Genomic DNA, 72,089 nt, shown 5'->3' with positions numbered 1-72,089 from the left:
TCTCAACACAGCATGGTAACTTCAAACCCCGTATGTTATCCTCAAACCCAGTATGGTAACCTCAAACACAGCATGGTAACCTTAAACCGAGTATGGTAACCTCAACACAACATGGTAACCTCAAATCCAGTACGGTATCCTCAAACACAGCATGATAACCTCAAACACAGCATGGTAACCTCAAACCCAGTATGGTAACCTCAACACAGCATGGTAACCTTAAACACAGCATGGTAACCTCAAACACAGTATGGTAACCTCAAACCCAGTGTGGTAACCTCAAACACAGCATGGTAACTTCAAACACAGCATGATAACCTCAAGACAGTATGGTAACCTCAAACACAGTATGGTAATCTCACACCCAGTATGATAACCTCAACACAGTATGGTAACCTCAAACCCAGTATGGTAACCTCAAACAAGCATGATAACCTCAAACCCAGTATGGTAACCTCAAACAGAGCATGGTAACCTCAAACCCAGTATGGTAACCTCAACACAGCATGGTAACCTTAAACACAGTATGGTAACCTCAAACCCAGCATGGTAACCTCAAACCCAATATGGTAACCTCAAACACAGCGTGATAACCTCAAACACAGCATGGTAACCTCAACACAGTATGGTAACCTCAAACCCAGTATGGTAACCTCAAACAAAATATGGTAACCTCAATCACAGCATGGTAACCTCAAACACATCGTGGTAACCTCAAACACAGCATGGTAACCTCAACACAGTATGGTAACCTCAAACACAGTATGGTAACCTCAAACAGGGCATAGTAACCTCAAACCCAGAATGGTAACCTCAAACAAAATATGGTAACCTCAATCACAGCATGATAATCTCAAACATGGTATGGTAACCTCAAACATAGCATGGTAATCTCAAACACAGTATGGTAACCCCAACACAACATGGTAATCTCAAACACAGTATGGCAACCTCAAAGATAGTATGGTAACTTCAAACACAGCATGGTAATCTCAAACACAATATGGTAACCCCAACACAACATGGTAACCTCAAACCCAGTATGGTAACCTCAAAGACAGTATGGTAATCTCAAACCCAGCATGGTAACCTCAAACACAACATGGTAACCTCAGACCGCGTGTGGTAACCTCAACACAGCATGGTAACCTCAAACATAGTATGGTAAACTCAAACCCAGTACGGTAACCTCAAACCCAGTACGGTAACCTCAGACCGAGTGTGGTAACCTCAACACAGCATGGTAACCTCAAACACAGTATGGTAATCTCAAACCCAGTACGGTAACCAAAAACCCAGCACGGTAACCTCAACACAGCATGGTAACCTCAAACACAGTACGGTAAACTCAAACCCAGTACGGTAACCTCAAACACAGTATGGTAACCTCAAACACAGTATGGTAACCTCAGACCGTGTGTGGTCGCCTCAAACACAGCATGGAATCCTCAAACCCAGCAAGGGGTAACCTCAACTCAGCATGGTAACCTCAAACACAGCATGGTAACCGCAACACAGTATGGTAACCTCAACAGAGTATGGTAACCGCAAACACAGCATGGTAACCTCAGACCGAGTGTGGTAACCTCAACACAGCATGGTAACCTCAAACACAGTATGGTAACCTCAGACCGAGTATGGTAACCTCAGACACAGCATGGAATCCTCAAACCCAGCATGGTAACCTCAATACAGCATGGCAACCTCAAACCCAGTATGGTAACCCCAATACAGCATGGTAACCTCAACACAGTATGGTAACCTCAAACACAGCATGGTAACCTCAAACACAGCATGGTAATCTCAAACCCAGTATGGTAACCTCAAACCCAGTACGGTAACCTCAAACCCAGCATGGTAACCTCAATACAGTATGGCAACCTCAAACCCAGTATGGTAACCCCAATACAGCATGGTAACCTCAACACAGTATGGGAACCTCAAACACAGCATGGTAACCTCAAACACAGCATGGTAATCTCAAACCCAGTATGGTAACCTCAAACCCAGTACGGTAACCTCAAACCCAGCATGGTAACCTCAACACAGCATGGTAACCTCAAACACAGTATGGTAATCTCAAACCCAGTACGGTAACCAAAAACCCAGCATGGTAACGGCAACACAGCATGGTAACCTCAAACACAGTATGGTAATCTCAAACCCAGTATGGTAACCTCAAACCCAGCATGGTAACCTCAAACACAGTATGGTAACCTCAAACCCAGTATGGTAACCTCAAACACAGCATGGTAACCTCAATCACAGCATGATAATCTCAAACACAGCATGGTAACCTCAAACAAGCATGATAACCTCAAACCCAGGATGGTAACCTCAAACAGAGCATGGTAACCTCAAACCCAGTATGGTAACCTCAACACAGCATGGTAACCTTAAACACAGTATGGTAACCTCAAACCCAGCATGGTAACCTCAAACCCAATATGGTAACCTCAAACACAGCGTGGTAACCTCAAACACAGCATGGTAACCTCAACACAGTATGGTAACCTCAAACCCAGTATGGTAACATCAAACAAAATATGGTAACCTCAATCACAGCATGGTAACCTCAAACACATCGTGGTAACCTCAAACACAGCATGGTAACCTCAAACCCAGCATGGTAACCTCAATACAGCATGGCAACCTCAAACCCAGTATGGTAACCCCAATACAGAATGGTAACCTCAACACAGTATGGTAACCTCAAACACAGCATGGTAACCTCAACACAGTATGGTAACCTCAAACCCAGTATGGTAACATCAAACAAAATATGGTAACCTCAATCACAGCATGGTAACCTCAAACACATCGTGGTAACCTCAAACACAGCATGGTAACCTCAAACACAGCATGGTAATCTCAAACCCAGTATGGTAACCTCAAACCCAGCATGGTAACCTCAATACAGCATGGCAACCTCAAACCCAGTATGGTAACCCCAATACAGAATGGTAACCTCAACACAGTATGGTAACCTCAAACTCAGCATGGTAACCTCAAACATAGTATGGTAATCTCAAACCCAGTACGGTAACCTCAAACACAGTATGGTAACCTCAGACCGAGTATGGTAACCTCAGACACAGCATGGAATCCTCAAACCCAGCATGGTAACCTCAATACAGCATGGCAACATCAAACCCAGTATGGTAACCCCAATACAGCATGGTAACCTCAACACAGTATGGTAACCTCAAACACAGCATGGTAACCTCAAACACAGCATGGTAATCTCAAACCCAGTATGGTAACCTCAAACCCAGTACGGTAACCTCAAACCCAGCATGGTAACCTCAATACAGCATGGCAACCTCAAACCCAGTATGGTAACCCCAATACAGCATGGTAACCTCAACACAGTATGGTAACCTCAAACACAGCATGGTAACCTCAAAGACAGCATGGTAACCTCAAACCCAGTACGGTAACCTCAAACCCAGCATGGTAACCTCAACACAGCATGGTAACCTCAAACACAGTATGGTAATCTCAAACACAGTATGGTAACCTCAAACCCAGTACGGTAACCTCAAACCCAGCATGGTAACCTCAATACAGCATGGCAACCTCAAACCCAGTATGGTAACCCCAATACAGCATGGTAACCTCAACACAGTATGGTAACCTCAAACACAGCATGGTAACGTCAAAGACAGCATGGTAACCTCAAACCCAGTACGGTAACCTCAAACCCAGCATGGTAACCTCAACACAGCATGGTAACCTCAAACACAGTATGGTAATCTCAAACCCAGTACGCTAACCAAAAACCCAGCATGGTAACCTCAACACAGCATGGTAACCTCAAACACAGTATGGTAATCTCAAACCCAGTATGGTAACCTCAAATCCAGCATGGTAACCTCAAACACAGTATGGTAACCTCAAACCCAGTATGGTAACCTCAAACACAGCATGGTAACCTCAATCACAGCATGATAATCTCAAACACAGCATGGTAACCTCAAACAAGCATGATAACCTCAAACCCAGTATGGTAACCTCAAACAGAGCATGGTAACCTCAAACACAGTATGGTAACCTCAAACCCAGTATGGTAACCTCAAACAGAGCATGGTAACCTCAAACACAGTATGGTAACCTTAAACACAGTACGGTAACCTCAAACCCAGTATGGTAACCTCAACACAGCATGGTAATCTTAAACACAGTATGGTAACCTCAAACCCAGCATGGTAATCTCAAACCCAGTATGGTAACCCCAACACAACATGGTCATCTCAAACCCAGTATGGCAACCTCAAAGATAGTATGGTAACTTCAAACACAGCTTGGTAATCTCAAACACAATATGGTAACCCCAACACAACATGGTAACCTCAAACCCAGTATGGTAACCTCAAAGAGAGTATGGTAATCTCAAACCCAGCATGGTAACCTCAAACACAACATGGTAACCTCAGACCGCGTGTGGTAACCTCAACACAGCATGGTAACCTCAAACATAGTATGGTAAACTCAAACCCAGTACGGTAACCTCAAACCCAGTACGGTAACCTCAGACCGAGTGTGGTAACCTCAACACAGCATGGTAACCTCAAACACAGTACGGTAATCTCAAACCCAGTACGGTAACCTCAAACACAGTATGGTAACCTCAAACACAGTATGGTAACCTCAGACCGTGTGTGGTCGCCTCAAACACAGCATGGAATCCTCAAACCCAGCAAGGGGTAACCTCAACTCAGCATGGTAACCTCAAACACAGCATGGTAACCGCAACACAGTATGGTAACCTCAACAGAGTATGGTAACCGCAAACACAGCATGGTAACCTCAGACCGAGTGTGGTAACCTCAACACAGCATGGTAACCTCAAACATAGTATGGTAATCTCAAACCCAGTACGGTAACCTCAAACACAGTATGGTAACCTCAGACCGAGTAGGGTAACCTCAGACACAGCATGGAATCCTCAAACCCAGCATGGTAACCTCAATACAGCATGGCAACCTCAAACCCAGTATGGTAACCCCAATACAGCATGGTAACCTCAACACAGTATGGTAACCTCAAACACAGCATGGTAACCTCAAACACAGCATGGTAATCTCAAACCCAGTATGGTAACCTCAAACCCAGTACGGTAACCTCAAACCCAGCATGGTAACCTCAATACAGTATGGCAACCTCAAACCCAATATGGTAACCCCAATACAGCATGGTAACCTCAACACAGTATGGGAACCTCAAACACAGCATGGTAACCTCAAACACAGCATGGTAATCTCAAACCCAGTATGGTAACCTCAAACCCAGTACGGTAACCTCAAACCCAGCATGGTAACCTCAACGCAGCATGGTAACCTCAAACACAGTATGGTAATCTCAAACCCAGTACGGTAACCAAAAACCCAGCATGGTAACGGCAACACAGCATGGTAACCTCAAACACAGTATGGTAATCTCAAACCCAGTATGGTAACCTCAAACCCAGCATGGTAACCTCAAACACAGTATGGTAACCTCAAACCCAGTATGGTAACCTCAAACACAGCATGGTAACCTCAATCACAGCATGATAATCTCAAACACAGCATGGTAACCTCAAACAAGCATGATAACCTCAAACCCAGGATGGTAACCTCAAACAGAGCATGGTAACCTCAAACCCAGTATGGTAACCTCAACACAGCATGGTAACCTTAAACACAGTATGGTAACCTCAAACCCAGCATGGTAACCTCAAACCCAATATGGTAACCTCAAACACAGCGTGGTAACCTCAAACACAGCATGGTAACCTCAACACAGTATGGTAACCTCAAACCCAGTATGGTAACATCAAACAAAATATGGTAACCTCAATCACAGCATGGTAACCTCAAACACATCGTGGTAACCTCAAACACAGCATGGTAACCTCGAACACAGCATGGTAATCTCAAACCCAGTATGGTAACCTCAAACCCAGCATGGTAACCTCAATACAGCATGGCAACCTCAAACCCAGTATGGTAACCCCAATACAGAATGGTAACCTCAACACAGTATGGTAACCTCAAACACAGCATGGTAACCTCAACACAGTATGGTAACCTCAAACCCAGTATGGTAACATCAAACAAAATATGGTAACCTCAATCACAGCATGGTAACCTCAAACACATCGTGGTAACCTCAAACACAGCATGGTAACCTCAAACACAGCATGGTAATCTCAAACCCAGTATGGTAACCTCAAACCCAGCATGGTAACCTCAATACAGCATGGCAACCTCAAACCCAGTATGGTAACCCCAATACAGAATGGTAACCTCAACACAGTATGGTAACCTCAAACACAGCATGGTAACCTCAAACATAGTATGGTAATCTCAAACCCAGTACGGTAACCTCAAACACAGTATGGTAACCTCAGACCGAGTATGGTAACCTCAGACACAGCATGGAATCCTCAAACCCAGCATGGTAACCTCAATACAGCATGGCAACATCAAACCCAGTATGGTAACCCCAATACAGCATGGTAACCTCAACACAGTATGGTAACCTCAAACACAGCATGGTAACCTCAAACACAGCATGGTAATCTCAAACCCAGTATGGTAACCTCAAACCCAGTACGGTAACCTCAAACCCAGCATGGTAACCTCAATACAGCATGGCAACCTCAAACCCAGTATGGTAACCCCAATACAGCATGGTAACCTCAACACAGTATGGTAACCTCAAACACAGCATGGTAACCTCAAAGACAGCATGGTAACCTCAAACCCAGTACGGTAACCTCAAACCCAGCATGGTAACCTCAACACAGCATGGTAACCTCAAACACAGTATGGTAATCTCAAACCCAGTACGCTAACCAAAAACCCAGCATGGTAACCTCAACACAGCATGGTAACCTCAAACACAGTATGGTAATCTCAAACCCAGTATGGTAACCTCAAATCCAGCATGGTAACCTCAAACACAGTATGGTAACCTCAAACCCAGTATGGTAACCTCAAACACAGCATGGTAACCGCAACACAGTATGGTAACCTCAACAGAGTATGGTAACCGCAAACACAGCATGGTAACCTCAGACCGAGTGTGGTAACCTCAACACAGCATGGTAACCTCAAACATAGTATGGTAATCTCAAACCCAGTACGGTAACCTCAAACACAGTATGGTAACCTCAGACCGAGTATGGTAACCTCAGACACAGCATGGAATCCTCAAACCCAGCATGGTAACCTCAATACAGCATGGCAACCTCAAACCCAGTATGGTAACCCCAATACAGCATGGTAACCTCAACACAGTATGGTAACCTCAAACACAGCATGGTAACCTCAAACACAGCATGGTAACCTCAATACAGCATGGCAACCTCAAACCCAGTATGGTAACCCCAATACAGCATGGTAACCTCAACACAGTATGGTAACCTCAAACACAGCATGGTAACCTCAAACACAGCATGGTAATCTCAAACCCAGTATGGTAACCTCAAACCCAGTACGGTAACCTCAAACCCAGCATGGTAACCTCAATACAGTATGGCAACCTCAAACCCAGTATGGTAACCCCAATACAGCATGGTAACCTCAACACAGTATGGGAACCTCAAACACAGCATGGTAACCTCAAACACAGCATGGTAATCCCAAACCCAGTATGGTAACCTCAAACCCAGTACGGTAACCTCAAACCCAGTACGGTAACCTCAACACAGCATGGTAACCTCAAACACAGTATGGTAATCTCAAACCCAGTACGGTAACCAAAAACCCAGCATGGTAACGGCAACACAGCATGGTAACCTCAAACACAGTATGGTAACCTCAAACCCAGTATGGTAACCTCAAACACAGCATGGTAACCTCAATCACAGCATGATAATCTCAAACACAGCATGGTAACCTCAAACAAGCATGATAACCTCAAACCCAGGATGGTAACCTCAAACAGAGCATGGTAACCTCAAACCCAGTATGGTAACCTCAACACAGCATGGTAACCTTAAACACAGTATGGTAACCTCAAACCCAGCATGGTAACCTCAAACCCAATATGGTAACCTCAAACACAGCGTGGTAACCTCAAACACAATATGGTAACCTCAACACAGTATGGTAACCTCAAACCCAGTATGGTAACATCAAACAAAATATGGTAACCTCAATCACAGCATGGTAACCTCAAACACATCGTGGTAACCTCAAACACAGCATGGTAACCTCAAACACAGCATGGTAATCTCAAACCCAGTATGGTAACCTCAAACCCAGCATGGTAACCTCAATACAGCATGGCAACCTCAAACCCAGTATGGTAACCCCAATACAGAATGGTAACCTCAACACAGTATGGTAACCTCAAACACAGCATGGTAACCTCAACACAGTATGGTAACCTCAAACCCAGTATGGTAACATCAAACAAAATATGGTAACCTCAATCACAGCATGGTAACCTCAAACACATCGTGGTAACCTCAAACACAGCATGGTAACCTCAAACACAGCATGGTAACCTCAAACACAGCATGGTAATCTCAAACCCAGTATGGTAACCTCAAACCCAGCATGGTAACCTCAATACAGCATGGCAACCTCAAACCCAGTATGGTAACCCCAATACAGAATGGTAACCTCAACACAGTATGGTAACCTCAAACACAGCATGGTAACCTCAAACATAGTATGGTAATCTCAAACCCAGTACGGTAACCTCAAACACAGTATGGTAACCTCAGACCGAGTATGGTAACCTCAGACACAGCATGGAATCCTCAAACCCAGCATGGTAACCTCAATACAGCATGGCAACATCAAACCCAGTATGGTAACCCCAATACAGCATGGTAACCTCAACACAGTATGGTAACCTCAAACACAGCATGGTAACCTCAAACACAGCATGGTAATCTCAAACCCAGTATGGTAACCTCAAACCCAGTACGGTAACCTCAAACCCAGCATGGTAACCTCAATACAGCATGGCAACCTCAAACCCAGTATGGTAACCCCAATACAGCATGGTAACCTCAACACAGTATGGTAACCTCAAACACAGCATGGTAACCTCAAAGACAGCATGGTAACCTCAAACCCAGTACGGTAACCTCAAACCCAGCATGGTAACCTCAACACAGCATGGTAACCTCAAACACAGTATGGTAATCTCAAACCCAGTACGCTAACCAAAAACCCAGCATGGTAACCTCAACACAGCATGGTAACCTCAAACACAGTATGGTAATCTCAAACCCAGTATGGTAACCTCAAATCCAGCATGGTAACCTCAAACACAGTATGGTAACCTCAAACCCAGTATGGTAACCTCAAACACAGCATGGTAACCTCAATCACAGCATGATAATCTCAAACACAGCATGGTAACCTCAAACAAGCATGATAACCTCAAACCCAGTATGGTAACCTCAAACAGAGCATGGTAACCTCAAACACAGTATGGTAACCTCAAACCCAGTATGGTAACCTCAAACAGAGCATGGTAACCTCAAACACAGTATGGTAACCTTAAACACAGTACGGTAACCTCAAACCCAGTATGGTAACCTCAACACAGCATGGTAATCTTAAACACAGTATGGTAACCTCAAACCCAGCATGGTAACCTCAAACCCAGTATGGTAACCTCAAACACAGCGTGGTAACCTCAAACACAGCATGGTAACCTCAACACAGTATGGTAACCTCAAACCCAGCATAGTAACCTCAATACAGCATGGCAACCTCAAACCCAGTATGGTAACCCCAATACAGAATGGTAACCTCAACACAGTATGGTAACCTCAAACACAGCATGGTAACCTCAAAGACAGCATGGTAATCTCAAACCCAGTACGGTAACCTCAAACCCAGCATGGTAACCTCAACACAGCATGGTAACCTCAAATACAGTATGGTAATCTCAAACCCAGTACGGTAACCAAAAACCCAGCATGGTAACTTCAACACAGCATGGTAACCTCAAACACAGTATGGTAATCTCAAACCCAGTATGGTAACCTCAAACCCAGCATGGTAATCTCAAACACAGTATGGTAACCTCAAACCCAGTATGGTAACCTCAAACACAGCATGGTAACCTCAATCACAGCATGATAATCTCAAACACAGCATGGTAACCTCAAACAAGCATGATAACCTCCAACCCAGTATGGTAACTTCAAACACAGCATGGTAATCTCAAACACAGTATGGCAACCTGAAAGACAGTATGGTAATCTCAAACCCAGTATGGTAACCCCAACACAACATGGTAACCTCAACACAGTATGGTAACCTCAAACACAGCATGGTAATCTCAAACACAATATGGTAACCTCAAACCCAGTATGGTAACCTCAACACAGTATGGTAACATGAACAGAGTATGGTAACCGCAAACACAGCATGGTAACCTCAGACCGAGTGTGGTAACCTCAACACAGCATGGTAACTTCACACATAGTATGGTAATCTCAAACCCAGTACGGTAACCTCAAACACAGAATGTAATCTCAAACACAGCATGGTAATCTCAAACCCAGTATGGTAACCTCAAACCCAGTACGGTAACCTCAAACCCAGCATGGTAACCTCAACACAGCATGGTAACCTCAAACACAGTATGGTAATCTCAAACCCAGTACGGTAACCAAAAACCCAGCATGATAACCTCAACACAGCATGGTAACCTCAAAGACAGTATGGTAACCTCAAACCCATATGGCAACCTCAACACAGTATGGTAACCTCAAACACAGCATGGTAACCTCAAACCCAGTATGGTAACCTCAACACAGCATGATAACCTCAAACACAGGATGGTAACCTCAACACAGTATGGTAACCTCAAACACAGCATAGTAACCTCAAATCCAGTATGGTAACCTCAAAAAAAATATGGTAACCTCAATCACAGCATGATAATCTCAAACATAGTATGGTAACCTAAAAGCCAGTATGGTAACCTCAAACCCAGTATGGTAACTTCAAACACAGCATGGTAATCTCAAACACAGTATGGCAACCTCAAAGACAGTATGGTAATCTCAAACCCAGTATGGTAACCCCAACACAACATGGTAACCTCAACACAGTATGGTAACCTCAAACACAGCATGGTATTCTCAAACACAATATGGTAACCTCAAACCCAGTATGGTAACCGTAACACAGCATGGTAACCTCAACACAGCATGGTAACCTCAAACACAGTATGGTAATCTCAAACCCAGTACGGTAACCAAAAACCCAGCATGATAACCTCAACACAGCATGGTAACCTCAAACCCAGTATGGTAACCTCAACACAGTATGGTAACCTCAAACACAGCATGGTAACCTCAAACCCAGTATGGTAACCTCAACACAGCATGATAACCTCTAACACAGCATGGTAACCTCAAACCCAGTATGGTAACCTCAAACACAGCATAGTAACCTCAAATCCAGTATGGTAACCTCAAACAAAATATGGTAACCTCAATCACAGCATGATAATCTCAAACATAGTATGGTAACCTAAAAGCCAGTATGGTAACCTCAAACCCAGTATGGTAACTTCAAACACAGCATGGTAATCTCAAACACAGTATGGCAACCTCAAAGACAGTATGGTAATCTCAAACCCAGTATGGTAACCCCAACACAACATGGTAACCTCAACACAGTATGGTAACCTCAAACACAGCATGGTATTCTCAAACACAATATGGTAACCTCAAACCCAGTATGGTAACCCTAACACAGCATGGTAACCTCAAACCCAGTATGGTAATCTCAAACCCAGTACGGTAACCAAAAACCCAGCATGATAACCTCAACACAGCATGGTAACCTCAAAGACAGTATGGTAATCTCAAACCCATATGGCAACCTCAACATAGTATGGTAACCTCAAACACAGCATGGTAACCTCAAACCCAGTATGGTAACCTCAAACACAGCATGATAACCTCTAACACAGCATTGTAACCTCAAACCCAGTATGGTAACCTCAAACACAGCATAGTAACCTCAAACCCAGTATGGTAACCTCAAACCCAGTATGGTAACCGCAAACACAGCATGATAACCTCAACACAGTATGGTAACCTCAAACCCAGCATGGTAACTTCTAACACAGCATGGTATCCTCAAACCCAGTATGGTAACCTCAAACCCAGTATGGTAACCTCAAACAGAGCTTTGTAACCTCAAACACAGCATGGTATCCTCAAACCCAGTATGGCAACCTCAAACACAGCATGATAACGTCAAACACAATATGGTAACCTCAACACAGTATGATAACCTCAAACCCAGTATTGTTATCTCAAACACAGCATGGTAACCTTAAACCCAGTATGGTAACCTCAAACAGAGCATGATAACCTCAAACACTGTATGGTAACCTCAAACACAGGATGGTAACCTCAACATAGTGTGGTAAACTGCAACACAGCATGGTGACGTCAAACCCAGTATGGTAACCTTATACACTGCATGGTAACCTCAAACCCAGTATGGTAACCTCAAACACAGCATGGTAACATCAAACCAAGCATGGTAATCTCAAACCCAGTATGGTAACCTCAAACCCAGTATGGTAACCCCAACACAGGATGGTACCCTCAGCTCAGTATGGTAGCTCAAACACAGCTGAAAATGTGTTGCTGGAATAGCGCAGCAGGTCAGGCAGCATCCAAGGAGCAGGAGAATCGACGTTTTGGGCATGAGCCCTTCCTGCTCCTTGGATGCTGCCTGACCTGTTCCTTTTCCAGCAACACATTTTCAGCTCTGATCTGCAGCATCTGCAGTCCTCACTTTCTCCTAACTTCAATCACAGCAAGGTAACCTCAACACAGCATGGGAATCTCAAACACAGTATGGTAACCTCAAACACAGTATGGTAACCTCAAACAGGGCATAGTAACCTCAAACCCAGTATGGTAACCTCAAACACAGCATGGTAACCTCAAACCCCGTATGTTATCCTCAAACCCAGTATGGTAACCTCAAACACAGCATGGTAACCTTAAACCGAGTATGGTAACCTCAACACAACATGGTAACCTCAAATCCAGTACGGTATCCTCAAACACAGCATGATAACCTCAAACACAGCATGGTAACCTCAAACCCAGTATGGTAACCTCAACACAGCATGGTAACCTCAAACACAGCATGGTATCCTCAAACCAAGTATGGTAACGTAACCTCAAACAGAGCCTTGTAACCTCAAACACAGCATGGTATCCTCAAACACAATATGGCAACCTCAACACAGTATGATAACCTCAAACCCAGTATTGTTATCTCAAACACAGCATGGTAACCTTAAACCCAGTATGGTAACCTCAAACAGAGCATGATAACCTCAAACACAGTATGGTAACCTCAAACACAGGATGGTAACCTCAACATAGCGTGGTAAACTGCAACACAGCATGGTGACGTCAAACCCAGTATGGTAACCTCAAACAGAGCCTTGTAACCTCAAACACAGCAAGATAACCTCAAACACAATATGGCAACCTCAACACAGTATGATAACCTCAAACCCAGTATTGTTATCTCAAACACAGCATGGTAACCTTAAACCCAGTATGGTAACCTCAAACAGAGCATGGTAACATCAAACCAAGCATGGTAATCTCAAACCCAGTATGGTAACCTCAAACCCAGTATGGTAACCCCAACACAGGATGGTAACCTCAACCCAGTATGGTAGCTCAAACACAGCTGAAAATGTGTTGCTGGAATAGCGCAGCAGGTCAGGCAGCATCCAAGGAGCAGGAGAGTCGACGTTTTGGGCATGTGCCCTTCCTGCTCCTTGGATGCTGCCTGACCTGTTCCTTTTCCAGCAACACATTTTCAGCTCTGATCTCCAGCATCTGCAGTCCTCACTTTCTCCTAACCTCAATCACAGCAAGGTAACCTCAACACAGCATGGTAATCTCAAACACAGTATGGTAACCTCAAACAAGCATGATAACCTCAAACCCAGTATGGTAACCTCAAACAGAGCGTGGTAACCTCAAACCCAGTATGTTAACCTCAACACAGCATGGTAACCTTAAACACAGTATGGTAACCTCAAACCCAGCATGGTAACCTCAAACCCAATATGGTAACCCCAAACACAGCGTGGTAACCTCAAACACAGCATGGTAACCTAAAAGCCAGTATGGTAACCTCAAACCCAGTATGGTAACTTCAAACACAGCATGGTAATCTCAAACACTGTATGGCAACCTCAAAGACAGTATGGTAATCTCAAACCCAGTATGGTAACCCCAACACAACATGGTAACCTCAACACAGTATGGTAACCTCAAACACAGCATGGTAATCTCAAACCCAGTACGGTAATCTCAAACACAGCATGGTAATCTCAAACCCAGTATGGTAACCTCAAACCCAGTACGGTAACCTCAAACCAACAGCATGGTAACCTCAACACAGCATGGTAACCTCAAACACAGCATGGTAACCTCAACCCAGTACGGTAACCTCAAATCCAGTATGGTAACCTCTAACACAGCATGGTAACCTCAAACCCAGTATGGTAACCACAAACCCAGTATGGTAACCGCAAACACAGCATGATAACCTCAACACAGTATGGTAACCTCAAGCAGGGCTTAGTAACCTTAAACCCAGTATGGTAACCTCAAACAAAATATGGTAACCTCAATCACAGCATGATAATCTCAAACATAGTATGGTAACCTAAAAGCCAGTATGGTAACCTCCAACCCAGTATGGTAACTTCAAACACAGCATGGTAATCTCAAACACAGTATGGCAACCTGAAAGACAGTATGGTAATCTCAAACCCAGTATGGTAACCCCAACACAACATGGTAACCTCAACACAGTATGGTAACCTCAAACACAGCATGGTAATCTCAAACACAATATGGTAATCTCAAACCCAGTATGGTAACCTCAACACAGTATGGTAACCTGAACAGAGTATGGTAACCGCAAACACAGCATGGTAACCTCAGACCAAGTGTGGTAATCTCAACACAGCATGGTAACCTCACACATTTTATGGTAATCTCAAACCCAGTACGCTAACCTCAAACACAGAATGTAATCTCAAACACAGCATGGTAACCTCAAACCCAGTACGGTAACCTCAAACCCAGCATGGTAACCTCAACACAGCATGGTAACCTCAAACACAGTATGGTAATCTCAAACCCAGTACGGTAACCAAAAACCCAGCATGGTAACCTCAACACAGCATGGTAACCTCAAAGACAGTATGGTAACCTCAAACCCATATGGCAACCTCAACACAGTATGGTAACCTCAAACACAGCATGGTAACCTCAAACCCAGTATGGTAACCTCAACACAGCATGATAACCTCTAACACAGCATGGTAACTTCAAACCCAGTATGGTAACCTCAAACACAGCATAGTAACCACAAACCCAGTATGGTAACCTCAAACCCAGTATGGTAACCCCAACACAACATGGTAACCTCAACACAGTATGGTAACCTCAAACCCAGTACGGTAACCTCAAACCCAGCATGGTAACCTCAACACAGCATGGTAACCTCAAACACAGCATGGTAACCTCAACCCAGTACGGTAACCTCAAATCCAGTATGGTAACCTCAACACAGCATGATAACCTCTAACACAGCATGTTAACCTCAAACCCAGTATGGTAACCTCAAACCCAGTATGGTAACCGCAAACACAGCATGATAACCTCAACACAGTATGGTAACCTCAAACACAATATGGTAACCTCAAGCAGGCCTTAGTAACCTCAAACCCAGTATGGTAACCTCAAACAAAATATGATAACCTCAATCACAGCATGATAATCTCAAACATAGTATGGTAACCTAAAAGCCAGTATGGTAACCTCAAACCCAGTATGGTAACTTCAAACACAGCATGTTAATCTCAAACACAGTGTGGCAACCTCAAAGACAGTATGGTAATCTCAAACCCAGTATGGTAACCCCAACACAACATGGTAACATCAACACAGTATGGTAACCTCAAACACAGCATGGTAATCTCAAACACAATATGGTAACCTCAAACCCAGTATGGTAACCCTAACACAGCATGGTAACCTCAAACCCAGTATGGTAACCTCAACACAGTATGGTAACCTGAACAGAGTATGGTAACCGCAAACACAGCATGGTAACCTCAGACCGAGTGTGGTAACCGCAACACAGCATGGTAACCTCACACATAGTATGGTAATCTCAAACCCAGTACGGTAACCTCAAACACAGAATGTAATCTCAAACACAGCATGGTAATCTCAAACCCAGAATGGTAACCTCAAACCCAGTACGGTAACCTCAAACCCAACATGGTAACCTCAACACAGCATGGTAACCTCAAACACAGTATGGTAATCTCAAACCCAGTACAGTAACCAAAAACCAAGCATGATAACCTCAACACAGCATGGTAACCTCAAAGACAGTATGGTAACCTCAAACACATATGGCAACCTCAACACAGTACTGTAACCTCAAACACAGCATGGTAACCTCAAACCCAGTATGGTAACCTCAATACAGCATGATAACCTCTAACACAGCATGGTAACCTCAAACCCAGTATGGTAACCTCAAACACAGCATAGTAACCTCAAACCCAGTATGGTAACCGCAAACACAGCATGATAACCTCAACACAGTATGATAACCTCAAACCCAGCATGGTAACTTCTAACACAGCATGGTATCCTCAAACCCAGTATGGTAACCTCAAACCCAGTATGGTAACCTCAAACAGAGCTTTGTAACCTCAAACACAGCATGGTATCCTCAAACCCAGTATGGCAACCTCAAACAGAGCATGATAACGTCAAACACAATATGGTAACCTCAACACAGTATGATAACCTCAAACCCAGTATTGTTATCTCAAACACAGCATGGTAACCTTAAACCCAGTATGGTAACCTCAAACAGAGCATGATAACCTCAAACACTGTATGGTAACCTCAAACACAGGATGGTAACCTCAACATAGTGTGGTAAACTGCAACACAGCATGGTGACGTCAAACCCAGTATGGTAACCTCATACACTGCATCGTAACCTCAAACCCAGTATGGTAACCTCAAACACAGCATGGTAATCTCAAACACAATATGGTAACCTCAAACCCAGTATGGTAACCCTAACACAGCATGGTAACCTCAAACCCAGTATGGTAACCTCAACACAGTATGGTAACCTGATCAGAGTATGGTAACCGCAAACACAGCATGGTAACCTCAGACCGAGTGTGGTAACCTCAACACAGCATGGTAACCTCACACATAGTATGGTAATCTCAAACCCAGTACGGTAACCTCAAACACAGAATGTAATCTCAAACACAGCATGGTAATCTCAAACCCAGTATGGTAACCTCAAACCCAGTACGGTAACCTCAAACCCAGCATGGTAACCTCAACACAGCATGGTAACCTCAAACACAGTATGGTAATCTCTAACCCAGTACGGTAACCAAAAACCCAGCATGGTAACCTCAACACAGCATGGTAACCTCAAAGACAGTATGGTAACCTCAAACCCATATGGCAACCTAAACACAGTATGGTAACCTCAAACACAGCATGGTAACCTCAAACCCAGTATGGTAACCTCAACCGAGCATGATAACCTCTAACACAGCATGGTAACTTCAAACCCAGTATGGTAACCTCAAACACAGCATAGTAACCACAAACCCAGTATGGTAACCTCAAACCCAGTATGGTAACCCCAACACAACATGGTAACCTCAAAACAGTATGGTAACCTCAAACCCAGTACGGTAACCTCAAACCCAGCATGGTAACCTCAACACAGCATGGTAACCTCAAACACAGCATGGTAACCTCAACCCAGTACGGTAACCTCAAATCCAATATGGTAACCTCAACACAGCATGATAACCTCTAACACAGCATGTTAACCTCAAACCCAGTATGGTAACCTCAAACCCAGTATGGTAACCGCAAACACAGCATGATAACCTCAACACAGTATGGTAACCTCAAACACAATATGGTAACCTCAAGCAGGCCTTCGTAACCTCAAACCCAGTATGGTAACCTCAAACAAAATATGATAACCTCAATCACAGCATGATAATCTCAAACATAGTATGGTAACCTAAAAGCCAGTATGGTAACCTCAAACCCAGTATGGTAACTTCAAACACAGCATGGTAATCTCAAACACAGTATGGCAACCTCAAAGACAGTATGGTAATCTCAAACCCAGTATGGTAACCCCAACACAACATGGTAACATCAACACAGTATGGTAACCTCAAACACAGCATGGTAATCTCAAACACAATATGGTAACCTCAAACCCAGTATGGTAACCCTAACACAGCATGGTAACCTCAAACCCAGTATGGTAACCTCAAACAGAGTATGGTAACCTGAACAGAGTATGGTAACCGCAAACACAGCATGGTAACCTCAGACCGAGTGTGGTAACCTCAACACAGCATGGTAACCTCACACATAGTATGGTAATCTCAAACCCAGTACGGTAACCTCAAACACAGAATGTAATCTCAAACACAGCATGGTAATCTCAAACCCAGTATGGTAACCTCAAACCCAGTACGGTAACCTCAAACCCAACATGGTAACCTCAACACAGCATGGTAACCTCAAACACAGTATGGTAATCTCAAACCCAGTACAGTAACCAAAAACCAAGCATGATAACCTCAACACAGCATGGTAACCTCAAAGACAGTATGGTAACCTCAAACACATATGGCAACCTCAACACAGTACTGTAACCTCAAACACAGCATGGTAACCTCAAACCCAGTATGGTAAACTCAATACAGCATGATAACCTCTAACACAGCATGGTAACCTCAAACCCAGTATGGTAACCTCAAACCCAGTACGGTAACCTCAAACCCAACATGGTAACCTCAACACAGCATGGTAACCTCAAACACAGCATAGTAACCTCAAACCCAGTATGGTAACCGCAAACACAGCATGATAACCTCAACACAGTATGATAACCTCAAACCCAGCATGGTAACTTCTAACACAGCATGGTATCCTCAAACCCAGTATGGTAACCTCTAACCCAGTATGGTAACCTCAAACAGAGCTTTGTAACCTCAAACACAGCATGGTATCCTCAAACCCAGTATGGCAACCTCAAACAGAGCATGATAACGTCAAACACAATATGGTAACCTCAACACAGTATGATAACCTCAAACCCAGTATTGTTATCTCAAACACAGCATGGTAACCTTAAACCCAGTATGGTAACCTCAAACAGAGCATGATAACCTCAAACACTGTATGGTAACCTCAAACACAGGATGGTAACCTCAACACAGCATGGTAACCTCAAAGACAGTATGGTAACCTCAAACACATATGGCAACCTCAACACAGTACTGTAACCTCAAACACAGCATGGTAACCTCAAACCCAGTATGGTAACCTCAATACAGCATGATAACCTCTAACACAGCATGGTAACCTCAAACCCAGTATGGTAACCTCAAACACAGCATAGTAACCTCAAACCCAGTATGGTAACCGCAAACACAGCATGATAACCTCAACACAGTATGATAACCTCAAACCCAGCATGGTAACTTCTAACACAGCATGGTATCCTCAAACCCAGTATGGTAACCTCAAACCCAGTTTGGTAACCTCAAACAGAGCTTTGTAACCTCAAACACAGCATGGTATCCTCAAACCCAGTATGGCAACCTCAAACACAGCATGATAACGTCAAACACAATATGATAACCTCAACACAGTATGATAACCTCAAACCCAGTGTTGTTATCTCAAACACAGCATGGTAACCTTAAACCCAGTATGGTAACCTCAAACAGAGCATGATAACCTCAAACACTGTATGGTAACCTCAAACACAGGATGGTAACCTCAACATAGTGTGGTAAACTGCAACACAGCATGGTAACGTCAAACCCAGTATGGTAACCTCATACACTGCATCATAACCTCAAACCCAGTATGGTAACCTCAAACACAGCATGGTAACATCAAACCAAGCATGGTAATCTCAAACCCAGTATGGTAACCCTAACACAGGATGGTAACCTCAACCCAGTATGGTAGCTCAAACACAGCTGAAAATGTGTTGCTGGAATAGCGCAGCAGGTCAGGCAGCATCCAAGGAGCAGGAGAATCGACGTTTTGGGCATGAGCCCTTCCTGCTCCTTGGATGCTGCCTGACCTGTTCCTTTTCCAGCAACACATTTTCAGCTCTGATCTCCAGCATCTGCAGTCCTCACTTTCTCCTAACCTCAATCACAGCAAGGTAACCTCAACACAGCATGGGAATCTCAAACACAGTATGGTAACCTCAAACACAGTATGGTAACCTCAAACAGGGCATAGTAACCTCAAACCCAGTATGGTAACCTCAAACACAGCATGGTAACCTCAAACCCCGTATGTTATCCTCAAACCCAGTATGGTAACCTCAAACACAGCATGGTAACCTTAAACCGAGTATGGTAACCTCAACACAACATGGTAACCTCAAATCCAGTACGGTATCCTCAAACACAGCATGATAACCTCAAACACAGCATGGTAACCTCAAACCCAGTATGGTAACCTCAACACAGCATGGTAACCTCAAACCCAGTATGGTAACCTCAACACAGCATGGTAACCTCAAACACAGCATGGTATCCTCAAACCCAGTATGGTAATGTAACGTCAAACAGAGCCTTGTAACCTCAAACACAGCATGGTATCCTCAAACACAATATGGCAACCTCAACACAGTATGATAACCTCAAACCCAGTATTGTTATCTCAAACACAGCATGGTAACCTTAAACCCAGTATGGTAACCTCAAACAGAGCATGATAACCTCAAACACAGTATGGTAACCTCAAACACAGGATGGTAACCTCAACATAGCGTGGTAAACTGCAACACAGCATGGTGACATCAAACCCAGTATGGTAACCTCAAACAGAGCCTTGTAACCTCAAACACAGCATGATAACCTCAAACACAATATGGCAACCTCAACACAGTATGATAACCTCAAACCCAGTATTGTTATCTCAAACACAGCATGGTAACCTTAAACCCAGTATGGTAACCTCAAACAGAGCATGATAACCTCAAACACAGTATGGTAACCTCAAACACAGTACGGTAACCTCAACAGAGTGTGGTAAACTGCAACACAGCATGGTAACGTCAAACCCAGTATGGTAACCTCATACACTGCATGGTAACCTCAAACCCAGTATGGTAACCTCAAACACAGCATGGTAACATCAAACCCAGCATGGTAATCTCAAACCCAGTATGGTACCCTCAAACCCAGTATGGTAACCCCAACACAGGATGGTAACCTCAACCCAGTATGGTAGCTCTAACACAGCTGAAAATGTGTTGCTGGAATAGCGCAGCAGGTCAGGCAGCATCCAAGGAGCAAGAGAATCGACGTTTTGGGCATGAGCCCTTCCTGCTCCTTGGATGCTGCCTGACCTGCTGCGCTTTTCCAGCAACACATTTTCAGCTCTGATCTCCAGCATCTGCAGTCCTCACTTTCTCCTAACCTCAATCACAGCAAGGTAACCTCAACACAGCATGGTAATCTCAAACACAGTATGGTAACCTCAAACACAGTATGGTAACCTCAAACAGGGCATAGTAACCTCAAACCCAGTACGGTAACCTCAAACCCAGTACGGTAACGTCAAACCCAGCATGGTAACCTCAACACAGCATGGTAACCTTAAACACAGTATGGTAATCTCAAACCCAGTACGGTAACCAAAAACCCAGCATGATAACCTCAACACAGCATGGTAACCTCAAAGACAGTATGGTAACCTCAAACCCAGTATGATAACCTCAAACACAGCAAGGTAACCTCAACCCAGTATGGTAACATCAAAACCAGTATGGTAACCTCAAACACAGCATGGTAACTTCAAACCCAGTATGGTAACATCAAAACCAGTATGGTAACCTCAAACACAGCATGGTAACTTCAAACCCAGTATGGTAACCTCAAACACAGCATGGTAACCTCAAACAGAGCATGATAACCTCAAACACAGTATGGTAACCTCAAACACAGTACGGTAACCTCAACAGAGTGTGGTAAACTGCAACACAGCATGGTAACGTCAAACCCAGTATGGTAACCTCATACACTGCATGGTAACCTCAAACCCAGTATGGTAACCTCAAACACAGCATGGTAACATCAAACCCAGCATGGTAATCTCAAACCCAGTATGGTACCCTCAAACCCAGTATGGTAACCCCAACACAGGATGGTAACCTCAACCCAGTATGGTAGCTCTAACCCAGCTGAAAATGTGTTGCTGGAATAGCGCAGCAGGTCAGGCAGCATCCAAGGAGCAGGAGAATCGACGTTTTAGGCATGAGCCCTTCCTGCTCCTTGGATGCTGCCTGACCTGCTGCGCTTTTCCAGCAACACATTTTCAGCTCTGATCTCCAGCATCTGCAGTCCTCACTTTCTCCTAACCTCAATCACAGCAAGGTAACCTCAACACAGCATGGTAACCTCAAACACAATATGTTATCCTCAAACCCAGTATGGTAACCTCAAACACAGCATGGTAACCTTAAACCGAGTATGGTAACCTCAACACAACATGGTAACCTCAAATCCAGTACGGTATCCTCAAACCCAGTATGGTAACCTCAAACCCATATGGCAACCTCAACACAGTATGGTAACCTCAAACACAGCATGGTAACCTCAAACACAGTATGGTAACCTCAAACCCAGTATGGTAACCTCAATGCAGCATGGTAACCTCAAACCCAGTACGGTATCTTCAAACACAGCATGGTAACCTCAAACCCAGTATGGTAACCTCAACACAGTATGGTAACCTCAAACACAGCATGGTAACCTCAAACCCAGTATGGTAACCTCAACACAGAATGGTAACCTCAACACAGCATGGTAACCTTAAACACAGCATGGTAACCTCAAACCCAGTATGATAACCTCAAACACAGCAAGGTAACCTCAACCCAGTATGGTAACATCAAAACCAGTATGGTAACCTCAAACACAGCATGGTAACTTCAAACCCAGTATGGTAACCTCAAACAGAGCATAGTAACCTCAAACCCAGAATGGTAACCTCAAACACAGCATGGTAACCTCAAACAAGCATGATAACCTCAAACCCAGTATGGTAACCTCAAACAGAGCATGGTAACCTCAAACCCAGTATGGTAACCCCAACACAACATGGTAACCTCAAACATGGCATGGTAACCTCAAACCCAGTATGGTAACCTCAACACAGTATGGTAACCTCAAACACAGTATGGTAACCTCAGACTGAGTGTGGTAACCTCAAACAAAGCATGGAATCCTCAAACCCGGTATGGTAACCCCAAGAAAGCATGGTAACCTCAAACTCAGCATGGTAACCTCAAACCCAGTATGGTAACCTCAACACAGTATGTAACCTCAAGCACAGTATGGTAACCTCAGATCGTGTGTGGTAGCCTCAAACACAGCATGGAATCCTCAAACCCATCAAGGGGTAACCTCAACACAGCATGGTAACCTCAAATCCATCATGGTAACCTCAAACACAGTATGGTAACCTCAAACACAGTATGGTAACCCTAACACAGCATGGTAACCTCAAACATAGTATGGTAATCTCAAACCCAGTACGGTAACCTCAAACACAGAATGTAATCTCAAACACAGCCTGGTAATCTCAAACCCAGTATGGTAACCTCAAACCCAGTACGGTAACCTCAAACCCAGCATGGTAACCTCAACACAGCATGGTAACCTCAAACACAGTATGGTAATCTCAAACCCAGTACGGTAACCAAAAACCCAGCATGGTAACCTCAACACAGCATGGTAACCTCAAACACAGTACGGTAATCTCAAATCCAGTACGGTAACCTCAAACACAGTATGGTAACCTCAAACACAGAATGTAATCTCAAACACAGCCTGGTAATCTCAAACCCAGTATGGTAACCTCAACACAGCATGGTAACCTCAAACATAGTATGGTAATCTCAAACCCAGTACGGTAACCTCAAACACAGAATGTAATCTCAAACACAGCCTGGTAATCTCAAACCCAGTATGGTAACCTCAAACCCAGTACGGTAACCTCAAACCCAGCATGGTAACCTCAACACAGCATGGTAACCTCAAACACAGTATGGTAATCTCAAACCCAGTACGGTAACCAAAACCCCAGCATGGTAACCTCAACACAGCATGGTAACCTCAAACACAGTACGGTAATCTCAAATCCAGTACGGTAACCTCAAACACAGTATGGTAACCTCAAACACAGAATGTAATCTCAAACACAGCCTGGTAATCTCAAACCCAGTATGGTAACCTCAACACAGCATGGTAACCTCAAACATAGTATGGTAATCTCAAACCCAGTACGGTAACCTCAAACACAGAATGTAATCTCAAACACAGCCTGGTAATCTCAAACCCAGTATGGTAACCTCAAACCCAGTACGGTAACCTCAAACCCAGCATGGTAACCTCAACACAGCATGGTAACCTCAAACACAGTATGGTAATCTCAAACCCAGTACGGTAACCAAAAACCCAGCATGGTAACCTCAACACAGCATGGTAACCTCAAACACAGTATGGTAACCTCAAACACAGTATGGTAACCTCAGACTGAGTGTGTTAACCTCAAACACAGCATGGAATCCTCAAACACAGTATGGTAGTCTCAAACACAATATGGTAACCTCAAACCCAGTATGGTAACCCCAACACAGCATGGTAACCTCAAACACAGCATGGTAACCTCAGACCCAGTATGGTAACCTCAAACACAGTATGGTAACCTCAGACCGAGTGTGGTAACCTCAGACACAGCATGGAATCCTCAAACCCAGCATGGTAACCTCAATACAGCATGGCAACTACAAAGACAGTATGGTAACCCCAATACAGAATGGTAACCTCAACACAGTATGGTAACCTCAAACACAGCATGGTAATCTTAAACCCAGTACGGTAACCTCAAACCCAGTGTGGTAACCCCAACACAGCATGGTAACCTCAAACACAGCATGGTAATCTCAAACCCAGTACGGTAACCTCAAACCCAGTACGATAGCCTCAAACACAGCATGGTAATCTCAACACTGCATGGTAACCTCAAACACACTATGGTAATCTCAAACCCCGTATGGTAACCTTAAACACAGCACGATAACCTCAAACCCAGTATGGTAACTTCAAACACAGCATGGTAACCTCTAATACAATATGGTAACCTCAAACCCAGTATGGTAATCTCAAACCCAATACGGTAACCTCAAACACAGCATGGTAACCTCAAACCCAGCATGGTATCCTCAAACCCAGTGTGGTAATCTCAAACCCAGTATGGTAATCTCAAACCCAGTATAGTAAACTCAAACACAGTCTGGTAACCTCAAACACAGCATGGTAACCTCAAACACAGCATGGTAACCTCAAACCCAGTATGGTAATCTCAAACCCAGTATGGTAATGTCAAACCCAGCATGGTAACCTCAAACACAGCATGGTAACCTCAAACCCAGCATAGTAACCTGAAACACAGCATGGTAGCCTCAAACACCGCATGGTAATCTCAAACACAGCATGGTAATCTCAAACACCGCATGGTAACCTCAAACACAAATAAAAGCAGAACTTGCTGGAAAAGCTCAGCAGGTCTGTTAGCATCTGTGGAGAGAAATTGAGTTAATGTTCCGACCCTTCCTCAGAACTGATGGTAGCTAGGTAAATGAAAGTTTTTATGCAGAAGATAGGGAGAGAAGGTAAGAAGTGAACGATAGGCAGAGATAGAGCCCAAAGAGAGAGAAGCACAGTTGGACAGGCAAAGGAATGGATAATGATTCAGCTACGAGAGTGAATAGCTATTTAGGGGGATTGTTTATGGCGAATAATGGGTTGTGTGTCACAGCAGACCATGTGATAACAAGCCTGGTGTGTGGGGTTTGGGATAAGGACATGGGAGAAGCTCAAGTCCTAAAATTGTTGATCTCGATAATGAGTCCAGAGGGCTGTTGGATTCCCAAGTGGAAAATGAGGTTTGTTCTTCCAGCTTGTGCTGAGCTTCACTGGATCACTGCAGCAAGCCTGAGATGGAGGTTTTGGTCAGGGAACGGGGTGGGGTGTGTTGAAGTGGCAGGCAACTGGAAGCTCAGGGTCTTTTTTTGCAAATGGTTTGTAGGTGTTCTGTGAAACAGTCACCCAGTCTATGTTTCGTTTTCCCCAGTGTAGAGGAGACCACTTTGTGAGTAGTGAATGCAGTAGACTAAATTGAGTAAAGTGCAGATAAAGCACTGCTTCATCTGGAAAGTGCATTTGAGCCCTTGGATACTGAGGAGGGAGGAAATAAACAGGCAGGTGTTATACCCTCTGTGTTGGAGGGGGAGGTGCCACAGGGCTGTGGGGGATGGAGTGTCGATGTCGGGAGTGAAAGAAAAGTAGACCAGGGTGTCTCAGAGAGAATGGACCCTGTGGAAGGCTGAAAAGGGAGGGGAAGGGAATATGTGTCTTCTGCTGGAGATAGTGGAAATGATGCTCTGGATGTGAATGCTGGTGGGATAATAGGTGAGAACAAGTGGGACTTGATTGCTTTTGTCGGAGAGAAGAGATGGCGTGAGGGCAGAAGTGCGGGGGATGGTTGGGACCCAGCTGAGGGGTCTGTCAACTGCAGTGCTGGTGAATCCTGAGGAAGAAGATGAACTTTTCAGAGGTAACCTCAACACTGTCCAAAGTCACCCAAACATCAAAATTGTTTGGTACCAGCTCAAAGGCAGCCCAGTTCCAACACTTTTTGCAGCTAGCTCTCTATTGTCCTACAACCTATTCTTATTGTACCAGGGCACACTGCCAACACCATTGTGTTCTATTTGAGCAGATGATACCTGTTTGTTTTGATACATTTAAAGACATGATCTGCCTACAGTAAGTGATACATTTATCAGGTTTAATGATATAGACAAAAGATCACTGGAGAGTACAGAACAACAAAGGCCCAGTACTTGTACAGACATACACAAGCTGCTTTGTTATGCTTTGTCACCTATTTAATTCCTGAGGGAACGCTATGTATAAATACTCCCAATTATTGTATATTTAAATCTCAGATCGGCAGAGACGACACAGTGTGCTGAACAGGGTGTGATTTACACAACTTTAAAATATCTCCGTTTGGTCACAAAATGTCTGTAATTATGTTGTCAGTTTATGGGTTTCCATGTTTTCTTCCCTGACCACCCCCTCTCCAAGTCCATTCACAGATTTAAGCACAGTGCGTGTACATCACTCATCAGCAAACACAGCCAGAGGGAAATGAGCAAAACTTCAGAATAGCTACCCTTCTTCACATTTCTATTAGTCAAATGATGCCTCCGTCGACAAGACTCATCACTGGACTAATAATCTAGAGCCATACGCCAATATTCTGGGGGTCATGAGTTCAAATCCCATGATGTCAGATGGTGAAATTTGGAATTAATAAAATCTGGAATATAAAGCTGATCTAATTACAACCACAGGAATCCTGAACGGCATGGATAGGTTGGGCCGAAGGGCCTATTTCCATGTGGAGTGACTCTACAACTACGTAACCACTGCTGATAATCACAAAAACCCATTTACTTCACTCATGTCCTTCAACGAAGGAAATATATCATCCTTTACCTGGTTTGGCCTAAATGCGATATGGACCCACAGAAATGTTGTTGCCTCTTAAATACCCTGTAGGCAATGACAATAAATAATGCCTGAGCTAGTGATGCCGACATCCCATGAATTAATTAACAAAACAGTTCCAGCAAGAAAGAATCTGTGTGAGCTGCTTGTTTGGATACCTCAAGTGACACACTTTCCCCATAATCTCCGAGCACATTCTCAGCATAACCTCCAAATCTTCAGTCAATAAACACATAGTAACAATAAATGAGTTAACACTGCAGCATTCTCCGAGAAACGTTGAAATTAAAGTCCATACCTGATCCATATCTAGTGAGTTCTACCAGGTTTTAACAGCATGAAAGTTTTTGACGTACTGTTGCTCATCTTTAACAAACAGCTTCATCTTGCTCTGGGCTAGTGGTTGCCTCTGAAAAGTTGGAATGGAATTTGTGAAGGGATTATGCTAGTTTAACATAGTATGAGGTTTCAATTACTCCAAACTCAGATTCGGAACAGATACATCACTCCCTTGGCAGGATTTCTTTCAGAGCAGCAATGAGGATCTTCAGCTATTTTTGGAAGAGTTGAGAAAACTCAATTATTGGATTGCTGCAGGGTGCCTTCTTAATACCTAGAGACACAATTCCCAGAATTCCAATGTTTGCGAGAGCTCGTTGTAAGACACGTCTTCATCAGAAATGAGAGATCCTCGATTGAAGTTAATTAATTGAAACTAAATGAAGCCTTAAGTATGAGAAAACTAACTGACAAAATGTGAGGTGTTACATTTTGTTTTGGCAAATCAGGGCAGGACTTATACACTTAATGGTAAGATCCTGGGGAGTGTTGCCAAACAAAGAGACCTTGGAGTGCAGGTTCATAGTTCCTTGAAGATGGAGTCTCAGGCAGACAGGGTGGTGAAGAAGACGTTTGATACACTCGCCTTTATTGGTCAGTGGTTTGACTATAGGAGTTGGGAGGTCATGTTGTGGCTGTACAGGACATTGGTTAGGCCATTTTTGGTTCAATTCTTGTCTCCCTGCTATATAAAGATGCTGTGAAACTTGAAAGGGTTTAGAAAAGATTTATGAGGATGATGCTAGCATTGGAGGATTTGAGATATAGGGAGAGGCTGAATAGACTGGGGCTATATTTTCTTGGTGAAACCCATTCCTGATGAAGGGCTTATGCCAAAAAAGTCGATTCTCCTGCTTCTCGGATGCTGCCTGACCTGTTGTGCTTTTCCAGCATCACAGTCTCAACTCTAATCTCCAGCATCTGCAGTTCTCACTTTCTCTATTTTTCCTTGGAGCATTGGAGGCTGAGGTGTGACCTCATAGAAGTTCATAAAATCATGAGGGACATGGATAGGGTAAATAGTCAAGGTCGTTTCCCCAGGGTAGGGAGTCCAAAGCTAGAGGGCATAGGTTTAACATGAGAGGGGAAAGATTTAAAAGAAGCCTAAGAGGTAACCTTTTCACACTGAGAATGGTGTGTGTATGGAATGTGCTGCCAGAGGAAATGGTGGAGGCTGGTGCAAATACAACATTTAAAAGGCATCTGGATGGGTATATGAAGAGGAAGGGTTTAGAGGGATATGGGCCAAATGCTGACAAATGGGGCTAGATTAATTTCGGATATCTGGTCAGCACAGGCGGGTTGGACCGAAGGGTCTGTTTCTGTGCTGTACAACACTGTAGTCCTGACAGACTGTTCACTAGGGGTCAATATCAATGGATACAGTTTAACATTTGGGTAAAGAGTGAAGTCAATTATATGGACAACCTGAAGCAAATGGTGATAGTGTTGTAAAATAATTTGTAAATGGGAGCCATTGGTTCATGGTGCTATTTCTAGGCAGAGGAAGGATCAGGTATGTAAGGTTTTTGTGAAGATCTGGGTTGTGGATGAGGTAGTTGGTTAGCTCACCGAGCTGCTGGGTTATTGTGCAGATGTTTCGTTATCATGTTGGGTAACATCATCACTGCTGCTTCTATGAAGTGCTGTTGTTCTGTCCCGCTTGGTTTTTAAGTGGATCTAGTCTGTTGAGGTGAGTGACACCTCTGGGTCTTCTCTGCAGCTGTTTGTACGTTGGGTCTATCTCTCTGTGTCTGTTGATGGCCTTTTTAGTATAAAAAAGTAGCAATTTAGAACATAATGGGACTGAAAATTGATTTATCCCTCAACCTTATGATTTACAGCCTAGAGTGTTAAAAGAGGTAACTGATGAGATAGTGGATCTGTTGGCTTTTTCCAGATCCTGCAATGATTCTTACAGATTAGAAGGTAGCCATTGTAATTCTTTCTCCTAATAACTCTGACTATCCAGCATCTGCAGTCCTCACTTTCTCCTAGATCCTTAACCACATGGCATAAACATTGACTTTATTTGTTCCAAATCTCCCCTCCCCTCACCTCACCCTGGATCCAACTCTCCAACTCAGCACTGCCCTCTTGAACTGTGCTACCTGTCCACCTTCCTTCCCACCTATCTGCTCCACCCTCCCATTGACCTATCACAATTGCCTCCCACCTGCATCCACCTATCACCTTCCCACCTACCTTCCCTCCAGCCCCACCCCCCCCACCTCCCTATTTATCTCTCATCCCCCTTTCCTTAACTCTCCACATTCCTGATGAAGAGCTTATGCTCGAAATGTCAATTCTCCTGATCCTCGGATGCTGCTTGGCCTGCTGTGTTTTCCCAGCACCACACTTTTCAACTCTAACTCTCCAGCATTTGCAGTCCTCACTTTCTCCTAGCAATTGTAAATCCACAAGATAAGAACGGAGTAAAAAAAATCAGGTGTTGCAGATCTGTCAAGCTGAATTATTTTTTGTTTATTTGACTTATTTTTCCTAATCAACCTGTTCAGAGATATTATTACTGATGTCTGGAGCAAGTGGGAGTTGAACCTGGGTCTCTTGATTCAGAGATAGGGACACTATCATTGCACTACAAAAGCCCTCCTATTAACCTATTTTTCCTTATCGACCTGTTCAGAGATATCTTTACACATCTCTGGAGCAGATGGGACTTGAACCCAGGCCTCCATAGCCCAGGGCAGGAAGACTAACACTGTGCCACAGGAGGGCCCTCCTATTAACCTGACAGCAATGGTATGGAAATTGCTAACATATGTTATGAAGGATGTGATAATTGGATATTTAGACAATAATGGTAGTATTGGACAGAATCAATGCGATTGACAAACACGTTAGAGATTTTTGATGATTTAACTGGCAGAATAGAAATTGGGAAAATAAATGAATTAGGTTCATTTGGATTAGCAGAATGCTTTCGAAAAAGATGCCAAAGGTTAGTGGGGGGAAAAAATAGAGCATGCAATTTGGTGTAATTTACTGGCACGGATTGAGGGTTGGCAATCAGACAGAAGTAAGAGAGCAGGAATAAATGGGTCAATCTCAGGTTGGTAGACTGTGACCAGTGGGATACTGCAAGTACTTGGGACCCAGCTGTTCACAATCTACATGAATGACTTGGAACCAATTGTAATATTTCCAAGTTTACTGATATAACAAAAATAGGTGGGAATGTGAGTGGTGAGGAGAATGCAGAGGGTTTTCAAATGGATTTAGACAGAATAAGTAAGTGAGGAAGAACACGGCAGGTTGAATATACTTTCGACAAATGTATCCACTTTACTATAAAAAGGAGAAAAGCAGGTTATTTCTTGAATGTTGAAAGATTGGAAAGTGTTGATGTGCAAAGGGACGTGGGAGAGTTTGATCATCAATCACTGAAAACTGACACGTGAAACAGCAATCAATTAGAAAGGCACTGTCAGAAGACTGAGTGCAGAAGAGGTATTACTGTAACAGTTTGGAACATTACAAAGACCAAAGCTGGGGTGTTGTATGTAGGTTCGGTCTCCTGACCTAAGGATGAACAGAGTGCATGTGTGTGTATGAATTAGGAACTGGAGGAGACCATTCAGCCCCTCAAGCCTGTTCAAAGTAGGCCTGTTTATGTTCCAAATTCCACAATCCCATCTATTCCTGATAACCTTTTCCTTATCTGTTATAAATCTGTCTCCATCCATCATAAAAATATTCAATGACACGATCTTCTGAGGCAGAGAGTTCCAAAGTCTCACAACCCTCTGAGAAAAAAAACTTCTCCTAATCTCTGCCCTCAAACGACAACCCCTGTTTTCAATCAGTAACCCTTAGTTTTGGACTCACTCACCAAAGGAAAGTTGCTTTTCACTTTCACCTGGTCAAGACTATTCAGGATCTTATAAAGACAAAACAACTGATCAGATCAAATGAGAATGGTAATGAGTAACAGCCCATGTTAATCAGCTTCTCATCACTTACTAGTGAGAATCTCATATCGATGCTCAGTGCATGTTTGGAAAATGCAAATTTTTGGTCTCGGCATGGAGAAAAGCCTCACTGGACATCTTTGTCCCTGGTTGCCATATCCCACGATGTTCAAGGGATGGGAAGATCCCACATAGTAAAAACACTCTCTTCTCAAACATTTGAAACAATATTTGTCATGGGAATGTTCCCTGTATTATTTTAACTTTCAATCTGTAAGTATGCTGGTGTAAAAACCCAATAAATAATGATGGCTTAGAGCTTTTCTCCTTTGTAAAGATGAACAGAACAATGACAAAACATCCCACCTGATCATTAAGTCCCTTTCAGGAAGGAAATTTGCTGTCCTGACTGGGTCTGGCCTACATGGGGCACAGGTGTGTCTCCAGATCATCACAATATATTTAACTCATAAATGACACAGAGTACCACTCAGTTCAAACACAATTAGGTTTGGATACCCAATGCTGGCTTTGTTAGTAATGCTCAAATCCATTGAAAAGATTAAAAAGAGGTACTCAAGTCAGCAATAGATAATGCAAGAGTAAAGTGAAGCCCCAATTAGATATTAAATTCACTGCATCAATGCAATTCAAGTCTCTACATCGCAAAAATACCAGCAGGTTACTGTGATTTTCCATAACATTCATTCTTGCCATCCCAGTTTTCTAATGTAGAATCAACACATTGTCTCTCTGTGTCTGGAAGGTGATGGTGCTGGAGTATACACAATCCAATCATTTAAGACATCTTTTTTCAATGAAGGAGAGTTTATCCTAGCAATTCTACAAATGACCCCAAGCCTCAGAAATTGCAGGCCTGGTGCATTAACCAATCATTTTATCCAGAGCCTGCTGAGCCACTACGCCAGGAGTACCCATGCAGCTGATCTACGTAAATTTACATCATTCAGTATTGGTCACATAGTGTTAAACCTTTTCTGAACCTTCACTGAGCTGCAAGGACAGAACCAGCATCACCATTAACATTCCAGCTGGGAATCGAAATTTGTTCAGACCATGCATCTGTTCCTAATTTAAAACCACTATCCAATCAGTGAGACATTGCTCCCACAGCATTTCAGAATAAAACTGCCATTCTCCCCTATCTGCTCAATTTAAAGAGGCACATGGTTCAGGCAAAAGTGTTTTCAATTCCTTTTTCTTCCCGAGAGGGAAACCATCCCTTCTATCACATTTATGCAATACAATTATGCATTTTTAATGCGAATGTGCCTGTAAACAAACAGAGAAGGCTTGCCAAATCTATCTTTTCAGGAAAACGGGTTCCTCTAACCTCACCAGACTATTATTATTTTATTGAGAGACCTGGGCTGGTAATTTAGAACGCTACTAATCAGTCCTGTGTATTGACCATTCCCATTGACATTATTGACTGTTAAGGATGTCGGGAAGGTCTGAGGTCGAGCAAAGCACTAAACAAATGCAAAACTTCAGGGGAAGGGTTTTGATCAATGGAACATTTGCGTCAATGCTGGCCTCCTTTGTTACTTACTTCTAAGCACACATTAACTCACTTCAAATAAATGGTGTTGTGACTCAGTTTGGAGGAGTGCACTAATAATTGAAACACAATATTCCAAAAGCCATCACAAATGTGCAACTAACCCACCAAGATTTGTCACCGGACTGCTATTCAGTGCAAAGTCCATTCACACCAAGTTTCATAATCAGCAGGAAAATAACTTTCTTTATTGTAAATAATATTATTCTTTAACAAATGGCAAACCAAAAAATGAACTATTCATTACTCAATATTATGTTGTTGTAAATGCTTCTGAACAGGCAGACACACATCTCTGTTTGAGAGGTGATACCTTAACAATTTGGCATTACTTCTGTGCTGTTGTGATGTTTTCCCTCATGGGAGAGTCTAGGATCAGAGGGCATAGTCTCAGAATAAAGGGGCACCAATTTAAGACTGAGATAAAGAGGAATTTCTTCCTTCAGAAAGTTGTGAGTCTTTGGAATTCATTGCCACTGAGAAACGTGAGGGTAGAGTCTTTGTGTATATTTTACACTGAGACAGATAGTTTTGTGATCAGTTGGTGAAATAAAGGTTATGGAGAAAGGGCAAGAAAGTGAATGTGAGGCATGTCAGATTGGCAAATACCAGAACAGGCTTGAGGAGCCAAATGGCCTACTCCTGTTCCTATTTCTTATGGTTAATCTGGATTATATATTCAAATTCTGGAGTAGTGTTTCTGATGCAATGAACACAGTGCTATCCAAGACAAAACTAACATAATGCATTGGCATTGCACAGAAAAGAATCCCACCACTGCTTGTAATAGGCTGTTGCACAGTAGATGAGTCCTTAGCAATACTGTGGGAAGACTCGCTCTCTTATACCTTGCAGCAACATTGGAGGAGGATTGAGAGGAGGGTAATTTCTTGGTCATAGGAGGTGCAAGTTCCAAAAAAGTAGGGAAGAGGAAAGTTAATATTGTTTACAGGCATCATCATATTTGTGCGAAAATAGTGAGCTCCAGTCGCAAATATCAACAATAAATTCGATCATGAGGGAATCACGGTCTGATCCTGCCTTGGTTCCTCAAGTATAGTCATTAATAGTAATTCAGTGCAGTCTGTTTGGCTGGTTACTTCCCTTATCTTCTTTGGATACTCCCCAGCATTGCCTGAACAAGACAAACTAACTCAGCACAGAAAAAGGAGATTTGACTTGATTCTTTTGATAATTTATTCTTCAGTGCCTTTGTCACTGTCCTTGATGAGCCAAAGAAAATACTGAAATAAGGAAAGTACAGGTTGTTCTGCTATAATGCAGGTTGCATGAATGCAAATTTGCTGTCCTGCGATTGGTGAGTTGGGGACACTTTCAAAAGTGCAAACAATGAAAATGTGTGCTAGCTGTAAAGCGATTAGGTCACCAACATTTAAACGCTGTTCCTAATGCACAATTTTTCTATAAAGTGGGGCTGCACAAGGATGCGACCATTGCTTTATAGAACTACCTGTATGTACAAATCACACAGAAATGATGAAAGGTGCGCTCCAGTTAATAGTGAATACTACCTTGAGTTACATGCAGCTGTGCGAGAGCAACTGAACAAGCGTGTGAACAAAAACGGAAGCAATGCTGGATAGCAATGAACACGGCTATTTCTAAGCACTAGCAGCCATGGAACTGTAAGTCCTCCAAGAGATTATCAAGGAAGCTTTTAACCTTTCAATGGGTGTCAGATTGCAATTTAATATCAACTGACACTTAAACTAGTCGGGGGCAAAGGTACTGTGTGAGACTGACTGTGTATTCATTCCGGATGAAATTTGATTCATAATATATGTGAAATAGAAAAGCATCAATTATTTTCAACATCAGAATTCCAAGGGACAATTAATGGTAATGGATGTGTAAACTACTATGCCTAATGACAAATTGCTTATCATCTTGTTCTTTTAAAACTTTCATTAATAAGGTAGATACACGGAAAGTATAAACACTGGTAGGAGAGTTCAGAAAAAGAGGCCATTTTTATAATTACAGCTAAACCTTTTAGGAGTCAAATCAGGAAGTATCTTTTTCCCCACAAAGGGAAGTAAATGCCTAGCGCTTACTTGCTCAAATGGTTGCCTTTAGCTGAAAATTTCAAGATTGATATTGTTATATTTTTGCTGGCTGAGAGCATCAAGGATTATGGAGCAGTGGATGAAGACAAGGTACATATCAGCAATGGTCTAATAGCATGGTGCACAGGATCAGACAGTTGAATTGTTTATTCCTATTCCTATAGTCCCGTTTTCTTTCATTACCCCCATAGTGCTCCACAAGCAAAAATTACTCTTAAGCTGCTGTGATCTAAACCATTTACTACCCAGTTTGGATCTTTAAATTTTAACTAAAGACATATGGTCTTCTAATATGTCTGAAGGGGTTTAGTGAATAACTTGTAAGTATTTGTGTAGCTAAATCAAAAGATTTCTTTAAAAACAGAAAATGAGAGAAAGATTTCCTGAACAGCAATTGGATTTTGTTAATGCTGGGAAAATATTCCCAGCAAACAAAGTAAACAAGCAGTTTTGTTCCAGATTAGAAGGCTAAGGGTTTTTTTTTCTTTAATTGGGGAAATAAATTATAACTCAAAAAAAAGTTTTTTAAATTTCAAATTGAGCAGGTCTATAGGAGTCATGGCTGAAGGAGACTGTGTAAGTAGTTTCTCTGTAACTCATTGTAAGGAAGTTAGTACAAGTTCCAGACCAGAAGTGTTTGGTTAAAGCCCCAAAGTAGTTATTTGTAGATGAGAAAGTAAGCTCATTTCTCGGAAGGCTCCAGGAAAAGGCGATCAGATTCAAAAGACGGAGTTGAACCCATTGTTAAATTAAATCCTAAAGAGGTGGTAGGAAAGGGTGTTCTCGCCTGTGTGAAAACTGTTAGTGGAGGCTTTTGTAATTAGTGGGATTATACTGTAAATGTGTGATTTAAAAGCTTTAAACATGCTTCATTAAATAGTTTGATATTTTCTGTTTTATTTTAATGTCTTTCGCATAATATCTGCAGCATTATATGTTTAAGACTCAGTGACCTTGTTAAAATAAAAAAAAACCATGGAATCCTAAAGTGTGGAAGTAGGCCATTCAGCCTATCAACTCCGCACTTACCCTCCGAAGACCACCCCACCCAGACCCATTCCCTACCTTATCTCTGTAACCCTGCATTTCCCATGGCTAATCCACCTAATCTGCACATCCCTGGACACTATGGGCAATTTAGCATGGCCAATCCACCCTAACCTGCACATCTTTGGACTATGGGAGGAAACCACAGAGCCCACACAGACATTTAGAGAATGTGCAAACTCCACACAGCCAGTCACCAGAGGGTGGACTCAAGCCTGGGTGCCTGGTGCTGTGAGATAGCAGTGCAAATCACTGAGCCACTGTGCTGCCCCAAATCTGTCAAGCAAGATTTCATTTTGGATCTGATGTGCCAATTAATAATATCTACTGAAATCATAATATTACATTCACTGTTGTCATGACCACAAATACAGAAATCCACTTGCAACCAGAAGAATATTACCAACAAGTGATCACCAAGAGAACAGGGTGTCTCATTTTTCTATAAATAGTGCCATGAAATCTTTCACATATCCCTGAATAGACGGACAGAAAATCCCTCTAAAATCCTATCTGAGAGGCAGCACTTCCAACACAACAACATTCCTCCACTACTCCCCTGAAGTGACAACCTAGGTTCATGTTCAAATCCAGAATTAATGTTATAAAGAAGCCATAGATGTACTCAAATAAAATTCTAACAAAGCCTCTTCCTGCACATGCCTCTGAATTTAAAACGAAACTCCTACCCCTACTTTAAGTCCAAACTGACAGACCCTTCCTTCTTGTATAAGGGCTTCAGGACATCGGAGCAACATTGTAATAGCGTAAAGGAACTGCACTTCACTAGGCAGAAGTAGCACAGTGTGAGTGGAGTTATAACACAACAAAACTACATCACACTTCAACATGAGGATGCACAACATTACAATTGACTAGAATTTGAGAAAGACTGAACAAGCACATGGAGTCCATAGCTAAAGCAACTATAAGTCAGAGCATGATATATCTATAAAAAACTATGTATTTCAGTAATAATGTATAATAAATAATATTACTTTGAAACTTTAACCTGAAGATAGTTCTAGATTTTGCCTTCCACTGACCAGTCTGTAAAGAATGCAAACACACAATATAGCATCAAACCATACAATAAAAGATTCCTCTGCTTCAGTTCTTTGCAATTCCCTCAGGGAATTTGCTGGGAGTTTTAGAAAAGCTTTTCCAACACTTCAATTCCTTCAGAAGAAGCTCTGTTCTACCATTGCTAATATTCTGAGTTTACCCTGATCAAGGCTACCAGATGTTCTATCTTTGTTATCAGTCGCTCCTCAAAAATACTCAAAGCACCAACCAATGTGATTTTCATCCCTTGAAGGACTCTCTCATCCTAAGCTAAGTAAGCATGTGTGAATTATACTTTCTCACATAGATTTGTACCACAACGTTGCTTTGGCGATATAGTGAGATAATCTGATGCCTTGGCTCAGCTTTGTACTAATCTTACCAAATAGGAAATCATGCAGTGTGGGTTTGATAGAGTTTTTTTGCAAATGGGATAAGCTCATTATATTGCATTGTCCTATGTGCCTTATTCAACTCATGCTCCATGACCTGGAAAGTAGTATTTAGTGAAAAGCTTCTTTTTCGGGTGATCTAACCATTGCCCCCTCTGTAACTCACATTGCCACAAACTGTCTATGTGCCAGTCGGCTGGCTTTTCCACTGTTATAATTGACTCCTCTTTCTTCTAAACAAAATTATGACGATTGTCCAAATTTCACGTTGAATCATGGCAGCATCAGAATATTATAGGATAGTTGCCTACTTGTGAACATTAAAATTTAGCTATTGCTTAGATTCTGGAGAGTAGACTCTATTCAGTTATTATGGTGCACCACCTGCGAGAAATTTGTTTTATTTGAGGACATGGTACATTCATCACAATGATCCCAGGAGTTAAAAGCTGCAGTTATTATGATGAATTTCCTTAGAGGGCTGTATTCGCTGTAGCAGAGAAGATTAAGAGGAATCTTTAAAGTAGAAATATTCAAAATGATGAAAGAGTTTGAGAGAGAGCATGTAGAGAATGTTTCCATTGGGCTGTCAACGTATAAAAGGAGTATAAATGTGGAAGAGGTATAAAGGGGAAAATTCTTTCCAACTGAGCAATTCATGGCACGTAAATGTCCTGTTACGGTGGTGCGTGACATTGGTGAAGCTACTTGTGGAGTACTGCGTACATGTCTGGTCACCCTGCTATAGGAAGGATGTTATTAAACTGGAAAGAGTGCAGAAAAGATTTACAATGATATTAACAGAACTGGAGTCTTTGAGTTAGAAGGAGAGGTTGGATAGGTTGGGATTGTTTTCACTGGAGATTCGGAGGCTGAGGGGTGACCTTTGTAGAAGTTTGTAAAATCACAAGAGGCATTGATAAGGTGAATAGCCAAGGTCATTTCCCCAGGGTAGGGGAGTCCAAAACTAGAGGGCATGGGTTTAAAGTGAGAGAGGAAAGATTTAAAGGGGACGTGAGGGGCAACTTTTTCATTCAGTGGGTGGTAAATGTATGGAACGAAGTGGCAGAGGCAAGTACAGTTAAAAAAATTAAAAGACATTTGCACAGGTACACAGACAGGAAAGGTTCAGAGGGATATGGGTCAAATGCAGGTAAATGGGACTAGGTTAGTTTGGGAAACCTGGTCGGCACGGACAGGTTGGACTAAAAGGTCTACTTCTGTGCTGGATGGCCCTTGGATTCTATTATTCTAAGAGAAGGCCACTTGGACTATTGTGTCTGTCAGCAAATAAGAACCCATCCCAGCCTAATCTGACTTCCAGTTTTTGGATAGTAGTCCTGTAGGTTATGGCTTTTCAAGTTCATAAGCAAAAACTTTATAAAACATGACAAAAGTTTCTGCATTTCCATTCTTCCAGGTAGTGAATTCCAGGTCCATTGGGTGAAAACTAATTTGCTGCACGTCCCTTTAACATTTCAGCCTTTCACTTTCAATCTGTGCTCACTGACATTAACCTCTCTGCTGCCCAAAAGGCTATTATTGTTAATTTGATATCACTGAGCGTTAATTATATTGACATGATGGCTATTAATTAGGGTCAAGATTAGAGTGGTGCTGGAAAAGGACAGCGGGTCAGGCAGCACCTGAGGAGCAGGAAAATCGACGTTTCGGGCAGGAGCCCTTCATCAGGAATGCCCTCATTCCTGATGAAGGGCTCCTGCCCGAAATATTGATTTTCCTGCTCCTCAGGTGCTGCCTGACCTGCTGTGCTTTTCCAGGAGAAAGTGAGGACTGAAGATGCTGGAGATCAGAGCTGAGAGGTGTGTTGCTGGAAAAGCGCAGCAGGTCAGGCAGCATCCAAGGAGCAGGAGAATCGACGTTTCAGGCAGGAGCCTTTCTTCAGGAATGGTGCTTTTCCAGCACCACTATAATCTTGACTCTAATCTCCAGCATCTGCAGTCCTCACTTTTGCCAGGCTTTTAATTGGGGTTTGTTCTGCGCTTCTACTCGCAGGAGCAGTATCCACACCCAGATACTTGGAGAGGGAACATGCAGTGTCCACTGGTACAATTGATGGTTTTCTTAGCCGTTGGGCACAGTGGGGACTCGAGTGCATTATCGCCACCCATACCAATATTGTATTTTTAACTTTAATTCAACTTCGTACTTTTGATTTTTGTTACAATGCCTTGTTAAGGGGCATTTATCCTTTAATTTGGCCTACCTTTGCCAATTTACTTTACTTTGTTCTTTTCAAAAGAATATGATCATAGAGTCATTGAGATCTACAACACAGAAAAAGGCTCTGACGCCAATAATGAATAGAATCATAGAGTCATAGAGATGTACAGTACGGAAACAGACCTGTCAATCCAACTTGTCCATGCCGATCTGTTGCCCTAACCTAATCAAGTCCCATTTGCCAGCACTTGGCCCATATCCCTCTAAACCCTACCTATTCATATACTCATCCTGATACCTTTTAAATGCTGTAATTGTACCAACCTCCATCACTTCCTCTGGTAGCTCATTCCATACAGGCAACACCCTCTGTGCGAAAAAGTTGCCTCTTAGGTCTCTTTTATATCTTTCCCCTCTCACCCTAAACCTATGCCCTCTAGTTCTGGACTCCACTACTCCAGGGAGAAGACCTTGACTGTTTACCCTATCCATGCCCCTCATCATTTTATAAACCTCTGTAAGGTCACCCCTCAGCCTCCGATGCTCCAGGGAAAACAGCCCAGCCTGTTCAGCCTCTCCCTGTGGCTCAAATCCACCAACCCTGGCAACATCCTTGTAAATCTTTTCTGAACCCTTTCAAGTTTCACATTCTTCCAATATGAAGAAGACCAGAATTGCATGCAGTATTCCAAAAGTGGCCCGAACCAATGTCCTGTACAGCTGCAACATGACATCCCAATTGCTATAATTAATTCTCCGACCAATAAAGGAATGCATACCAAATGCCTTCTTCACTATTCTATCTACCTGCAATACTACTTTCAAGGAGCTATGAACCTGCACTCCAAGGTCTCTTTATTCAGCAACACTCCCTAGGAGCTTACCATTAAGTGTATAAGTCCTGCTCTGATTTGCTTTCCCAAAATGCAGCACCTCGCATTTATCTACTGTAGGAATAAGCATCAAATAGGGTTTCTTTTTGGATCATACAATACCTGGCTATCTGAGTTTGAACAATAACAGTCTGAAGTACTTTTGCTATAAATAATATGTTTTTCATGCTAAGTAAGATGGAGCCAGTTAAATTGCAAACATTACAGCCTTGTTCAAAACAATGTTTGGATAGGCCAAAAAATTACAAACCAGTCAGTTTAACGTCAGCAGTGGAGTAGCTTCTAGAAACAATCATTCTGGATAGAATTAATAGTCACATGGACAAATAAGGAGAGCTAGTATTAATTTCTTAAGAGAAACTGTTTTAAATTAATTTGCTGAAGTCTTCTGAAGAAGTAACAGAACGTAGATGAGGTTGAAGCTGTTAACGTGACCTTAATTAGAATAGGGAGATGACGGCCTAATGGTATTATCGTTGGACTGTTAATCCAGAGACATAGATAATGTTCTGAGAACATTATCATACACAGATAGTGTTCTGGGCACTTGGGTTCGAATCTTGCCACAGCAGATGGTGACTTTAAATCCAATACAAATCTGGAATTAAGAGTCTAAAGATGGCAGGGGAAAACCCATCTGGTACACTAATGTTCATTAGGAAAGGAGGGAAACTGCCATCTTTACCTGGCCTGGCCTACGTGTGACTCCAAACCCATTAGAATGTGGCTACTCCTAACTCTTAATTAGGGATAGGCAATAAATGCTGGCCTGGCCAGTGATGCCTTCACCTGTAAATGAATAAAAAAATTAATGGACTATCAGACGACATTTGATATGGTGCCAGAAAATAGAGCTATGAGATAGAATAAAAGGGACAGGAGCAACAAAAATACCAAATTGGTTGAGTAATATGTTAAGGGATACTTCACAGGTTGAAGAATGGTTTCCAGTGGAATTTCCCAGGGGTCAGTATTGAGACCCCATTTGCAGATAAAGCAAAACATGGAAGCATTGAAAGCTGTGAGGAGAACAATGTAGAATTTGAAAAGGAGATTGACAAGTTAATGGAGCGAGCAGAAAGGTGACAAATGGAGAAGTGTGAGGTGATAAATTTCGGTAGAAAGAACATTGAAGAAGACAGAATAGGTGGAGACAGCAACTAATAAAGCATACAGCATCCTGCATTTTATTAACAGGGGTATAGAGTTCAAAAGCAAGGCGGTTATGTTAAACTTGCATCAGACATTAATCAGATCTCAGCTGGAGCATTGTTGCAGTTCTGGAAGCTGAATTTAGAAAGGATGTGAAAGCACTGGAGAGTGCGGAGGAAGTTTACAATAATGGTCCAGTGATGGGAAATGTCAGGTCAATTGGAGACGTTGGGACTTTTTTTTTCCTTGGAGAGGGGAATGCTAAGTGGAGATCTGCTAGAATTTTCCAAAATCATGAGCAGGCCGAATAGGGAGGAACTGTTCTTGCTCATAAAAGGATTGGGACCAGGGCATAGATTTAAAGTAATTTGCAAAAGATGAAAATGCCTTACTTTCACACAGTGAGCAGTTAGGATCTGCAATGCATTGTTTGGAAGAGAAATGGAGGTATGTTCAATCAAGCCATTCAAAAGCATATTATGTAATGATTTAAAAAGACATAAAATGCATGGGTACAGGGAAAAATCAAGAGAATGGCACTAAGTTGTAACAATTCTGTGTTTTTTTTTATTCATTGATGGGATGTGAGCATTTCTAGTTGTGCCAGCAGTTACTGCCCAGTCCCTAGTTGCCCTTGAGAAGGTGGTGGTGAGCTGCCTTCTTGAACTACTGCTGAAGTCTACTTCCTGTGGATTGACCCATGTTGCCATAAGGGAGGGAATTCCAGGATTTTGACTTAGCAACAGTGAAGGAACAGTGATATATTTCCAAATCAGGATGGTGAGTGGCTTGAATGGGAACTTGCAGGTGGTGGTCTAACCGGGTATCAGCTGCCCTTGTTCTTCTAGATAGAAGTGGCCGTGGATTTGGATGGTGGTGCCTGGGGATCTTGGGTGAATTTCTACAGTGCATCTTGCAGATAGTACACACTGCTGCTACTGAGTGTCAATGGTGTATTCCATAATGTAATAGAGGATAAAGAGAAAGTGCAACAGGATTATGGCATGAGATTCAGCTGGTAGCACTTTTGTCTTTGCATGAAAAGGTCCTGAAGTCAAATCGTGAGCATATTAAAAGTAAGACTTATACTCAAGGGCAGTACTGAAGGAGGACTGCAATCTCAAAGGAGCCATCTTTCAGATGAGATGTAAAACTGAGGCTTTACCTGCACGTGGATCCAATGGTTTTTCCAAAAAAAAGCAGGGAGTTATTCCCAGAGTCATGGTTATCCCTTAATCAACAGCAATTATGTGGTTGTTATTATCACGTTGTTAGCTACATTCATACATTGATATTAGTTTGTGATAATGAAGCTGGGGGAGTTTGGGGATCATTAATGACCAGAAAATGAACTGGATCAGCCATTTCAAGAACAGACTTGACACTAAGTATACTGAGACAAGTAACTCACCTCCTGACTCCCCACTGACTGTCAACCAGCTACCTGGCATATGTCAGCAGTGTGATGAACTATCCGCCACTGAACTCCTGTGTGGTTCCAGAACTCAGCACCATTTAAAGCAAAACACACAGCTGGATTAACACTTGATCCATCCACAAATGCTCAATCTTTCCCACCACAGTGGCAGCAGGGTGTGGCATATGCAAGATGCAAAGCAGCACCTCACTGAGTTTCATTAGAGAGCACCTTCCAAACCCACAACCTCTATCATGTGGCAGGACAAGGGCAGCAGGAGCATAACGACATGCAAGTTCCCCTCCAAGACACCCACCATCCTAACTTGGAACTAAATGGTGTTTCCTTCATTGTCACTGGGTTAAAATCTGGAACTCCCATCTTAACATCACTACAGGTGTACCTACATCATGTGGACCAAGGGAGCTCGGCAAATAGGGATGGTCAATACATGCTAGCCTAGCTATTGATCTAACCATATTCCATATCATGAAAACACAAAAATGTAACACCAAATTGGGATCTTCTGTACATTTCTGTGGTGCAGTGCACAGGCCAATGCTTTCCCTGACCAGGCAGTGATACGAACCTGATAGTGTCACCCAGGACCAGGCCTGGTTTGCTCTCAGCAGCTACTGCTTTCATACCAGAGCCAGTAGGATAACAATCTGTACAGGCACTGGGGAGATTTGCTCCACAGGCTGTTAATCTGTTTTGCTTTCTTCAGAGAAAAGCAGAAATAGCAAACATACTATTATGTTATCAAAGGAAAATAATGACTTAACTGATATCATTCCACTGGAATAGTGTGACAATCTATTCAACACTGTTTTGAATACTGACGAGTAAGACCATAAGACACAGGAACAGAAACTGACCATTCAGCCCATTGAGTTGGTTCTGCCATTCAATGAGATGATGACCGATCTTAAAATCCTCAACTCCACTTTCCTGTCTTTTTCCTGTAACTCTCGATTCCCTTTACTGATTAAAACTATGTCTATCTCAGCCTTGAATGGACTGAACAGCTCAGCTTCTGCAGCCTTTTGCAGTAAAGAATTCAATCAATTCACAACCTTCTGAGAGAAGAAACTTCTCTCCGTCTTAAATATGTACTCCCTCAACCTGAGATTATTGCCCTCTGATTCTAGATCCTGCCAAAAGGGAGATGAACCTTTCCGCATCGATCCTGTCAAGCCCTCTAAGAATCTTAATTGTTTCAAAAAGGTCACCTTTCATTCTTCTATATTCCAACAAGTACCAGTCCAAACTACCCAACCTCTCCTCACAAGCCAATCCCTCCAGACCAGGTAAAAAACCAATGAACCTTCCCTGGACGGCCTCTAATGCCATTGTATTTTTAAATAATGGATCCAAAACTGTAATCCAGCTGTGATCTGTCAAGTGCCTTGTACAGTTTTAGCAAACTTCTCTATATTTACATTCCATTCCCTCTGTGGTGAGGAATTCCATAGATTTATTACCCTCTGAGAGACAAAATTCCTCTTCATCTCTGTCATAAATGGGTGACCCATTGCTCTGAGATTGTGCCTTCTGATCCAAGCCTCTCCCACAAGGGGGGAGCAACTTTTCCACGGCCACTCTGTCAAACCCCTTAAGAATCTGCAGTGCTCCGGTGAAGCTCAGCACAAGCTGACCAACAGCACCTCATTTTCCACTTGGGAACTTGACAGCCTTCTGGATTCAATATCGAGTTTAACAATTTTCCAATGTCCTTACCCCATTCCCCACACGGCAGGCCTTGTTATCATATGGTCTGCTATTATACACAACCCATTGTTAGCCACTAACAGCGCACATTAACATCCATTTATCCTCCTAGCCTGCACTCCTTTTTCTGTCCAACTGTTCTTCTCTCTCTTTGGTTCTATCTCCACCTATTATTTACTCCTTACCCTCCTCTCAACCTTATCTTCTCTATAAAAGTTAACATTTTCCTAGCTGCCATCAGTTTTGAGGAAGTGTCTTTGGACCTGAAATTTTAACTCTGATTTCTTTCCACAGATGCTGCCAGACCTGCTGAACTTTTCCAGAAATTTCTGTTTTTGCCCCAACGTTTCAATAAGGTCACCTCTCATTCAGTAAACTCCAATCTACTCAACCTCTCCTTACAAGACGATCCCTCACATCTAGGCTCAACCTCGTGAACCTTCTCTGGACTGCTACGAATGTATGCCTACTAAATCTTCTCACCTTCGGTGAGAGTTACTTGTCATATCTTTATGATTTCAATAGGGTGTCACATTGAGGATGTGAAATTGTTTTGCTGTGTGAGAAGTGTAGAGTTATAGATTCTTTCAAACTTGGATTGTCGCTGGAGCAAGCGCTGAGCCATGTGTCACTGGAGTCAGATATTGATGGCCCATGTCAAACTCTCATTGCTACTGATAATTTCTGGCCTGTTCATTCACTTAACAATTCTCAAATCCCTCCACATCCTTGCCACTTCCTATCTCTGCAGCTACCTCCAAGCTTAAAGGAGACTTGTTGAAAATTAGCCGGACTGGATTTGTATTCCAGATCAGGAGAATCGACGTTTCGGGCATGAGCCCTTCTTCAGGAAAGATTCCTGAATTGTCAATACATGCTAGCCTAGCTATTGACCTAACCATATTCCATATCATGAAAGCACAAAAATGTAATACCAAATTGGGATCTTCTGTACATTTCTGTGGTGCAGTGCACAGGCCAATGCTTTCCCTGACCAGGCAATGATACGAACCTGATAGTGTCACCCAGGACCAGGCCTGGTTTGCTCTCAGCAGCTACTGCTTTCATACCAGAGCCAGTCGGATAACAATCTGTACAGGCACTGGGGAGATTTGCTCCACAGGCTGTTAATCTGTTTTGCTTTCTTCAGAGAAAAGCAGAAATATCAAACATACTATTATGTTATCAAAGGAAAATAATGACTTAACTGATATCATACCACTGGAATGGTGTGACAATCTATTCAACACTGTTTTGAATACTGACGAGTAAGACCATAAGCCACAGGAACAGAAACTGACCATTCAGCCCATTGAGTTGGTTCTGCCATTCAATGAGATGATGACCGATCTTAAAATCCTCAACTCCACTTTCCTGTCTTTTTCCCGTAACTCTTGATTCCCTTTACTGATTAAAACTATGTCTATCTCAGCCTTGAATGGACTGAACAGCTCAGCTTCTGCAGCCTTTTGCAGTAAAGAATTCAATCAATTCACAACCTTCTGAGAGAAGAAACTTCTCTCCGTCTTAAATATGTACTCCCTCAACCTGAGATTATTGCCCTCTGATTCTAGATCCTGCCAAAAGGGAGATGAACCTTTCCGCATCAATCCTGTCAAGCCCTCTAAGAATCTTAATTGTTTCAAAAAGGTCACCTTTCATTCTTCTATATTCCAACAAGTACCAGTCCAAACTACCCAACCTCTCCTCACAAGCCAATCCCTCCAGACCAGGTAAAAAACCAATGAACCTTCCCTGGACGGCCTCTAATGCCATTGTATTTTTAAATAATGGATCCAAAACTGTAATCCAGCTGTGATCTGTCAAGTGCCTTGTACAGTTTTAGCAAACTTCTCTATATTTACATTCCATTCCCTCTGTGGTGAGGAATTCCATAGATTTATTACCCTCTGAGAGACAAAATTCCTCTTCATCTCTGTCATAAATGGGTGACCCATTGCTCTGAGATTGTGCCTTCTGATCCAAGCCTCTCCCACAAGGGGGGAGCAACTTTTCCACGGCCACTCTGTCAAACCCCTTAAGAATCTGCAGTGCTCCGGTGAAGCTCAGCACAAGCTGACCAACAGCACCTCATTTTCCACTTGGGAACTTGACAGCCTTCTGGATTCAATATCGAGTTTAACAATTTTCCAATGTCCTTACCCCATTCCCCACACGGCAGGCCTTGTTATCATATGGTCTGCTATTATACACAACCCATTGTTAGCCACTAACAGCGCACATTAACATCCATTTATCCTCCTAGCCTGCACTCCTTTTTCTGTCCAACTGTTCTTCTCTCTCTTTGGTTCTATCTCCACCTATTATTTACTCCTTACCCTCCTCTCAACCTTATCTTCTCTATAAAAGTTAACATTTTCCTAGCTGCCATCAGTTTTGAGGAAGTGTCTTTGGACCTGAAATTTTAACTCTGATTTCTTTCCACAGATGCTGCCAGACCTGCTGAACTTTTCCAGAAATTTCTGTTTTTGCCCCAACGTTTCAATAAGGTCACCTCTCATTCAGTAAACTCCAATCTACTCAACCTCTCCTTATAAGACGACACCTCACATCTAGGCTCAACCTCGTGAACCTTCTCTGGACTGCTACGAATGTATGCCTACTAAATCTTCTCACCTTCAGGGAGAGTTACTTGTCATATCTTTACGATTTCAATAGGGTGTCACATTGAGGATGTGAAATTGTTTTGCTGTGTGAGAAGTGTAGAGTTATAGAATCTTTCAAACTTGGATTGTCGCTGGAGCAAGCGCTGAGCCATGTGTCACTGGAGTCAGATATTGATGGCCCATGTCAAACTCTCATTGCTACTGATATTTCTGGCCTGTTCATTCACTTAACAATTCTCAAATCCCTCCACATCCTTGCCACTTCCTATCACTGCAGCTACCTCCAAGCTTAAAGGAGACTTGTTGAAAATAACTTGTTGAAAGATTCCTGAAGAAAGGCTCATGCCCGAAACGTCGATTCTCCTGCTCCTTGGATGCTGCCTGACCTGCTGCGCTTTTCCAGCAACACATTTTCAGCTCTGATCTCCAGCTTCTGCAGTCCTCACTTTCTCCTTGTATTCCAGATCCCAAAGTTGATAAAATACTACTCTCACCATGCTCCCCTCCAGAGTTCTGCAGCTACCAATCAGGTTAGAATCTAAACAATTGCAAGAGATTTTCCCACTTGTGTGATAACTTGATAACTTGCCAATCATTACTCATCCATTTCTCTTCCACTGTAACTACCTTAGCATTCTTATTTTCACTTTGGCAGCAGAGTACTTGATGCAAACTGGGGACATCTACAAACACATTAGAGTTTAGAACAACCAATTCTTGCTTTGAGAAAGCACCTTTAATGTACATAACATGTCCCATGGCATTTCACAGAACCGTTTGCAAACAAACTTTGACACCCAGCCAGAGAGCAGGGACATAAGAATAGATGATTCACCATTTCCTTCACATCACTATGGAATTACATGCACCATGTGGACTGCAGTGGTCTAGGAAAATGGCTCACGTTCTCAAGGGCAATTAGAAGTGGGCAAGAAATGCTATAATGCACACATTCATAGAAAAATAAACAAAACCCCAGTGCCCCCTCTATCATCCACTGGCTATACAGCATGAACAAGAAATCTTTTAAGGTGCAGAATTCAGGTACATGAAAACCATTTTATGATTAATCTTAAAAGAGGCCTAAAATACGGATAGCAGAAGAAAATGCTTCCTGTATTATTTCTGACCTTTCCTTCAATTATTGTATTTTCCGAGAAGCGTGTAGTAAATCCTCCCTTTTGAGCTTCTTCACTAAGCTTTTAGTCTCTAAAGCCAGCCAGCAAGAAATCTTTCAATTGGGTCCAGTTATTACTGCAAAAGCAATTGCTGCATGTTAACCAATAATAATTGAGATGTGTTCCCCTATTCACTACTGTACAGGGAATAAAACACATCTGTTCATTTGTCTTGCATGACCTGATGACTAATCTGTTACCAAGGAAGCTAATGTAGAATCTTATCGAGCCCCCCTGGGTTATATAAGTGGAAATTCAGCCCTTTCATCTTTCCTTCTTGATTCCTGCCTTCGGATAGTTTCACTTGATTATTAAATGAAGCATTTCAAATACTTTTTTATCTGGGTGTGCATTGTGCTAACTGCTCTATTATCAAGTTCTTCTCAGTATTAAGGTTTCTGTCCCTAGTGCCTATGATATTCTAACAAGTCCGTCCTACTACTGAAGTAATTTGTGATGACTGTGGTGTACAGTGTTCTGTTTCAATTCTATACAGCTGCCATTCACACCACCTTTAAAATGCAGGAACAAATTATTGCAGATGCTAGAATCTGTTCTGAAAACAGAAAATGCTGGAAATCACAACAGGTGATCACAACAGCTGGCTTTGATCTTTATGTCGTCATCGTCTACAGGAATAGTGCCAGAAGACTGGAGGATAACAAATGTTGTCCCCTTGTTCAAGAAGGAGATTAGAGACAACCCTGGTAATTACAGACCAGTGAGTCTTACTTTGATTGTGGGCAAAGTGTTGGAAAGGAGTATAAGAGATAGGATTTACAATCATATAGAAAGAAATAATTTGATTAGGGATAGTCAACATGGTTTTGTGAAGGTAGGTCGTGCCTCACAAACCTTATTGAGTTCTTTGAAAAGGTGACCAGACAGATGGGTGTGGGTAAAGTGGTTGATGTGGTTATGGATTTCAGTAAAGCGCTTGATAAGATTCTCCACGGTGGACTATTGCAGAAAATATGGAGTCATGGGATTGAGGGTGATTAGTGGTTTGGATCAGAAATTGGCTAGCTGTAAGAAGACAGAGGGTGGTGGTTAATGGGAAATGTTCATCCTGGAGTTCAGTTACTAGCAGTGTACCACAAAGATCTGATTTGGGGCCATTTCTGTTTGTCATTTTTATAAATGACCTGGATGAGGGCGTGGAAGGATGGGCTAGTAAATTTGCAGATGACACTGAGGTCGGTGGAGGTATGGATAGTACAGAAGGATGTTGCAGGTTGCATAGGGATATAGCTAAGCTGCAGAGCTGGGCTGAGAGGTGGTAAATGGAGTTTAATGTGGAAAAGTGTGAGGTGTTTCACTTTGGAAGAAGTAACAGGAATACAGAGTGCTGAGCTAATGGTAAAATTCTTGGTAGTGTAGATGAACAGAGAGAGCTCAGTGCCTATGTATAAAAATCCCTGAAAATTGCCACCTACATTGAGAGGGTTGTTAAGAAGTCATACGGTGTGTTAGCTTTTATTGGTAGAGGGATTGAGTTTTGGAGCCATGAGGTCATGTTGCAGCTGTACAAAACTCTGGTGCGGCCGCACTTGGAGTATTGCATACAGTCTGGTCGCCGCATTATAGGAAAGGGTGCAGAGGAGATTTACCAGGATGTTGCCTGGTATGGAGGGAAGGTCTTATGAGGAAATGTTGAGGGACTTGAGGCTGTTTTCGTTGGAGAGAAGAAGGTTGAAAGATGACTTAATGGAGACATACAAGATGATCAAAGGATTAGATAGGGTGGACAGTAACAGTCTTTTTCCTTGGATGGTGATGGCTAGCATGAGGGACTTGGATTTAAATTGAGGGGTGATAGATATCAGAGATAGGTTCTTTACTCAGAGAGTGGTAAGAGCATGGAACGCCCTGCCTGCAACAATAGTAGACTCATCAACATTAAGGGCATTTAAATAGTCATTGGATAAATATATGGATGATAATGGAATGGTGTAGGTTCAATGGGCTTTAAATTGGTTTCACAGGTCAGCATAACATCAAGGGCTGAATGGGCTGTACTGCGCTGTAATGTTCTATGTTCTATGTTCTAGGTCAGGCAGCATCCATGGAGTGACCCCAACCTTCCCGTAGCTGGTCATTTTAACATAGCGTCCAGCTTCTCTGTCCTCAGCATGCTGCAGTGCTCCAGTGGATCACAGAGAAAACTGGAGGAACAACATCTCATCTTCAGGCTAAGCATTTTACAGCCCTCTGGACTTAATATTGAGTTCAACACCTTCAAATTGTGAACCTATTCCCATTCCTTTCTTTTCTTTTAGCTTTACATGTTCCACTCTCTGTCACTATGTCGTCTCTCCCCTCTCCCCACTCCAGTGGGACTATGTGTTCCTTTCAGTTTGGCAGTTAGACACACCATTGTTCTGCCATTTCCACATTCCGATCACTTAACCTGGACTACCAACATTCTAATTATGCCAGCATGGTTTAGAAGGATATGAGCAAAGTGCTGGCAACTGGGACTAGATTAGGTTGGGATATCTGGTCAACATGGACGAGTTGGACTGAAGGGTCTGTTTTGTGCTGTACTTCTCTATGACTCCATGACACTCCACCCTGCCACTTTTGCATTAATGCTCCACACTTCACTTCAGCTCTGATGAAGAGTCATCTAGACTCAACACATTAGCTTGTTCCCTCTCTGTGGATGCTGCCTGACATGCTGTGATTTGCAGCAATTTTTGGTTTTCATCTTTAAAATGTAACTAGAAGATCTCCAGTGGTGATGTTCACAGCAAGATAGATTAGACAACAGGGGTGATAAGAGGTCAATTAGGGATTGACAACAAAGGCTGGCCTGTGTAATGATGTGCATATCCATTAAAGAATAAGCAAAATACAGGTTCATTTTGCTGCAAGATAGCATGTCATTTGACTTGATCTGCCCACTTAAGAATATAGATGCTCTCATTCTGGAGCAACTTCCCATCAGAAAGGGATGTCTGCAGACTGACATTTGGATATAAATCCTGCAGTCTAAATCAGAAGAAACCAAAAGGAAATAATTGGATTCAATTTTTTTTTAATGTACATGTTGATCAGTTGATTCCCAACCTGTCCAAAACAGTGTTGATTTGTTCCTGTTTTCTGATTAAAATTGAAACAGTTTCCAGTATGTTGCAAACTGTCCCCTACATGACATTATGTTAAAGGCACTATATAAAGGCAACTTGTTGAAGTTGAGGATCTATATTTTGTAGATACACAGGACAGTGACAAAATATAATTAGATTAGATTAGATTACTTACAGTGTGGAAACAGGCCCTACGGCCCAACAAGTCCACACCGCCCTGCCGAAGCGCAACCCACCCCTACCCCTACATTAACCCTTACCTGACACTACGGGCAATTTAGCATGGCCAATTCACCTGGCCTGCACATCTTTGGACTGTGGGAGGAAACCGGAGCACCCGGAGGAAACCCACGCAGACACGGGGAGAACGTGCAAACTCCGCACAGTCAGTCGCCTGAGTTGGGAATTGAACCCGGGTCTCTAGCGCTGTGAGGCAGCAGTGCTAACCACTGTGCCACCGTGCTTTCTCCACTTAAATCGACTGTCTTTTATAAAATGTACATCTTTTCCATTGTTATTTTATCTTGTCCATTGTTGAAGGCACGACTTTTACTGAGAGATTGTCCAAAGGTATTGGCTACCATTTTGTAAATTGTTCAGGTGTTGATTCTGAACGTGTGACGGAAACATGGCCAGTGGTTCAAACAATATTAATTGACTCTTGGGGGAACAAGGGAGAAATATCATTGTCAAGTTCAGTCGTGTCCTCACCCAATGTCCATCCTTGTGCATTTTCCAGCAGGACTCATCATAAAAACGTAAGAAGTGGGAGTTTTACTTGGTCATTTGACCCCAGTGAGCGAGCTTCACTTCAATAGACAGGGCTGATCTTGGCTCCACACTCACTTATCGATTAAATATCGACCAAACTCATCCTTAAATATATCCATTAACCTCTGATGCTGTTTGGAAAAGAAAATTTCAAACCTTAATATCTCCCTGAGATAAGACATTTCTCCTATTAATTACATTACCGGTTATTCTGAATTCATTCTCGATTCTCCAACGCGATAAAAGAATACCCTCAGCATTTATCTTGGCAAGCCACCTTAAGCCAATCTTAAATTTTCCAACAAAATCACTTCACATTCCTTCAAACTTCATTGAGTACTGGCCATGACAGGACTCTTCCTACTATTCTTCCTACCAAAGTGTATGAGCTCATGTTTTTCCATATTATATTCCATTTGCCAAATCTTTGGCTGCACACTTAATCCCAAAATTAAAAATGTTCCTACTACCAACTAAATTTACAACATTTGTTAAAAACTGAAAGAATTGGTACCTTTTGAACCAATCATAAATGACAAAGAATACATTCATCATTGGCACGAGACAAATATTATTGAACTCATCCTTTCTGTTTAACTAATTACTATTTACTGGATTTACCCTTTCCTTCTATTATTTTAACCTTGGCAGTGTGCTTTGAGATTGGCTTCTCAGTTCCTCAGAGATCACTTGAAGCAACAATGTCTCTATGATCATCAGAATGAGTTGGACTCTTCAGTAACCAGTACAGGGAATGTCAGTACAGGATGTGAAATTAGAATACAGGGAGCTTTGACCGTATCAGACATAAGTGAACTGTCAGCCTGTTCTCTCTGCGCATTGTACAGCTACAAGAGCTGACATGAAGCCATACACAAATAACACTAGCAGAAGTGAATGATTTGTTAGCTTTTACCCAGTGAGTGCTGTACCTCAGGGACATTTCATTCCTTACTCAATAGAGCAAGCCTGCTGGTTACACTGCGGCAAGCATTTCTGAAGGAGATATGTATTTCTGTGAATTTGTTGCAGCAGCTCAGTGGAGCATCTTTCATGTTGTGATTCTCTGCCTCGAGATGGGAGCTATCTCCTGCAGGAGTAACGAAACAGGCTTAACATGATTTTACAGCAATTAAGTTTTGGAATGACACCCATGCAATGGCTAGTGGGCAGTGCTTTGGAAATCAGAGAAGCCCTGACCCACTCTCACCTGTCAGGGATCACCAAATCAAAACAGACTTCTGACAGTCGAGTGGAAGGTGAGCGGTATTGGCATCAGAGTTGGCAACAGCCCCAAGAGTAATTGAGTTCGATTTCAATGGATATCAGCTACACAGGATGTGAATCCAGGGAGACTGGAGACTGGGGTTACATCAGACTGTGATAGACATGTGAGCATTAGAAAGGGGACAAAAGCTCAGGCTGCATTCCAATGAGAATTCCTTCACGTTATTTTGCTGATAAATGTCATGACTAAAGAACAACATTGTATCATGGATATTATGTATGTATACTAACTGGAATCATTATGTTTTAAACGGAAAGAGGTGTGTCTTGCTCTTGGGGTGTGCATTCCAAGCAAGTGTGCAGCAAGCTTCTGTGAATTTAACATTAAAAAAGGTTATTTATTCCCACGCACTCATCTCAAATAAATGTAACATCACACACAAAGGTTGTGCATTGATAATGATAGTGTACTTTTGCAGATTACAGACTATACCCTCCAGCTGCTGCTGACTGCCTGTCTCAAGGTCCTGCTCTCACTCACTCCTGAAGATGCTGCTAATTTGCAGCAGCCATTTGAACAGATGGTTTGTGTCTAACTTATAAAAAAGGGTAAAACTTCATGCATTGTGCATAACGATAACTTCCAGTTGAAACAAAACCATCCTCGGCATGGTCTGCTGCACTCTTTTCCTCATCCCATCTTTCTTTCCCTGGCTCCTTCTTTGAATTTCCTTAGTCTAAACTTGTCGCAGAATGGTTTAAGATCTGGACCATTCCTCTTCACTGTAAACGATTAAGATTGCATTGGAAATGAGAAAAAACACTGGTATAGCAGTGAGTAATGTAACTGCTTCCATCTGTCGACCTGTCATACCAATCTGTGCTGCAAGCTAACCCATCTCCTTCGTGTCTCTATGAAAGGGTCTGCCTACTTGCTTTGAAGCCTCCACCGGGAAGCACAATCCTCATTTGCATCCAGAAATATGTTTTTAATGTCACTCAGAGAGAGGTGGAGAGTCAAGGAAGTTTGGGGAAGGCAACCTGGAGCTTGGAGAGCTGTCAGCCGTGGGGCGAGGGAAGGAAGAGGTACACAAGGGATCAGAATTGGAGGAAGACAAAATTTTTGATTGGTCATAGAGTTTGGAGGAGGTTACAGCATAAAGCAGATGTGAGGTCATGCAGGAATTAAATATTCCTGAAAACTTACTGTGGTCTTTCAAAGCATTAGAGCAGAACTCAATTACTCTTGGGGCTGTGTATCTGTGTGTGTGCGTGTATGTGTGCCTGTCTGTGTGTGTTAGTGCGTGTGAATCTCTGTGTGTGCGTGCGCCTGTGTGTGCACACGTGTGTGTGTATGTGTATTAGTGCGTGTGTATGTGTGTCCATGTCTCTGTGTGTCTGTGTGTGTCTGTATGTGTGTGCACGCGTGTGTATGTGTGTCTGTATGTGTGTGTGTGCGCGCACGCGCGTGTGTGTGTGTATTAGTGCGTGTGTATGTGTGTCCATGTCTCTGTGTGTTTGTCTGTATGTGTCTGTATGTGTGTGCACGCGTGTGTATGTGTGTCTGTATGTGTGTGTGTTAGTGCATGTGTGTGTTAGTGCGTGCATGTGAGTGAGACTCATTATATCAAACTAGTTCTCAATCTGCATCCATCAACGTTCACCTTCCAGGAGGAGAGGTGAGGAGGAGAGCCAGGAGTGAGAGTTAAGGCTAAACTTCGACCAGGAAACTGCAGCCACCTACAGCTTGTTCCCTAACTCAGGCCGGCTAACACAATGCAGATCTGTGACAGAGCTTTGGACCTTTAACGCTGTATGTCTCAGGTTGCCACAACCAGGTTACATCAGTCACTGAATACATGCTGACATGACCATGGGACAGTTATATATTTAATGATATCTCTGCAAGTTTACAGCAGTTTCACTTGGCATAGGATTACTCCTTTTCTGAAGTAAAGAAAATGAGAAATTTATTAACATTCAACAGGGTTTAATAAATCAATAAGATGACATAATTTGATTTGAATGCTCCTTTCTTCCTTAGTGTCATTAAAAAGTCCTTGAATAAATCAGATTAAGAAAACATGGTTAAGAAATGCTGTAATAAATATGGGGCCTTATTCTAAATGAAATTCCCTGCCCTGCGAACTAATGAATATGCTGTGATTGGTCTAGCTTTTAGAAATAATACACATTGAAACCTCACTGATGTCCAAGCAATCAGAACATTTTCCTGATCCATTGTCCTGCTTCTCCTTTGGGCACTGTAGACTATCCACCAGCTTAACTTGGGGGAAACAAACAAAATACTGCTGATGTTTGATGTAAGATAAAACACACACTGTAAGTACTCAGAAGGTCAGACATTATCTGCGGAGAAATCTATTCCTCTCTGGGTGGTGCAGACTCAATGGGCTGAAGGGTCTCTTCCATGTTGTCACTGGCAATCACTTGCTAATGAGTATGGTTATCCATCGAGGAAATTCCTATAATCTTGGTCCTGGATTCTGTGGGTCCTCATGTGGCTGATAATCCCGATCTAGGAGCCTCACCTCCCACCACATATTTGGCAGGTATTTCCGGGAGGTGGAAGTGGTCTTTGGCCATGTGATTATTGGCATTCCTTTCTCTGGTTCCTTTTCCGTACTTTCTCTTGTCGGCAAGTGTTCTTGATGAATAGTGTCCCTTCATACAGGATTTTCCTCCCAAGTCAGTTCCTTCGGAATGAGGACCTCCCATACATTGGCATTGATGTTGCATTTCTTGAAGGAAGCCTTCAGGGAGCTTTTGAGATGCCTCCTTTATCCTCCTCCTGTTCAAGTGCTTTGCTTGAGCTGGGTGAAAAAGATTTGCTTTGGCATTCGGAACTCAGGCATCCTAAGCACATGGCCAGCCCAGCGATGTTGGTTTCAGACAACCATGGCCTGAATGCTGGTGCTATTAAGACCATAAGACATAGGAGCGGAAGTAAGGCCATTCGGCCCATCGAGTCCACTCCGCCATTCAATCATGGCTGATGGGCATTTCAACTCCACTTACCCGTATTCTCCCCGTAGCCGTTAATTCCTTGTGACATCAAGAATTTATCAATTTCTGCCTTGATGACATTTAGCGTCCCAGCCTCCGCTGCACTCTATGGCAACGAATTCCACAGGCCCACCACTCTCTGGCTGAAGAAATGTCTCCGCATTTCTGTTCTGAATTTACCCCCTCTAATTCTAATTTTAAGACCTTTTAGCTTTTCTAGCACTTTCTCTTTTGTAATGGCAACCATACTCAACTCAGCCCCCTGACTCCCTTTAATTATTAGCTGCATCAAGGATGCTAATGGTAGTAGGCCTGTCCTCCCAGCTGAGGTGGAGAATTCATCTCAAACAGCACTGAAGCTTCTTCTTGAGGGTCTCTATCTGTGCTGTCCAATTCCATGACTAGCCCAGAATTTTCTGCATTTTCAGCAGTTGGGACTATTCTGATGCCTGGCGATGTTTGGGTCAGTGGTGTTTTTGACCAGAGAGTTCTTTGTAGTGATAGGACCCATGTAGCAGTCCGCAGGTTGAATATTCTTCTCATGTGAAGAGTCGCAAGGGAGGCACGATTTTGGGAGACTCCTCCATTGGAAAGTGGAGCAACTTGCCGTGCGTAATCATTGAGCTCCCAGCCAATGAGACTCCTGGAAGTGAAGATTATCTCACAGTGAGGATGGGAAGGAAAACACCGGCACCATTATTACCTCACATTCCAAAGAAGGATCACTGGACTCGAAGCATTGACTCTGTTTCTCTCTTCACAGATGCTGCCAGAACTGCTGAGTTTCTCTAGCACTTTCTGTTTTTGTTAGTTACCTCACAGGGCTTGAATATTTGAATGGCTGTTGGACAAACATCTACTCTCTGCCATCACCTGGCTGAGTGTGAGAAGTATGTAATCCATGGTCTGATGGTCAAAAAGCCATAAGACTTTAAAGCATAGTAGCAGAAATTAGGCCATTCAGCCCATCAAGTCTGCTCCACCATTCAATCATGGCTGATAAGTTTCTCAATCCCATTCTTCCGCTTTGTTCCCATAACCCTTAATCCCTTTGATACTCACAGCAACAACTCACAAAACCTTTCGGCTTGAGCGAGGCCCTCATTTCATTGACTGAATCAAACAGATTTCCAGTTTCAGTGGTGACCATCTCCTGCAAACTCATCTGGTGGCAGATGACTATCAGACATGGAGCATCATAGTCCTGGTGGAACTCTATGATGTTTTCACCCTGCCTTCACACTCTCAAAGGAGCAGAGAAGATTGTAGCCTTGATGTCAGCTTGTCTTACAATGGATGAAAAGCTAGCATAAAAATAATCACCTTGGAATCAGAGAAACTAAACCATATTTCTAAATATATTACCCAGTCAACAACACACTACTGTTTTGTTGGAGTACTGCATCAACAATTTCTTTTCGTCGAAAAATCATGAAAGCTGATATGATTTACTCACTGCAAAATCAAATATACATCAAAAGAAAATTACAATCGAGCTCTGCTGATGGCTACAGCATTTAATTGAATTGCAGGTGTTGCCTTGCAAGTGGTCATCTTTCTCAGTGTGCATAAGGTAGAGTCTCCACAGGATTTGTAAGGTCATGAGGGGCTTGGATAGGGTGAATAGACAAGGTCTTTTCTGCAGGGTAGAGGAGTCCAAAACAAGAGGGCATAGGCCTAAGGTGAGAGGGGAAAGATTTAAAAGAGACCTAAGGGGCAGTCTTTTCACGCAGAGGGTGGTGCATGTATGGAATGAGCCGCCACAGGAAATGGTGGAGGCTGGTACAATTGCAACATTTAAGGGACGTCACGATGGGTACATTGTTATGGATCAGGCCAGACCCCCTCAAAATATTTCAAGAATGTAGCCCAGCCCCTAACTTGTCTACTTGTTTTGAGCAGGTGTAGAGTGGATATTCCAGGAGGGATGCAGCTGATCAAAACCCCTTGGTTTTAAACAAAACAGAATTGATTTACAGAGTAACAAATGAAGCACAAACAAAAGAGAACAGAAACACAGAATAGCTTACCTATCTAAAAACCCAACAGACTATCCCAACTTAATGATGCTGTTCCAAATTCCCCATAAATGCCCCTTGGTAAAAGAGGTAAAATTTGACACAGGGTCTGACAGGAGAGAGAGAGACTCGGTATGGAACATCTTCTTCCATGCCGCTGTTTCTTTTGGATTCCCAGCTAATAACTGACCAGAAGCTCTGAGCAGCCAGACTGCTCAAACCAAACCAAATCGGTAAAAAGCTGAGCTGGGAGAAACAACTCCTCTTTCATCGTGCAAATGTTTTTTTTAACTTATAAACTTCTTCAAGGAGATAAACGCAGACAAAATTGAACCTCTGTCTTTATGACCTCTCTGAGAACAAAACCAAAGGCAATCTAACCTTGTTAAAGGAGCAGTGTCATCACAATATGAATAGGATGGGTTTAGAGGGATATGGGCCAAATCTTGGTAAATGGGACTAGATTAATTTAGGATATTTGGTCGGCGTGGACAAGTTGGACCAAAGGGTTTGTTTCCATTCTGTACAGCTCTATGACTCTATAACCAGGAGACCAGAGCTGAATGTTTTACAAGCACAACAAAATCCCACAAGTCCCCAGCCTCCACCCAAACTCACCATCTTTGGTCTTTGGATGGCAGTTCCCTGAAGGTAGACCCATAGCTAGGGTAATGAAGAAGGCATTTGGTACACTTGAATGTATGGATTATAGGAGTTGGGAGGTCAGGTTGTGGATGTACAGGACATTGGTTAGGCCACTTTTGGAATACTACATTCAATTGTGGTCTCTCTATTATAGGAAACATGTTTAAAGGGTACAGAAAATATTGAGAAGGCTTTTGCTGGGGTTGGAGGGAGAGGCTGAATAGGCTGGGGCTATTTTCCCTGGAGCGTTGGAGACTGAGGGGTGACATTATTGAGGTTTATAAAATCATGAGGGGTATGGATAGTTAAGTTTTTCCCAGTATAGAGAGGGTCCAAAACTAGAGGGCATAGGTTTAGGGTGAGAGGGGAAAGCTATAGAAGGAACCTAAGGGGCAACCTTTTCACGCAGAAGGTAGTACGTGTATGGAATGAGCTGCCAGAGGAAGTGGTGAAGGCTGGTACAATTGCAACATTTAAAAGACATCTGGATGGGTATATGAATAGGAAGGATTTAGAAGGATATGGGAAAAATATTGGCAAATGGGACTAGATTAAATTAGATTCCCTACAGTATGGAAACAGGCCCTTTGGCCCAACGAGTCCACACTGACCCTCTGAAGAGTAACATACCCAGACCCATTCTCCTACCTTATATTTACCACTGACTAATGCACCTAACGCTATGGCCTGCACATATTTTGGACTGTGGGAGAAAACCCACACAGACACAAGGAGAATGCAAACTCCACACAGACAGTTGCCCAAGGCAGGAATCGAACCTGGGTCCTTGATGCTGTGAGGCAGCAGTGCTAACCACTGAGCTACCATGCCACCCATAGATTAACTTACGATATCTGGTTGGCATGGACACGTTGGACCAAAGGGTCTGTTTCTGTGCTGTACATCTCTATAACTCAGTCTGAATAGAGGACTCTGTTCAGCTTTTGACCTCACTGCTCTAAGTTAACACAAGGTGAATATTCCTGCTTGTACCAGAAGGAACCAAATGGGAGTGTTGGCTTTGTTTCTTCTCTGGCCCAGAGATGTTGAACATTTATTGTTATCCGGCCTGAGATCTGGTTACTCAGTATAGATCAGGAGTAAAGGCTCCTTGGTCATTGTGTCTCCTCTGACTGGGGAAATGGTTCTGGAGTCAGGCCACCCAGAATAAGAGGAAGGGCATTTAGAACTGAGTTAAGGAGGGGTTTCTTCACTCAGAGGGTAGTAAATCTTGAATTATCTACCTCTGAGGTCTGTGGTGGATCAGTCATTAAGCCTAGATTTATAGTTATTAAAGGTATCAAGGGTTGATTAGATTAGATTAGAATACTTACAGTGTGGAAACAGGCCCTTCGGCCCAACAAGTCCAAGCGCAACCCACCTCTGACCCATTCCCCTACATTTATCCCTTCACCTAACACTATGACAATTTAGCATGGCCAATTCACGTAACCTGCAGATTTTTGGTCTGTGGGAGGAAACCGGAGCACCCGGAGGAAACCCACGCAGACACGGGGAGAATGTGCAAACTCCACACAGTCAGTCACCTGAGGCGGGAATTGAACCCAGGTCTCTGGTGCTGTGAGGCAGCAGTGCTAACCACTGTGCCACCGTGCCGCCCACAAAGTTATGGGGATAATATGTGAGAATGGCATTGAGATAGAAGATAGGCCAGGGTCTCATTGAATGGCAAGCAAGCTCAAAGGTCTGAATGGCCCACTCCTGCTGCTTTACCCTATGTTCCTACCAAATTCCAAGTATGTAGCTACTGACCAATTAGGAAGCTGTATCTTTGTGTCCATGTCATCAAGGAATGTATTTGCATTCCTTGCGCCGTGATGGGGATTTTCAGTAAGATGCACAAACATTTTGTCGATGAAGCCTGAGGTTTACCCATAGCAAGCTTTTGGTGATGCATTAACTAATTAATCTCGCTCAACTTGTCAAAATATTATGTGGCTGTCTTATTTACAAAAACAACATTTCTAGTGGATGTCAATAAATCTAGATTGTATATCTACAACATAGATATTTCACTTGATCACCAATTCAAAAGCAAGCAGTGTGTGTGTGTGTGTGTGTGCATGTATCCTCATCCATGTCCCAATCTCAAACAACCGCCATCCCCTCAAAAATGAAATTTGGGACCTGGAACCATACGGATAGCCCCAGCAGTGACAGATCTGCAAGTTACACTGCTATCTTAGTTCAGGAACTCCAACATTATGGCAGTGACAATACTGTCGTGAGTGAGACCTGGCAGCAGGAGAAGTTCAGCCGAAAGAACAAGGCATTGGATACACATCCACCTGGAAAAGTTAATCTGAGGAAGAATGCTACCTCTATGGGGGTGGTTTCACCATAACAAAAAGGCTAGTTGACCATCTCAGCGTTGCCCCTTAGGAGAATGAAACAGAACAGCAGTAATGAATATTTTTCTTTGACTTAGTCAGGTCTTTGTGTCTCTGTCAAAGGTGGGGCTGAAAGGATTATGGGGCATATCCTCAAATTTAGTTGCTTGCAGAAGTTTGTCACCATTCCTCACCTGTGCAAGACAACATGCAACCATAATCGTCACCAACAGATCCTCACCTGTTATACATCTGCAACAGGTTAAGAAAGGCTGTGTCATTTTTTCTATCTTCCTTCCCGCAACACTCCTTCCCATGTCCATGACGTTTCCTGCTGGAGTAGACCTTTTCTACAGGATGAGTAAGAAACTGTTCAAATTGAGTCAACTCCAGACCAGAACCAAGGCCATCCCAATTTGCATCATTGAGCTGCAATAGGCAAGCCATACTGGTGGAGCTCCAAACCATTGCCAACGCATTCTCAGAGATCTTTGAGAGAATGGACCTTAAGCCAAACATCCAGAAGCTTGCTCTTGATATGCAACACCTTCCAAGATCCATGGCAAGCCATAGGACAATGTGACCAATTCTCACACCTTGGCAGCCTCCTTTCAGTGAGGGCTGTTGTCAATGCTGAAATTCTTTGCCTCAAATCTACCAGTGCACCTTATAGTCATCAGAGGAACAGAGTTTTTGTAGACAAACACCTCAAACCCAACACCAAGTTTATGATCTACAGGGCAATGGTGTGTCCTCCCCTTCTGTATGTGTTGGAGACATGGATAATGTATCAAATCACGAGAGAAATGTTGACAGTGATGTATCTGCAAAATTCACTGGCCGCACAGGCTTATAACATCAATGAGCTCGCTAAAGCCAACATCCATCATATTGAGGCACAGCTTACAGTCAATCAGCTGTATTGGGAGGGCCACACCAGGCAGTTGCCAGACACAAAGCTTCCAAACCAAGCTGTATACTCCAAGTTCCATCTCAGCAAGTGGTTACCAGGAGGGCAGACACAATACTTCAAGGATGTCACAGAGTCATAGAGCACAGAAACAGGCCTTTCAGCCCAATATCCCTGTGCCGACCAGGTTTCCTAAACTGAACTGGTTCCATTTACCTGCATTTGGCTCATGTCCGAGAGCGTGGTGCTGGAAAAGCACAGCAGGTCAGGCAGCATCTGAGGAGCAGGAGAGTCGACGTTTCTGGCACAGGCTCTTCCTCAGGAATTGATAAGCTTTTTTAACAATAAAGCAGGCGTGTAACATTTTGCTGAGATGAGAGAGATTAATTTTTCCTTGTCTTCTCAGATAGTCCTTTGAGATTAAGGAGAATCTGATGTGGGTCTCAGACGGTGGACCTCGCACACCCTGCCACAGGGGAGGGGGGTGGTTGTGATTGAAGAGGTGGGTTTGGCTCATATCCCTCTGAATCTTTCCTAGCCATGTGGTCTCCTGAAAAAAAAAGTAATATCCCCACAGATTCATGGGAATTTCTTCTTCAAGGCTGTCCAAACCGAGGAAGAAGCTTCTGTGATAGTGTCAGCTGTTTCGAGAATCTGCAACAGGCCCAGGTGGAGACCAAGCGCAGACAGTGGTTTGGAAATGTGTGAAAATCTAAGCATCCCACACACCTACCTCTTCAACCAAAATCACCCCCCTTCCCTGTGGCAGGGTGTACGAGGTCCACCATCTGAGACTCACATCGGGTTGTCCTCAATCCCAAGAGACTGTCTGAGGAGAAGAGGAAAAATTAATCTCTCTCGCCTCAGCAAAATGTTACACGCCTGCTTTATTATTTAAAAAAGTATATCAATTGGATTAGACAGTCTATTGATATCCAGCATGTATATCAATGAGATATTCATCAGACACCATTTGTCGATATATTCAGCATCACAATTTTCTCCGTCATGTTTCAAACGGTACACTCTACTTTCAATCCCTTTTCTTTTTTTAAGTGGACGCTGAAAACAACCTCTTTGTGAACAGACCACACTGCAGACAGAATACTAACAATCTTTGCACTTACAGATGTATGAATTTGGCCAGAAGTGAATAACACAATTAGGTACTGTACTTGTGTAATAATGCAAACCTGCATTATAACAAGGACCGCACTTTGAAAATACTTAATTGACAGCAAACCTACGTCCCAGAGCCCTGAAAGGTGCTGTATAAGTACAAGTCTTTCTTTTTCTACAGCACTACATGCCTGTATTTGACATGCTTTGATGTTCCTGATGAAACAAAGTGTCTTACCCTGAGCAGTGCCATGACAGAAGCCCTTAAGACTAGGAACATAGCTGTATGTACATCCTATCGGCAAACCTTTGCTTCCTGTTGTCATGACTTTGTTACAGCTACTTCATCTTTAAATTACAAATTCCGAAATGAATGTTCATTTTATTCACAAACGCTTGTTATGCGGTACTCGCACCTTTCCCCCAGTAGAGGCAGTGTAGTTCTGCTTCCCTTGGCTCTTAAAAGTCCAGAGAGATCTATATTTCCATCAAATCTGCTTTTTAATTGTTGTATGTTTTCCCACTGAATTATTAAGAGTATAAAATTATATACAAGTAAGGACTGAACATACAACTTTCTGAAAGGGGCTCCCTATCAGGTAGAAATAATTGTGTTCTCTGATTCCCCAGAGAACAGGGTGTGATGTGAAATGAATGCTTTCACCTACATTCATGAAAGAAGTGGATGTTGCAATGTCACGGTGAAAGGGGAGGTGGTATAGAAATTCGATAAGATAAACATTGATGAAGGAGATACATTGACAGCACGCATCACTGTGCACCCTTGGGTACTGAGGTTAGTGAAGGTGGAGATTGTAGAGATTTAAATCACAACTAAAAATTATGCCATCTCCTGTGACTGGTTGTTAGGAAGGAGAGATTCACTTTAAAGCAACAGTAAAATGAAACCTCCACAATGCAGATCAAAAGTATTTAGAACTATCTTCCAATTAACCTCAGTAGGAGGAATCACAAAAAGAGGGAGCCAGTGCAATTTGGTGAGATGTGTGGCAGAATTGAGCGGAAATTCAGTTAGGCCTACCTCAATACTGGGAAAAATTCCAGTGCATCCTTTATATATTCGTTGAGTGGCAAGGTGGGTTCTCTTTAGGCTGCAGTCAGTTGCCAGTTAAAAGGGATTATAGGCCATTAAGTGCCACATTCATAGTCAGCTTACTATCTAACCAACAGCACCAAGCAAGCTCGATGCTGAGCCCCTCCCGAGGGTGATAGACCAGTCTCTCCGTGGCATGGGCCAACCTGTCCACAGAGGCAGTCAGATGTCCCTGTAGTGTAGCTGCAATGCTGCAGCCTCTGGGCAATGAGGGCCATTGCCTCTCACATCCCCTCCCACTGCTCCTTTTCCTCCCTGTGTCTGGGGGTCAGCTCCCTGATTACTGACACCACACAGGGCCCTCTCCTGCCTGGGCCTGAACAGGTGCCCAGTCTCCAGCAGGCCTCTGAGTGCTAGCGGTGTGGAGTGTTCCTTCCTCAGCCAGCGGCAGAGCTGTCACGGTGAGGTGCTCACCAGATTGTGGACCCTCACACTTTCCGGCCCTAACTGAGGGGGTCACTATCTGAGCTGGTGGGGGAGCAGGAGGCTGGTACTTCCTCTGAGGCCTCAGAGGATGATAAGTGGCTTTGGCAGGAGCAGAACTTTCTGTGCAGAGATCTAGAACATCGCATTGCTGTCTGAAAGACACAAGGGAGAGTTGGCATTGTTGCCAATGGATCGAAGTGCTTTACAATGCATGAGACTGGCAGTGAGGCTAATGTAAATGTTGCAGTGGATGAATAGTAGTGCTTACTCAGTTAGCAGGACTTGGATGTCTCAGCATCCCTGCAGATGCTGCCCTGGTCTTCTGCTGCCAGGGCCAGGATTCTCTCCTCATAGGGGTTGGCGAGTCCAATGGCAGGCACCTCCCCCTCTCTCCCCACCCATCTGGGCCCTTCCTGCCCTATTGTCGGCTGACTTCTCCTGGAATGGGGAAAAAGGGTGATGAAAGTGAGCAGCACAGCTGTTAACATTGGTGCAGGTGGTGGAAAGGTGTTGAGATGTTTTGAGTGAGTGAGGAGGCAGTGCAGAGTCTATGCAGGGTTAGTGGTGAGAGTGAGCAAGGGAACATTGTTCCAGGCCATAGTGAGAGTGGCAGAGCAGGAGCCTTATGGGAGCTGGGTGCAGTCATAGAGATAGAGTGAGCGTGAGCTGGCAGAGAGAAGAGTGTGGCACTTACCCTGGCAGAGTGGAGAAGGTCAATGACCTTCTTGGGGCACTGCTAACCATTCCTCTACACACCGGGCAAAAGTGGGTACTGCAGATACTGGAGATTAGAGTGGCGCTGGAAAAGTACAGCAGTTAAGGCAGCATCTGAGGAGCAGGAAAATCGATGTTTCAGGCAAAAGCCCTTCATCAGGAATCCATCACCAAGCAGGGCAACTTCCGAATGTCAGCACCCATGCCTTTTCAAGATGGCACGGGTGCCAGGGATGCTGGCCTTTCCATAGATATCCACTGAGTGGCACGTTCTTCCAGCAACTGGGTAAATGGGTCTAGGATCAGATGAGAGGAATGTCATATGGGTGGGTCAGGTAGCTAATGAAGCAAGATACAGCGAGAAGTCTCACTAGGCCTTGTGGCAAGAATCTCCCCAAAACATCAACACTACTCACGCAGCCAAGAAAAAAATCACAATTCAGTCCCAGTGGTCTAATTTAGCCAATTTAGAGCATTAGTTGTCAAGTTGACATTAGGTTATACATCACAACTGTACAGCAGATACCCAACAAGTCTTCATTAATCTCTCAGTAAGTCTGTTCGCTTTAAAATGAGAGCTAAATTCCAGCATCTGAGTAAACTGAAACTAAAATGGTAACCAAGCAAGTCCAAGGGTGGACTCAGTCGCCATGGATAGCAATATAAGCCCGTGAGAAACAGCTGAACAGCCAAAGTATAGCTTTCAGTTGTCTGAGTTCCTAATATGAATGAAGTAGTGTTAATTGAAATTCCACATGTTAATAATTTTGATGAATGGTCTTGGATATGCAGTGTTTCTGAATTGTTGCTGTGCTGCTCACAGTCAGACAGTAATGTATGATTCTCTGCTGACTATGATGGAGAATGAGGAAGTCATGATCATAGTGTGAGCTGGCATGCTTGGTCACTGAACAGTACTGAAGATCCAGTGTTATTGTAATAAATGATGACTGAATGGGGAGAATGAATACAAAAATACAATGACTTTTTAAAACTGAAATCTAATTGAGTTGGTTCAGGTGATGTCTTAAGTTGAATGTTCACTTTTTTTGCTGAGATCTGCCAATTAATGTTTTGGTTAAACACCCTCCTTTCATCTGCTCCACCTGCAGAACTCGTGTTCTGTGTGAAATTAGCAGTCATACAACCACTTCATTATAAAAAAAACTGTTAGGTTCTAAAAACTCACCAGCTGCCCCCAGCAGGAAGGAACAGCATGAAAGTTTTGCCTGGAAGCAATCTAGGAAGCACAGACAGCTCTGGAACAACAAGTCAGACCAGGGTTCTGAGTTGGAGCATTCTGAAAGACAGGGATAAAATGAATTAAATTAGCTTTATTGTCACATATACTTGATGAGTACAATGAAAAGTTGATATGTTGCCACTTACAGCACCATCTTAGGTCCAAAGGTAGATAGGTACAGCTTCTTTAGTTACAAGATCTTAGAAAATAGAGAAATAAAATGTCCAGCATTGAGGAACTAAAAGTCCAGAACTGTGGTCTTCCAATCCATACCACGCTGGCACCTCGCTTCCAGTCGACCCTGGGCTCTGGCTCCAGACCAGGCCAGGCTTTACCTTGAGGTTTATGAGTCTGGGAGATCACTCCAGAGCACCATGTCCGGCTGGGAGATCAGCACGGGAGGTTGCCTTGGTAAGGTGAGGACACCTACAGGCCTGAACTAGGAAGATTTTGCATTGACTCAGGTAATATGGGCACCAGGAATCAGAGACTCAGCGCCCTTAGGCCTGAAATTAAGGTTCTTCTTTCAGCAACCAGACGAGAACATGAATTAGACAAGAGGAAAATCAAGTCAATCTAATGTGTAAAAATTTCATAATCACATCAATCAGAAGAATATTGAAGAGAGGATTTGTAATATAATAAATGAAACCATTAGTGTATAGGAATTCTGAATCTTTTCTCTTCAAGCATGGATATAATCTTAGGATCATTATAGTAATCAGTCAAATTGTGTTTTGATAGCAGAATATTGGAGGAGGTCTTGTGGTACATTGGTAGTGTCTCCATTTTTTGGTCAGACGTTTGAGATCCTGGCACATGCTGGCCATGGAAGGTGTGATCATTATATGGCCAAGCAGATTAATTGTTGTCCTGTAAATTCTTCCAATACTCCTCATGGCAGCTGGTGAGAATGGGAGAAGCAATCTTGCAGAAGGCAATGGGAGGTGCATAACTTATCCATCAGCATGAAACAATCCAATGGAAATCCATTGCCTTGGAAATTAAGATGGCAGAAAAGGCTGGCTCACATCAGAGTATCGAACAATTCAAATTTGAACATGTTTTTCCAAGGGAACAGTGATTTGATTTCATTTCAATGATCTGTTTAGTTAACAATGAGATTAATGTTATTTTTCAACATTTTTCAAGTTTATGATACATAGGAATGGGGCAGGAAAAAGTGTTGCAGGAAGATAGGATGTTGGTTACAGGAACCATGTGATAGCAATGGAGTTCTGTAGGTATTATAATGATAGTGACCCACAAATGAAAATCAGAAAATGTGAAGTTTGGATGGGCTTCAAGAATTTTAAGCATCGGGAGTGGTGAATACTTGATGTGGGAGTATTAGGAGGGAAGAAGATGGCATTTAGAACCAAAGGCTTGAAAGGATCAGGAAATGGGTACCAGAATAAAGGGTAATCCTAGCTATAGGAAGGTGGGTTGTGGGATGGGTTGTGGGATGTGAGAGCTCTAGGATGGGGACTGCAAGAGGCAGCAGTGAGGAAGTGGATAAATGGTAAGGTAGTAAAGAGATGGCAATGTTGAAGATTGAGAGCATTACGAAGGAGGGGCCAGCCATGGGAATACTATGGTTGGAGTAGTGTGGTTACGATACTTGGGAATGAGCATTGGTTCTGTTATTTATTAATAACTAAATAATTAATTTTAGTCAGTGCTGGAAAGTGTGATGGAATGAAGCAAGATATGAAAATATTAGGACATGAATGTTAATTACAGGAAGTGCATACACATGGAATACTATCAGTGTATATAGCAACTGTCCTCTGATGTAACTCTCAGTCAGTCAAAGACAATGCCCATTCTTTGTACCTGCAGTAAGTTGTTCTCCTTTTCTTATTGAAATCCAAAGTATGTAATGAATGGGAGGAAAATATATGAGGTTGAAGATGAACAATTGGTGTTTATAAGTATGAGAGGGAAGTGGAGGTGGATTTGAGGGAGATGATAAGAGAAGTTGGGATGGAAGTCCGAGGTTTCATCAGAAATGTGGTGAATATTTCACAGATACAAGTTCAATGAAGAATAAAGTTCCCTGTGGAGTGGTACTACTAAAGAGGGTTATTCTGCAGGTTCCAAACAAGCTGCATGAACCCAGGTACTTAGCAACAATGACGACGAATTGTGTGATTTGACCAGGCAGAGATAGGAATCTAGCAGATGATAACACAGGGTCCCAAAGTATGATAAATTCAGGGAAAGTTCTGGGCTTTGACAGCACTGTACAGCAGGTATCTGGACATCAGCAGACTGACAGTTTGTAACATTTGACTAATTGGTTGGTTCTGAGTTTTGAAAACACTCAGGATAAGTACCTAAACTGTTACCAGATTGAAGAGAAGGACATGAAGTCTTCATGCCTGGCACGATTCCTGGGATTCATGGGAGCACAGAATGGGGTGGGTCCTGTGATCTGGTACTGACAATGGTATTTGTTTCTGGTTCTAGCATCAAGCACCTTCTCATTTGCCCTTGGTCTTTGCTCCAACCTCCCACCTTGGCCATTAACCTCCTATCCGATAGCAGTTATAATCCCAGAGACAAATGATAGAGGCAAGAAGATGATGGAAAGACTAGTGGTCAGGGACAGAAAGACAGCAATCCTCTGTGGTCTAGCACTATATTCGGGTGCAGAATTGGAAAATAAACATCATCCTATCCTCTCTTAACCAGAGCATATCCCCTTGCTGCACCCTCCAAAAAAACTCTGTCTTATTCCCCGCCATCTCCCACTATTGCCTATCTCCGTTGCTTCAAGCCATTAGCAACTGTTATCCTAGGGCAGCCTGGTAGCTCAGTGGTTAGCACTGCTGTCTCACAGCACCATAGTCCTAGGTTTGATTCCATTGTCTGTGTGGACTTTGCACATTCTCTCTGAGGCAATGCAAGTTTCCTCCCAGGGTTCAAAGATGTGCAGGTTAGGTGGATTGGCCATGGGAGAGGCAGAGTAACAGGGATGATGTAGGGGTGTGTGTCTGGTTGGAATGCTCTTCAGAGGGTCCGTGTGGGACTTGATGGGCTGAATGTCACATTCACATTCAATACTGCAACATTCCTAAACTTTACTTCACTCCCATTCCTAATCTACCACTCTGACCCATTCTGAAACCTCTCATTCACATGTAACCCTCCTTCCCAACATTTTCTCTCACCTTCACCTACTGTATGTTTCCTGTTGGCTACTTTAAATACTTTGCATTGATTCATGGGCTACTGCAGCATCTGTGTGGGGGATGGCAAGCCCCACTTCCTCAAGAATGCTCTCCAGTCTCTGATAAGTGACATGGATATTCAGCAAGTGTCAATCACACTGCCTTTCTGGTCCAACGTTTTTATAACCTTTCACACAAAATGCACTGATAACAAGTTTGACAGCGTCCGTCATAACATACGCAGCTCCTGAAGTCTTTGGATCAGCCAATGGACGGAATCAGTGGCTGTTGAGTCGAATATGAAGCTGGTTGGCATTTTACAAATGTTTTATGGGATGCCTATGGGTACATTATAGAAGGCAGCATTGGATCTCAATGAATCAGGTTCCCCTGCAGATGTTCAGTTTGTGCGCTGTATTATTAGAGAATCATAAAAGCCCTACAATGTGGAAGCAGGCCATTTGGCCCATTGAGTCCACAACGACCCTCCAAAGAATATCCCAACCAGACTGTCCTATACATGCATTTCCCACAGCTAAGCCACCTAGCCTGCCCATCCCATTACAACACGGGACAATTTGGCATGACCAATCCACCTAACCTGCACAGCTTTGGACATGCTCATTGTAATATCTGCATAAAGGTCTGCGCCATGGTGACACAGAGATGCAAGGATCAGCGCACTTTCAGCAGCTAAATTAAAAGGGACAAGGCTTAACATGTATAGAGCAGCAGCTGCTGAAAGCTGGTGTGGTTTGTCACAGGACATCCAGGGCTGGGTAAAAAGACAAATAGAAGGTGAGGTGTAACAATGTCATCTGTCACATCTCCTCCAACACTGCTGCTTGCTGCCACCATCCCTCTCCCTGGGCTGTGTCTGTGATTGCTAACCCTG

The sequence above is a fragment of the Chiloscyllium plagiosum genome, unplaced genomic scaffold (assembly GCF_037043375.1).
Source record: "Chiloscyllium plagiosum isolate Xiang-an unplaced genomic scaffold, Cpla_swu_hap1 HiC_scaffold_37, whole genome shotgun sequence".
Taxonomy (NCBI): Eukaryota; Metazoa; Chordata; class Chondrichthyes; order Orectolobiformes; family Hemiscylliidae; genus Chiloscyllium; species Chiloscyllium plagiosum.
The sequence above is the reverse complement of the archived record's forward strand: the minus strand, read 5'-3'. Positions refer to the sequence as shown.